A 68,023-nucleotide genomic window follows, 5' to 3' on the forward strand; every position below is an offset into this window, starting at 1 on the left:
CTTCCCAATGCGAATGTCATGCAATTCCCTATCTCTAGGATGTATGCGTTAGTCACAGAATGCAATAAAACACTAGTGCGTCTATCTCTAGATGTACCAAGCGTTTCTAACTTAATGCTTGCTTGCTTATTCTCTCGAATAATTCAAGCTAAGGTAGCTTTTACCAAGTGATTCAGTTGGCTTAGGCGTTTAGAAATGGATTTTGAATGATGTTATGGATGTTAGCTTTAGGGTTTCAATCAGACCAAGTATTTTGATGATAACAAAATCATATTTTTTTTGTACTAACATTTTTAGTGTTTCAGAGCTACTATCTTGTAGAGCTCGGAAAGACGATTCCAACGCAATTTGAATCGATCAAATTAGACTTCAAACGAGAAAGTTATAAGCAAAAGAAGATTGGAGAGGAAATCTAACGTGGAAGTGACACGTGGCACCTTACGGACGTGGCATCCGACGTGGCTACTGACGTGGCACACAAATGGTCAATATCTGTCTCTTATACACATCTAGATGTGTATAAGAGACAGGCACACAAATGGTCAATATTGATGATGTAGCTAATGATGTGACGCTCTAACCAGGCACTTTTTGCTGACGTGGTGATGCCGTGGCACATTATGTGGCAGTGACGTGGCGACCATGGACGAATGAGATAATGACAAGTGGTGGTCACCTAGCTTCACGCGCGTCCGCACGTGCCTACGGTTTCTTCATAGAATGCGGGTGTGACGCTCAATCTCCTCCCCTGTGCTCGTGGTGCTCATATCATTCGGCTATTTTATTTTCATTTTCATTTTCTTATTTTCCTTTAATTTCCTAATCCAATTTTCTCCAAATTCTCACAAAATTTCAACCTTTTCAAATCTGATTTCCTTCCTAAATTTTCATTCGTCAAATCCTTTTTATTCTCCAAATCTCAATAATTCCAATCTTTTAAAATTCATTTTCAAATCCTTTCCTTTTCTATTTTTATTCAATCTCCACCCTTCATTTGCAATCATATCCAATGACCAAAATTTATCCCCCTCGCCTATAAATTCGACTTGATTTTACTCTTCATTGACACACCAAAAGCTATCAAGTCTTAAGCTCTCAATTTTCTCTACTCTCAAATTCTTGTCCTTCTTACTCCTAAATTAGCCTAGATTTATTTTTGTGAGTTTTTTTTTTAGTACTCAACTTGTGTATTTAGCCTTCAAGAGGTAACATTTTGAGGTTTTCTTTTAATTGTATTAAGGTATAGGTACACCTTGGGTTATGAGAAAAAGAAATTGGTTTGATCCTGAACCAGTAAAAAGGATCTTGGATTTCTCTTTAGCCTAGGAAAAAGAGGGTCGTGTGTCGGTTTGGTCCTCACCTGCAAGAGGATCACTTAGTGAAATACCCAAGAAGGAGTCTTGGAGAGTGGAGTAGGCAATTTGCCGAACCACTTTAATTCCCGGTGTTTTTTCTTCCTCTCTCTCTTTTATTTCTTGTTTTCAATTTTTTGCTTTTTGTCTCAGTTTTTTTTTAATCTTTCCTAATTGCATGATTTAATTTCTAGTGTGTTGTTTAAATTTATCCTTGATTAAATTTTCTTTCGAAGTTATCATAGCTTGCAAGATTTAAGTTTTGTCTTGCATAAATTTTCTTTAATCAAATTAGTGGATTAATTTTATTGAGCATTATTTGGAGATAAAATTATTTTTTAAAAAATTGGTAGTCAACCCTATTCACCCCCCTCTAGTGTTGCCTTTAAATCCTACAATTAGTATCAAAGCGGGTAGCTCGGTTTTCTTATTTCAAAAAGGTTTTGTAATTTTTTTCTTGATTTTACATTCTGTTTTTTTTAATCTCATTAAATCTGGAATTTTTCTAATTTTTACAAAAAGTTTGAAAAATTGAGTTTTAAAAGCCGTTTTCATTAGAAATTTATTTTTCTTTAAACTTGGTTATTAAAACCTTATTTTTTTTTCTACTTTTTAATCTTTGAAATCTTTTTGATTAAAATCTAAATTTTGGAAAAGTATTTCTCTTTATAAGAATCTTTTAAAAAATATATTATTATATTCTCTTCCTTTTTTGAAAAACTTAATCGTTCGAGCTTATGGCAACTACTAGAATAAATGGGTATGTTGAAGGTCAATCTACCACTAGGTCACCTTTGTTTGATGAAAATAATTATGCATGGTGGAAAACTAGGATGAGAATTTATTTGATTTCTATCGACTATAATGTATGGAAAATTGTTTCTAATGGTCTTTTAATTCCTACTAAGATAGTTGATAATAAAGATATTCCTAAGGAAGAAAAAGAGTTTAATGATGAAGATAAAAAGAAGTTTTCTATTAATGTCAAAGCCATGAACTGTCTGTTTTGTGCTTTATATCCTGATGAGTTTAATTGAGTCTCTGATGTAATTCTACTAAAGAAATTTTGGGATATGCTTTGAAGTAACTCATGAAGGAACTAATCAGTTAAAGAGTCAAAGATTAGCATGTTAGTTCATAATTTATGAATTGTTTGAAATGGATGCAAATGAAACTATAATCTAAAATGTTTACTAGGTTCACGAATATTGTTAATACTTTGAAGGGATTGGGAAAAGCTTATACCACCTCTGAAAATCGTCGAGAAAAATTCTTAGATCATTGCCTAAGAGTTGGGAAGCTAAGGTGATAGCGATCAAGAAGCCAAAAGACCTCTTCAAACTTCCATTGGAGGAGCTCGTTGGATCTCTCATGACACATGAGATAAATCATGAAGGCCAATGTGGAAGAAGATATCAAAAAGAAGAAGAGCCTAGCATTAAAGTCCACTCAAGTGTCAAGAGGACTCTGAAACTGAAGCTGAAACTAAATGATGAGGAGTTCGCTTACTTGACCAAGAAGATCAAAAAGGCATTTTAGGAAAAGGAACTTCTTAAAAAAAAGTCAACAATCAAGAAGGCAAAGGAGAAAAGAAGGCAACAGAGATACAATCATCTGATTTGAATGCAAAAGCCCAGAACGTGAAGTGGGATTGTCCTCAAGAAAGAAATACATTTCAAAGAAGAACAAGAAGGCCATGGAAGCTACTTGGGACGAAGCGATGGAAAGTGAATCTGAAGCGAGGAAGAAGTAGCAAATCTGTGCGTTATGGCTTTTGGAGACGACGACGACGAAGACGATGAGGTAAGTCCTGAAAACCTTTACTTTTGATTGAGCTCGTTGAATGCAAATAATGAAGTTAAAATTGAATTTGAAAAACTAGGTCGCCAAATAAAATATGCTCTCTTAGGAAGAAAAATACTAAATTATAGGCGTTCTTGGAAAGATAATAATTTATTAATTGAGCTAGCATGAGATCTAAAGAGAGAGAAAATGAGACACTTAGGAAAGATCTACGATATTATCTAATCAAATTTGCATGCTTTAAAAGAAGAGTATAAATTATTAGAAAATAAAAATGAAGATATTTCAGCTACTCTTTTAAAGTTTTACAAATGGGAAAAAGAATTTAGAATTCATGATAGGTAAGCAACAATGCATATTTGATAAAAGTGGCTTAGGTTATAAACCTCACAAAAAAAAAAAAAAAAAAGAAATTTAACAACTACTTTGTCAAGAAGGTTCTATTCTTTGTTCATGCATGTGGAAACATGGTCAGTAAAGCTTATGCATGCAATTTAAGAAAAATCAATATTATGAATGAAAAGAGATGGATTCCTAAATTTTTGCTAGCTAACCCCCAAGGACCCAAACAAATTTGGGTACCTAAGGTTACATCTTGAGAATTAATTCTCTCAGGTATGTTTGAGATCCATAAAGAATAAGTAGTACTTGGATAGTGAATGTTCAAAACAGGACACATGGTCATCGCATACATTCGTTAACGCATTATCATTCCAACGTATGACCATCGACGCATGACTATAAACGCATACCTTATGAACATGCATCGCATATTGCGTCCAAGGGATTTTAGTTTTCGAGTAAATTGACTTCTAATCTACCATCACTAAGTTTTTGGCGTCGTTGCCGGGGACTTGGCAGCTAATTTTTTGTTGAGTTTTATGTCTCTGCAGGCAACCTTTGTATCTTAGGAGTATTGTAGCTTGTGTGACCAAGCTTCAACCAATATTGAAGTGTAGGTGATAACGGACAAAAATGCACGTTATCATAGTGCTAAGTTCTTAAACAATGTTGGATTGCGTTGATGAAATGTGTTAACTTCCATCCATTAAGCAACAATTTCATAATAATGCGATCGCATGCGTTCAGTGCATTAGAACAGTTGATTTTTGTATTTTTGTGCAGAATATACGTTGACGCAATGCAATAATTGCGATCATAGGAAATCAGTGGTTGAGCGCAACTTCACCGCAAGGCTTTGCGTTGATTGTGTTCACAAACATTCACCCGAGAAGGATCGTCGCAACATGGACAGTGCAACATGATGGGCGCATCTGGTGAAAGGCCAATTAAGCGTGATGAGACAGAAAGCTGATGACAGTCGAATCCAAATTAAGTTGACAGCCGATAACGATCACAAAGTACATTCAGCTTTTTGGTGAAAATTATTATTCGACGCATCAGTCAAGAATTAAAGTTGTCCCATCTGTACAACCATGAGAGAGAAGCCGCCTTTCACCATGGATGCTCTATAAATATCAAGGGCCTTCTTCAGAAAAGGGGTTCACCGTATTAATAATCTTTTGTTCCACAAGTTCACGCCTCTGTCCATAGTTTTCCTTTCTATTTTAAGACGGAGCAAGACAAGAGTGGTGGAACCGGAGGTCGCTCAGGGCAACTCGAGAGAGAACCTTGGGGCGTAGAAGCAGAGAGCGGGGTAACTCTCACGAGAGCGAGATTATCTTTAGCGTATGAGTAGAAAAACAGTGTAAATGCCTGGCAGCAAGAGATTGCTACCAGGCTCTTTATTCTATACTTCCATTGTTATTTTGTACTTCATCTTCATATTTATACAATGAAAGTTCTATTTCTACATCTGTTCGCTCTCTTAATATGCATGAGTAGCTAAACTAGTCGGATGGGTTGAGAAGAACTAAGCTAACAGGACCTAGGAAAATCATTGCTTGAGATTGTTTTGTTTTATGCTGTGCAAAATACCCTTTAGAGTTATTCGAAAGAGAGTCTAAAGAAAGAACCTAATGTCTCGGAAGAGCTAGGTTAGAATCTGAACTCGAGAGAGCAAGATTAGAATTGTATAAACAAAAAATAGGGACTTAGAGATAAGCTTTGTTTGTTAACTTGCATCGCATGCATTCTAGAGATGAGAATGATATTATGTGGTCACCTTATTTGTTTGAGTGTTATCTTGTCATCGCATAAATAAGAATAGAGGCTTATGTGTAGGTCCTATAGACTTATCGCATATATCGCATGCGTTCTAGTATTAGAAGCCGTAGCATTCGCATCGAGAGATGGTTTACTATTGTATGCATGTTGCATGATCGCAAAGCATGAACGCATTCTAAGCATCGCATGCATCCTAGAGATGAGAATGATATTATGTGGTCGCCTTATTTGTGTGAGTGCTATCCTGTCATCGCATAAATAAGAATAGAGGCTTATGTGTAGGTCCTATAGACTTATCGCATATATCGCATGCATTCTAGTATTAGAAGCCGTAGCATTCACATCGAGAGATGGTTAACTATTATATGCATGTTGCATGATCGCAAAGCATGAACGCATTCTAGGAAGTGTTAACCGAAACCCTTCTCAACCCGTTCACCGCTTATTCATCGCATCTCTTGTTTACCAACTCTTTTCAAACTCTGTCACATTTATTTATTTTTCATCAACGCAAACAATAAACCCAACAATTTATGTATTTATGCAGTTACCGCAAAGTCTTCATAAAAATTACCAATGCAATCTATTTTCACAAGTCTCTGTGTTCGACCCTGGACTTACCAAGAAACTCAAAGGAATTTACACTTGGATTCCGCTGGGGAAACTTGAGTGCACAACGCAATTTCATCAACGCATAGCATCCACATTTCTACTTCATAAAATCAAGCATCGAGTTTTTGGCGATGCTCCGAAAACAATTATTGACCCCAAGGTAGAAGGGCAATTAGTCGCAAAAGAGCTTAAGGTAATTCTAAGGCCATGATAGCCAACATGCACCCAATAATTGTCGGAAGTTCCAATGGTCAAGGCAACTTGACCCAAGCAGTTGAGAGTCATCTCCTGCATGGTAGACTCCTTGCGGTGACAACATTCCTATTTCTCCAGGGACGTCTTCTACTCTATCTTTACTTTGCTTTCTTAGTTTAGGTTATTTTTATTTTTATTGTTATTTTGGATATATGGCTGCTTCCTTGGTTGTGGTACATTTTCTTTTGTAGGTGCAACAATAAGTCTCCTTCGTGCGCAGTACAACAGAAGAATTCCTTTCACCCTTCAACGCATGGCTTCAATCACGTGAATTCCAACGCATGATTGTATGTGTTGTTCCACCCCAGGTCTTTTCTTGTTATCTTGTATGCCTTGTCCTTTTGAAATTCTTTCTTTCTCGATTACGTTGCTTTGCGATGTTTCAATGATGGTATGTATAATCCACTGCATCTTCTAATTAATCATCGCAAGGCGCTCTTTACTTTCATTAGATTCTTCAAATTTTGAAAGTCTTAAGTTTTATTTTATGCAAACCTTTGTACAAACATTTATTACTGCATTCTTGTAATTTTGTTTTTAGCTTTGCGGTGAGAATGCTTCAAACCTCTAAGTTTGGGGGTGGCAACAGTCTCGGAGAATTGCGTACATTGCATTATGATCATTTGAAAATAATAATAATAATAATCAAGCGAGTTTTTTCGAATAATAACTCCACTATCAACGCAATGGGGAAACCCATGTTGATAAGAGTTAAGTTGTGAAAGGCGCTTGCTCGTAGTTAGATGTTCGCATGTCGCACATGAGGGTAAGCCAAAACGAAGGAAAGTTGCCAGGATCAACGCATTAACATAACTCCTCTGTCCAGTGCAAGCCAAAGTAAGTAAGAAAAGAGTTGAGTTGAATATGGAACACAACCGAAGTTGGATGCTTGTATGACATACGTGGGGGTAAGCCAAAACGAAGAGCTTAACCAGGTTCAATTTTGCATTTTAATAAGCCATCGCAAATTTTTGAAGTAATTTGAATGAACGCATTCTCAAAAGCTAAACACAAAGTTGCGGCGAATGAATAAAAAGTTTTTGAACAAAGGCTTGTGATGACATGCAAAAATGCATGTCATCTTAGGCCTTTTACTTAGAATTATGAAGGTTGTTAGGCAGGATATGCGGCAATTATGCTAGGAATTCATTAGAAAACAAGTTTGCGCCGATCAGCATGACGAATCTCAACTAACCCGTTATTTTGCGATTATTATGTGTTCAATATTCTATTTTCGTAGCTAATGCAGGAAGTGGATGCAAACGCGGAAATCGGACCATCGCATAGACGACCGCATGCGGAGAAACTCTCAATTGCAAAGAAAAATGCGTCAATCAATGCATGGATGTTATGGTAATCAGCCATATGCGTCCATCGCATGGGAGTTGCGCTCGTCAAGTGAATGCCGTCATCATGTAGAGTTGCATATTAAGCAAATGCGGTCACTGAATGATTGCGGCTACGCGATAATGCATACTAATGGGATCAACGCAAGGTTGGTGGAATGAACGCATCAACGTATCTACCTTGGGAAAAAAAAGATGATGTTGACATTTCACCTACCACGCCATTGGTAGCAAAGGTTCAGAAAGGTCTAATGCGTCGAATGTCAGACTCAGAGCAGTCCATAAATGCTGTCGGGAACCTAAGCTCTATAAATAGAAGCTGATGAGTAGAATTCCAACTGGTCCGGGGATTATCCCTATAACCCAGTGTTTTCCCTGTGATCCAGACAAAATGCGTGAGAAAACGCTTGAGAGTTCGTCACCTCCTTCATCAATTCCGAGTGACGACCAGAGCCTTCGACCAGAGTTAGATCTCGAGAGAGTCAGCTCCTCCGCCCATCCATGGCACCACCGGTAGCCTTGATGCACATCCCCTGGAAGTAAGTCTTTGCTTCCAGTCGGTCATTTCCTTTTTCTTTCTTTTCTCATATTGTATTGTATGACATTTTGTGATTAAGGAATTAATACAATGTGTTTTCAATGCATTTCTCTGTTCCCGTCGACTCCATCTCCATCTTCTTTGCTTAGCATTTTTACTTTCATTGCAACACTTAGTGGGATTGCTTGGTATTGCATACTTAGTCATGTGGATTAGGGATATGAAACATGTAGCAACCCACCGAGAGGTGTGCGTTGCGTGAGTGTGTGAGTAACCTTATTTGCTTAGTGTGAAGCTGCAGCAACTCCTGTCTATGGGTTAACGCATTGCTTGTCTATGAGTAAAGTCAGCAACAACCAACTGCCCAAGAGGGTAAGTGGTTGGTCGCATTAAGCAATGTATGCATTGTTCACTAGAGATAGGAATAATCTTGCATCAACCAAGTTCATGCATTTGACTTGTTTTATGTTGTGCCCAAAACCCCTTTAGAGCTACTTGAGAGAGAGTCTAAAGAAAGAACCTAATGACTCGAGAGAGCTAGGTTAGAATCTAGACTCGACAGAGCGAGATTAGATCGGCATAAGCAAAAGATAGAGACTTAGAGATAAGCTCTGTTTGTCAACACTGCATCACATGCACCCTAGGAATAGGTATGATATTATGTGGTCGCCTTATTTATGTGTATGTCACTTTGTCATCGCATAAATAAGAATAGAGGCTTATGTGTAGGCCCTATAGACTTATCGCATATATCGCATGCGGTCTAGCATTAGAAGCCGTAGCATTCGCACCGAGAGGTGGTTTACTATTGTATGTTTGTTGCATGATCGCATGGCTTGCGTTGACTAAGGTTGCCCTTGCGGTCACTCTTAAGGGTTGCAATGAAATCCTCTCTGCATTTTATCTATTTTCCCATACATTTATTTCATGTCAAGTGTTGTCGAGTCTTTACCTTTAATGCATATTCTCATTGCGTTGTCTGTTAGTTAGGAGTAGGAGTAGGATTAACTTTCCAAAATTATTTTATTTAAACCACCACATTCACATTACCGCATACATATAGCTACAAGTCCCTGTGTTTAACCTCGGATCACCTGAGAAACTTGCGTTCGTGTTATACTTGGCGTGAGCATAAGAAAACTTGTGACAGAACGCATGGTCATTGCATACATTTGATTAACGCATAGTCAGTCCAACGCATGACCATCGATGCATGACTACCAATGCATACCTTAAGAACATGCATCGCATACCACGTCCAAGGGATTTTAGTTGTCAAGTAAAATCGACTTCTAAATTTCCATCATCAGCTTGTCGGATATAAACTTAGAAAAAATCTTTTTGAAGAAGCAGCCAAAGTGGAGGAGAGCATTGCGGTGGTGGTCACAGGTATGAGGAAATTATATTCTGAGAAGTTGGCCATCGCAAAGAAAAGCATGAAGGTGAGTTAGAATTTCTTGAGTATAACGCATGCTTGAGGACAAGCATGATTTTAAGTTTGGGGGTGTGATGACATGCAGAAATGCATATCATCTTAGGCCATTTACTTAGAATTATGAAGGTCATTAAGCAGAATATACGGCAATACGCTAGGAATTCACGAGAAAATGAGCTTTCGAACGATCAGCATTGTTGAACAGATCTCAGCTAACGCCAATTAATTATGCGTTATTATGCGTTCAGTTGTCTATTTTTAGTAGCTAATGCAGAAAGTGGATGCAAACGCAGAAAACCGGAACCACCGCATAGACGATCGCATGCGGAGAAACTCTCCATCGCAGGCAAATGCATTCGATCAACGCATGGAATGTTGCGGTAATCAGCTGCATGCGTCCATCGCATGGGAATTACGCTCGTCAAGCGATTGCGGTTGTCGTGTAGAGTTGCGGTATTAAGCGTATGCGGTCACTGAATGATTGCGGCTACGCAATAATGCATACTAATGGGATCAACGCAAGGTTGGTGGAATGAACGCATCAACACATCTACCTCGAGCAAATCAAAACCTGATGTTGACATTTCACCTACCACGCCATTAGTAGTAGAGGTTCAAAAAAGGACTGACGCGCCGAATGTCAGAATCAGAGCAGTCCATTAATGTTGTCAGCGATCCAGGCTATATATAAAGAAGTCAATGAGCAGAAATTCAAGTTATCCACGATTTTCGTCCAAGGTTAGAATCTAAGGTTTTCATCTGAGGTTCGCCTAGGGCGGATCCTTGTGATCCAAACAAAATGCGTGAGAAGACGCTTAAGAGTTCTTCACCTCCTTCATCCATTCCGAGTGACGATCGAAGCCTTCGACTGGAGCTAAATGTCGGGAGAGTCAGCTTCATCGCCCATCCATGGCACCACCGGCAGCCTTGACACACATCCGCTGGAAGCAAGTCATTGCTTCCAGCCGGTCATTTCATTTTCTCTTCTTTTGTTATATTGTATTGTATACATTTTGTGATTAAGGAATTAATACATTATGTTTTCAATGCATTTTTGTGTTCCTTCGATTCCATCTCCATCTTCTTTACTTAGCATCCTTAACTTTCATTGCATCACTTAGTGAGATTGCTTAAGTATCGCATACTTAGTCATGTGGATTAGGGATATGAAGCATGTAGCAAACCACCGGAAGGTATGCGTTGCGTGACTGTGTGAGAAAACCTTATTTGCTTTGTGTGAAGCTGTGGCAACGCCTGTCTATAGGCTAACACATTACTTGTCTATGAGTAAAGTCAGCAATAACCAACTGCTCAGGAGGGTAAGTGGTTGGTCACATTAAGCAATGTAAGTCATTGTTCACTAGGGATAGAAACAATCTTAGGACAGCAAAGTTTATGCGGTTACCTTGTCCTATGAGCGCTTCATTCATCATTTAGGCATACTTGGGAGAGTAGTCTAAAACAAAATTCTAAGACTCGAGAGAGCAGATTGGAACGCATAGGCAAGAATAGGGATCTTAGAGATAAGCTTTGTTTACTTTCACACAGCATATGCACCCTACGAATGGGATATTGCATGCATCCAGGAAGTAAGATATGGTGGTTGTATGCAGTCATTTGGACACTTATGCATACCCACCGCATACGTCCTAGATTTAGGCTTTTAGTGTGTGTAGCATGATCGCATGGCTTGCGTTGACTAGGGTTGCCCTTGCGGTCACTCTTAAGGGTTGCAATGAAATCATCTCCGCATTTTATCCATTTTCCCATTCATTTGTTTCATGTCATGAGTTGTCGTGTCTCTACCTCTCATTCTCATTCTCATTGCGTTGTCTGATAGCTAGGAGTAGGAGTAGGGTTAGTAGAGAAACCTCAAATCCATTTATTTATTGAACCGTTGCATGCACATCACCGCAAACATCCAGCTATAAGTCCCTATGTTCGACTTCGAATCACCCGAGAAACTTGCGTTTGCGTTATACTTGGCATGAACACGAGAAAACTTGGGACAGGATGCATGGTCATCGCATACATTCGTTAACGCATTATCATTCCAACGCATGACCATCGATGCATGACTATCAACGCATACCTTATGAACATGCATCGCATATTGCATCCAAGGGATTTTAGTTGTCGAGTAAATCGACTTCTAATCTACCGTCACCAGTATTTCCTTTGGTTAGGGAGTTTTATGCTAAAGGCAGTAGTTCTTTTAGTTAGGGATTTTTATACTAACATCGATGAAGATAGGGATATCTCATTGGTAAGAGGCATTTATGTGTCTTTCTCCTCCTCGCACATCAACAAAGTCTACAGGGTGACTGACTTTGACAATGAGTATGGCAGATTCTTGTCTTAGCAGCTTAATGAACGAAATGTTATAGAAGCTCTCTATGGGCCAGGAATTGAGTGGGTCCATTAGCACGAGTAGTTGTCTGGTTTAAGGGAACAGAGCTATCCATTTCCGGTCAAATCTGGCATGCATTTATTTTCTCCAGACTAATGCTTGTGCTCTACTTAGTCGATATGATTGAAGATAGAGCAAAACTCCTCTATTGTCTAGTCCAGGGTAGGTCCATGAACATAGGAAGAGTTATTAGACCTTCCATTTGTCGTTGTGGACGTTGCTTCTGTTGGAATTAATGTTCTAATTCTCCCAGAGTCTCGTTGTTTTGTAAAAATACACATTGTTTGATGAATAAAATAAATGTTATTTAATTCTTGCATTTACTTATATCCAATACGTTAATCGTAGGCTTTTTTACACTGGTGCCTTATAATTATTTATAAGTAATCGACTTCTTAACCCCTTTTTTTATAAATAGTTCCTTCTTCCGTAGGCATCGGCCCTCTCCATGTCTTTGAAGCTTCCGGTGCTCTCCCAAGCTTACCGGAACGTTCTATCGACACATTTTCTTCCTCATATCCACCTTAAAATGGACGAAACTATGAACAGAGGCGTGAACTTGTAAAGTGATGAAGTAATCGACTTCTTAACCCCTTCTCTGAAGAATGCACTTGGTATTTATAGAGTTTCCATGGTGAAAGGCGGCTTCTCTGTCCTGGTTGTACAGATGGGACAACTTTAATTCCTGATTGATGCGCTGGATAATTTTCACCGATAAAGTTGAATGTACTTCATGGCCATTATCGGCTGTCAACTTAATTTAGATCTGACTACCGTCAGCTTTCTATCCCATCGCTCTTAATTATCCTTTCACCCGGATGCACCCACCATGTTGCGCTGACCAAGATGCGGTGATTCTTCTTGGGCGAATGTTTACGAGCACGATCATCACAAAGTCTTGCGGTGAAGTCGCGCTCGACCAATGTATTCCTATGATTGCAATCTCTGCATTGCGTTAACGCATATTCTACCCAAAAATGTAAAGATCAACTGCTCTAATGCGTTGTACGCATGCGACCGCAATATTATAGAATTTATGTTTAATGGACGCAATTTAACATATTTCATCAACGCAATCCAACATTGTTTAAGACTTTAGTACTATGATAACGTGCATTTCTGCCCATTATCACACCTTCAAATTTAAACAATGCTTGTCCTCAAGCATAAGCTAAATATTCCTTTAGCAAGTTAATCGCAAAGTTCTTTCCCTAGATTTCTCAAAGATACTTCGTTCAAATCCTATATGCCAGAATTTCCTTAAGTCTTATTCGAGTCTCTTCCTAAAATATTTCTAAGACTTAGGAATTGCAAGCTTAATTTTTAAAAGGACTTTACTAAATTCTAGAACATCGCATGATTTATTTGAAAAGGAAAATTTTCCTCCGGGGTGTCAAATGATTTATCCTTGCACAAAAATTTCCTTTGTTGCTATATATATATTTATATATATATATTTTTTTTTCTTTCTTACCTTGCGCTAATTCGAGTGCGTTGCCTTCGTTTTGGCTTGCCCCATGGGTGTCATGCGGACATCCAACTACGAGCAATGCACTCTTTCTCAGTCTAATCTCATACTTATTTGGCATAGAGTTGCGTCATTGATTTATGCGTTGATCCTGGTAACTTACTTTCATTTTGGCTTACCCACGGGTGTCATGCGGACATCCAATACGGGTAAGTGCCTTTCACAACTAACTCTTATCAACATGGGTTTCCCATTGCGTTGAAGTGGAGTTGTTATTCTAAAATATATATATATATATATATATATAGAGCAAGGTCGAAAATAAATATCATAAATACCTCACCCCCAAATTTAAAATGCGGCAATGTCTTCATTGCCAAAAGAAATTGAAGTAGGTTATGCGATGGTCATAGAATGCATTGTAAAGAGAGTTTAAAAGAAAGCTAGCAAACCCCTAATTTGTAGAAATATTTCATGAGGTGACTATATTAAGATTAAGTTGACTCTGATATATATGAAAGACATAGAAGCATATTGTTCATCATTGTAATCATACTTGGCAAAGAAACAACATGCGGTGAACTACTAAATTTATCTACTTGTTAAATGATTGCGGTAATCAAGAAGGATGCAGTGATAAAACTTTTAAAAGTGAAATGCAATGTGATAGCGCAAAATTTGAAATAAAGATAAGGAAGAGTACACCCCCAAATTTTGTGATGTCGCCCACATTGTGTATTGATGCATCCATCCTTTCAGCGATCTCTACTCCTGTGGATTGCGGTGATGGACTGAGATCATTTGCTTCTTCGTAATCCTGTGACGTAATCCTTGTAAACAGACAAAGATATTCCTGCATTTTTACATAGGAATCTCTATTCTAGCCTAAAGATATTCCTGCTTCCGCAGGTGTCGACCCTCTCCCTGTCTTTAAAGCTTCTGGTACTCTCCTAAGCTTACCGGAACGATCTACCGACACATTTTCTTCCTTGCGTCCGCCTTAAAATGAAAGAAACTATGAACATAGGCGTGAACTTGTAAAGTGATGAAGTAATCGACTGCTTAACCTCTTCTCTGAAGAATGCATTCGGTATTTATAGAGTTTCCATGGTGAAAGGCGGCTTCTCTCTCCCGGTTGTACAGATGGGACAGCTTTAATTCCTGACTGATGCACCGGATAATTGTCACCGATAAGCTTAATGTACTTCGTGACTGTTATCATCTATCAACTTAATTTGGATCCAACTGCCGTCAGCTTTCTATCCCATCGCTCTTAATTATCCTTTCACCCAAATGCGCCCACCATGTTGCGCTAACCAAGTTGCGATGATTGTTCTTGGGTGAATGTTTGCAAGCACGATCATCGTAAAGTCTTACAGTGAAGTTATGCTCAACCAATGTATTCCTATGATCGACATTGTGTTAACGCATATTCTGCACAAAAATGTAAAGATCAACTACTCTAATGCGTTGGACGCATGCGAACGCAATAGTATAGAATTTATGCTTAATGGACGCAATTTAACATATTTCATCAACACAATCCAACATTGTTTAAGACTTTAGTACTATGATAACGTGCATTTCTGCCTGTTATCAAAGCTCTATGGTCCGATGAATGTTAGAGCTCGAGGTGAGTATGAATATTTCATCTCTTTCATAGATGATTATTCAAGGTTCGGGTATCTCTACCTAATGAAACGTAAGTCTGAAGTCCTTGACAAGTTCAAACTTGTTAGGTAAGAAGATAAAAACACTACGATCTAATCGTGGTGGAGAGTGTATGGACCTCCAATTCCAAAACTATATGATAGAACATGAGATTGCGTCCCAACTCTCGGCCCCTAGTACACCTCAACAAAATGGTGTATCTGAAAGGAGAAACAGAACCTTGTTGGACGTGGTTCGGTCTATGATGAGTTATGCTCATCTTCCAGACTCGTTTTGGGGTTATGCCGTGCAGACTGCATGTTATATCCTGAACAACATTCCCTCGAAAAGTGTTTCTAAAACACCTTTTGAGTTATGGAGAGGTCGTAAAGGTAGTTTATGCCACATCAAGATTTTGGGTTGTTCGCACATGTGCTAGCGACTAACCCAAGGAAGTTGGAACTGTGTTCGAAGGTTTGCCTCTTTTTCGGCTACCCCAAGGAAACGAGAGGTGGATACTTTTATGATCAAAGTGAGAATAAAGTGTTTGTTTCTACAAATGCTATCTTCTTAGAAGAAGACCACATAAGGGATCATAAGTCACGAAGTAAGCTCATTTTACGTGAGATCTCCAGTGAGACTGAGACTGCTTAGGGTTCAACAAGAGTTGTTGAATAGGTCAACAGATCAACAAGAATTGTTGAGGTTGAGACGTCTAGTCAACCAGCTCAAGAGTTGAGACTGCCTCGACGTAATGGGAGGGTTATGCACCCACCAGATTGCTACATGGGTTTGACTAAAGCCCAAAACATCATTACGAATGATGAGGTTGAGGATCCGTTGTATTTTAAGAAAGCAATGGAGGATGTTGACAATGGAGTCTGTGTACTTCAATAAAGTCTGGGAGCTTGTTGATCCACCTAATGGGGTAAAACCTATTGGATGTAGGTGGATCTATAAGCGAAAAAGAGGTGTAGATGGAAAGGTGCAAACCTTTAAGGCTAGACACTTGACAAAGGGTTATACCCAAGTTGAGGGAGTTGACTATGAGGAAACTTTCTCACCTATTGTCATGCTCAAGTCTATCCAGATTCTTCTGTCCATTGCCACATTTTATGATTATGAAATATGGAAAATGGATGTCAAGATTGCCTTTCTTAATGGTAATCTTGAGAAGACCATCTATATGACTCAACCAGAGGGGTTCCTAGTTCCAGATCAAGAGCAAAGAGTTTGCAAGCTTAATAGGTCCATTTATGGGCTGAAACAAGCATCTAGATCTTGCAACATCATATTTGACACTGTTGTCAAGTCGTTTGGCTTTGATCAGAACGTTGATGGACCTTATGTTTATAAAAAGAACATCAACAACTCAGTAGCTTTTTTGGTATTGTATGTGGATGATATCCTTCTCATTAGGAATGATGTAGGGTATATGACTAACATTAAGAAATGGCTAGCTGCCCAATTTCAAATGAAAGATTTGGGTGAGGCACAGTATGTTCTCAGCATCAAGATCTTTCAAGATTGCAAGAACAAATGGTTAGTCATGTCTCAGGCATCGTACATTGATCAAATGTTAGTCACTTGATGGCGGTCAAGGCGATACTCAAGTATCTTCGAAGAATGAGGGACTACATGCTTGTGTATGGAGATAAGGATCTGATCCTTACAGGATACATGGACTCAGATATTCTAACCGATCGAGATTCTCGCAAATCGACATCGGGGTCAGTGTTCACTCTGAATGGAGGGGCTGTAGTTTGGCGAAGCATCAAGCAAGGATGCATTGTGGACTCCACTATGGAAGCCGAATACGTAGTCGCTTGTGAAGCAGCTAAGAAGGTTGTTTAACTGAGGAAGTTTCTTTCAGATTTGGAAGTTGTTCCAAATATGGATTTGCCTATCACACTGTATTGTGATAACAGCAGGGCTGTGACAAATTTGAAGGAGCCTCAGAGTCATCGTCGGGGTTGAACGAAAATATCACCTGATTAGGGAAATTTTGCATCGCGGTGATGTGATAGTCACAAAGATTGCATCGGAGTACAAGATTGTTGATCCCTTTACAAAGACTCTCACGGCTAAAGTGTTCGAGGGTCACTTGGAGTGTCTGGGTCTGTGGGACATATGACATCTTGTCTAGGGCAAGTGGGAGATGATACTGGGGTATGCCCTTGCCCTAGTTTATTGTATATTGTACATTTTCATATTGTATTGTACATTATTCTCCCTAGTCATTAGGACAAGTGGGAGATTGTTGGGATTAGTGTCCCAATTCTCCCAAAGTTTTGTTGTTTTGTAAGGATACACATTGTTTGATGAATAAAATAAGTGTTATTCAATTCTGGCATTTACTCATATCCAATAAACAAAGCTTCATGGTTATCTTATGTGAACTTAAGCATGTATATGTGATATACAAGTGAATTATGCCTTAAATGATAACCTAGGTCTGTAGTATAAGGATTAAGGTGGGATACCTGATTCTGGTGACACTACGGATACGGCCCGCTTTGTAGAGGTTTGCAAGTGTTGTAAACTACTACAGATTGTAGATCCTGACCATTCATTTGGAGACGTGCGAGCGAGGTTGTCCTATACAAAGAGTTTTTATAAGACCTGAACCACGAGATGGCTAGACACTTTATATAACGCCAGTAATACTAGAGGCTTATATCTCACCTAAACAACCATAAGTGACACGACCTCAATCCTGATTGTTTTGGAAACTCCTGCCTTTGAGGGCGGTCCTTTGATTAGTATGGGTGAGAGTGGCCAGATTGCCAACTCAACATGCCTACCTTTTTGGGGACTTGTATGATCTGGGAGCTGGGAACACAATTTACAAGATAGAATTCACTTCTTTCCCGAAGTAGGGATAAATAAAGAGATTGCTCCCTTAAGGGCTGATTCCAGGGCTTAAACATAGTGGCCACAGCTTCTCTTGGGAAGAGAGGACTCAGTCATAGTAGAACTATGACTTATGTTCATTAGAGGGATCAGTGGTACATAAGTACTTAGATGTAAGTATAGGGACATAACGGTTATTGGCTCAACTGTACTTACGAGCGATCTGTGAAGGTTTTTCGTACTTCTAATTGGTTAAGATGGATACATAATATATATGTGCTAAGAAGAGTTCAGTTGTCGGTCTTTACTGGACTACCTAGCAGTTAACGAATGGTGGATCCCGTGACTAAAGAGTTTAGTCAGTTATTCATGTATTGTGGTAGCTTCGAGCTACATGTCCATAAGGTCCCCTTAGTAGCTCAATGGATTTAGTTGAGGATCAGTTCTTGGTGTTGATTTGAAATGTTCAAATTAACAAGAGGTATTTTGATTATATTTGATATGATCAGTATGATATATGAGATACAACTATTGGAAAATTAATGTAAATGAGATTTACATTAAGTACCATGGAATAGAAAAAGAACTATGGTTTATATGTTTCATGAGATGAAATATTAAAACTATAGGTTATAAATATAGTATGATAAGTTGGTTCTCATTTATATTTATAATAATATTAATTATTGGATAATTAAATCTTTTTCTCTAATAACCAATTAAGTGGGAGGTTATTGGTGGTTCATGGTAACCATGAGATAAAAGAAAAATGGTTTTCCTAATTTTAGAAAGTTTTTTTAAAGGTTTTTTCAAAAGTAATTTTGAGATTTTCTCTCTCGAAAAAACATCTCACGGAAGCTTGTCAAGTAAATACCGATTTACTAAGCGACAACTTGTTTTAGTAAAAGATCGTGTAGTTTTTGTAAGCGACAAACACAGTACTAAACGATCGCTTAGCTTTTGCTAGACGATCGTATAACTTTTGCTAAACGATTGGGCATCGACCTATATGATAGGTTTCTGTCTTCTCCCACTTGCCCAATCGTGCACATGATTGTTGAATCCTCTTTCATGCGCCTCAATTCAAATCCATTCAGAGCCCACCCTCTGGATTCTCATACTAAGAGTACTAAGGTATCCTTCTTGGTGGTGTCTTACTCAACTCGACACCGTCGAGGTTTTTTGGAGGCCGTTTTTGTTGTTGGAGTGTTCGTGACCAAGGCGATCACGGAGTTCCAGTGCGTGGTGTTTGTGCTGTGTTACGGTCGTGTATATCGAGTATTCAAGGTTGTTGTGTTCGAGCGTTCGTGAGCATGGAGCATGGAGGCGAGTCGACAAACATTTGTAGTTTTTCTCCTTGTTCAGTTGTTGTTTCATGCTGTAATTTCTGTATGGATTGCATAACTGTATGTTTTGTTTTACGACTATAATTGTAATGTTCATACATGATTGTAATTTGGAATGATCTATTTTTTGTTGCTCATGGAAATCCTTGTGTTCGATTTCCTTCAGCTCCACCACAAGTAGCTTAGGGCATCCTAGCTTTATTATCAAGTTATGTCGTAGGTTCGAGGTAGAAATCCCTAGAGATGAAGAGAGTACGGGTCTTAGAAGTCCCATTTGTAAGACTACCATTGTTGCCTTCTGAATTCATTGTGTAGAAGACCACTAAGAGTAGGAACACGACGATGAAAAGCTTCCTAAAGAGGAGTGTCTCTATGTTGATCCCTAGGATTAGTACGAAGTGCGGATTGAGGAAGAGGAGTCCATGACTGATCGAGCTCTTAGAATGGCGACTGAAGCCACAAGGTTGAGCTATGAGGTAGCCAGCCATGCTAGGCATGTAGAGAGGATGGTAAACTTTATGTGTGAGCGTGAACATCTCTACTACGCCAACATTAGTTTCCAGTGTGACTTTAAAAAAGAGTCAAACTCACCCAACACAGATTTATAGTTGGCCTTCTTTATCACCATCCCCTGTTGCCCTCAGTAGTATTTTTCTTTTTCTTTTCTTTATTTTCAGAGTTCTTAGCTTTTTCTTTTCTTTGTTTTTCTTTTGTAGGTTTCTCTTATCACCCCTAAAAGAGAAAGATGACCAAACGAGGCATAAGAAATCGCCCGCCACGATCCCATGCACATGAACATTATCAGGGAAGTCTTTCTATTCTCTTGACTTTTTGTTTCATAGAGCTTGGATTAGAGATATATTAAGGATAATGTATCAATTTAAGTTGGGGGTGGAGTATGTGTTGGTATAGGGATCAAATCTCGAGCGAAAGCATTAGGATCATCTTGCATTCGATTTTTTCATATTGAAAGAAACAAAAACAACAAGCTAAATCATATAATAAAAGGATAAACAACATACATTATGTATTACAACATGCTTTAAGAAGGGAGTAACAAAGGGATGAACGATTGTTACCTTTGTAGACTCCCGATCTCCTTGAAATTTCTCTTGTTCTTCAAACGAATGTCTCCTCAACGATCATAGACATTACCACATGAATAACCTTGTTATTCTCTAGGATTCCAAGAGTAGGATGAGTGGTCTCCAACCCTTGGAAGAGGAAGAGGTAGAGAGATTGAAGAGAATGTAGAGAGGAATTGATTTGGGGAGGCTAGGATATAATTTTCACCAAAATCAAAAGCTTGTCCTAAATGAGCTAATAAGATGATTATATATGGAGAAGGGTTTACCCCTTCTCCAACCATCTCCTTTTTTACCCTTGATGCCAATTAATTAAATAACTTCTTATTTAATTAATTGGCTCATTAATTAAATAACTATATATTAAGTCTAAGTTAATATATATAAACATCACATGTTTATATTGTTCCACCTCTCTATCATTTCTTAATGAATTAATTTATCATTAATTAATAAATTAACTATATTAAATCATATTTAATATAGAGTTAATCAATATATAAATATCACATATTTATATATATACATCTCTTTAGGAATCTAATTCATATAAATCTAATATTTGAATCTCATTAAAATATATCTCTCTAACATAATTTGAATTATAGATCACATCTATAATTCATTATAAAAATCATATCAATATACAATTTCCTCAATTGATTTAAACAATTCAAATAATTCCTCATCAATAACCTTTAATGAGCTAACAAGGGAACCTGGTGGACCTACAGATCAGAAGCTCCAACGATATGAGATTAGTTGGCTAAATTCATTAACCAAATTAATCAATATTTGTTAACTATGGATACATTCCACTAAAGACCCATAGCTAGCCTCTTCTCACTACAGATATAATTCTGTATCGACAAATATAGAACAATAATAGCAAGTTAGTCCTTCACAAGTGTTGGTAATACCAACTGGGTCAAATTATCGTTTTACTATTTGGTCAGTTTTGTATCCTTAAGTACCAGTACTCCTCTAATAAACAACCTATTTATGGTCCAACCATTAAACAAAAACCCCTCTCGGACCAGTAAGAGGGTAAGGCCCTTTGTTCAAGTCTTGAAGACACCATTTAAGGGACCACTCATCTACTTACCCTAAATTCGGGAAGGAGTGAGTTCCATCTTGTAATATTATGTTCCCAACTCCTCACTCGATCTTGTCCCATGGTAGGCTTATTGAGTCGACGAACTGGTCACTCTCACCCATATAATTCAAAGGACAATCCCTCGTGAACAAAAGTTCATAATACACTCAGAATTAAGACTAAGTTACCAAGGTCATCCTATTGAAATAGAAACCTAACTAGTCAACGGTATTATATCTAGTGGTTAGTATTTCGCGGTCTGATCTTATGAAAACTCATTGCATAGAATACCCTCATTCACATGTCACCTACACAAATAGATTAGATCATTGCATTTGTAACAAATACAAATTGGGTCATATCCATAGTGTCATCAGGATAAGGTACCTAACCTTATCCCTATACTATAAACCCTTTAGGTTGTATCTTGAACATTGATCCCTATATGTCTCCACATACTGTTTAAGACTCACAAGATAGCCTTGGATGTTGATTTATTAGATTTATGATTATTAAGACAAAATAGAATACAACACAATCAATAAAATTTATTGTGTTGGGAATGTCCTAAAACTCGTAGTTCATAAATCATGAAAACATATTCTATTTATCAATAAAAGTATTGTTGTAATTTTTATTCAATAAAAGTATTATTGAAATTTCATTATGTAAATCCACTAAACGAATCAATGGCTATTGCATGAATACTGTAACTTTATGTAGAGACATAAAAGAAGATCAAGTTATAGTATATAGCCAAAAATGTCTATAAGTATATGGATGTCCTGAAGACACTATGGATGTGGCCTACTTTGTATAACGATACAAACGACGAGACATGCAATTAGCGGCATCCTATGCAAAAGAGTTTTGCATAAGATCAAACCACGAAATAGTCACTTTTTCTTTATAACGACCGTTTACTATTAAAACTAACTATTTCAAATTTGATGACCTACGGTAACTCGATCTTAATTCTAAGCTAACTACAAACTCCTGTTTATTCTTGATTATCCTTTAATCTACATATGTGAGAGTAGTTCAACAACACTGCTTACAAGACTCCCATATTGGGGATAAAACCGGATAGATAGCTGGGGACATATTCTTGGAATTCACTCCTACCTGATTTAGGCTTAGCAGATAGGTTGTTCCTTTAAGTGCTGATTCTTGGTCTTCAACAAAGGGGTCCCACCCTCTCATGGCCGAGAAGGATATGGTTTATTAGTTGGACTATAAACCAATTGTTCAATAGAGGATTAGTGGGAGCTTAAGGAACAAGATTTATTTATAGGGGTAAAACGATAATTTTGACCCAGCTGTAAGTACGAACGGCCTGTAAAGAATTGACTTACTAATTATGGTTAAATCAAGTTGACAGAAATATATCTATAGTGGTATGTCTTGGTGGTTAACGAATATTGATTGACTCAGGTTAAAGAGTTCAACCGATTAATCTCAAGTCGTTGGAGTTCATGATTTGTAGATCATAATCCGTGTTAGCTGGACTGTGTTGTATTGTTCATTAGAGGAATCAGTGGTACTTAAGGAGTGAGATGTAACTACAGGGACAAAACGGTAAATTGGCCCAACTGTACTTATGAGCATCTGTGAAGGGTCATCGTACTCATGATTGGTTATATCCGATGGACACATAAATATATTCAGATATTCACGTACCGTTGAAGCTTCGAGCAACAGGTCCATAAGATCCCCTAGGTAGCTTGGATAAAGTCGAGAATCAGTTTTTGGGTCAGTTTGAAGTGTTCAAATTGACAAGAGGGAGTTCGATTATGTATGATATAATTGAACTGGTTAATTATATATGATATAATTGACTAAATGTATGAGATACATTATTTTGGAGGAAATTCGCTATAAATATGATTTATATCAAGAGGAGAAGAAATTACTATAGTAGATATGTGATATCAAACTATAGGGTAAGAATATAATATGATTATATTCATTTATTAATTAAATTAGTTAATTATGTGATAATTGGCCGAAAACTTCTCCTCAATCATGCGTTAGTAGGAAAAACTTATATGGTTATTATAAATGAAGAATAAAATGAATGAAATTTTGTTTCATTTTTCAAACAGTTCAAAAATTCGCAAAAGGTGTGAAAACGTTTCGATCGCTTAGCTGAGAGCCTATACGATAGAACGTTATTGCTTAAACGATCGCACACCCCACGTCTAAACGATCACACCCAGTCTTTAAACGATCGCTTAGATTTTCTATACGATCACTTAGCGTGTCGAGTTTTCTAAACGATCGCTTACCATTTACTAAATGATCGCTTAGTAAAACCTACACGATCGTGTAGCTTTCTCTAAATGATAAGCATCCACTATACGATAGCCTTCTCCTACTTGCTTATCGTTCTACACGATCAGGCCTTTCCTTCTTCCTCTACCAAATTCAAAAAAGACCACTCTTTGGATTCTCACTCCGAGAATACCAAGGGCTCTAAGTGGTGGTGTCATCCCTGCTCTTGCTTGCTCGTGCTTGTTCGTTTGCTATCGTTTTTGTAGAAAATCGTACTGCCATAGCCGACTATTTTGGTGGGCGATAAAGATCGTAGAGGGTTTCTTCCGCTAGGTTCAGTTCGTTGTGAAGATAGTCTTCAACTGGTATGTAAACTCAATCTCTTGTATTTTATTTGTGAAAGCTTGTCGTTAATTAGTGTAAATTGCATAACTATTTGTTAGAATGTGTGTGTGGTAATTTCGGTCACAATGAAATAGGAAAGATCCAAACGCGCTCATAGAAACTTTTCTTAAAGAGTTCCTTCAGTCACAACATAAGGTGATAGGCAAGTCTATGTTTGGAATGACTTCCAAATCACTTAGGAACTTTCTGAGTCAAACAACTTCCTTTGCTACTTCACAAAATACTACATATTCAACCTTTATAGTGGAGTTTGCAATATATCCTTGCTTGATGCTACGCCATATTACAGTTCCCCCGTTCAAGGTTAACACTGATTCTGACATTGATTTCCTAGAATCCTTGTCAGTTTGGAAATTAGAATCAACATATCTCGTATGGATCAAATCCTTAACTCCATACACCAGCATGTAGTCCCTCATTCTCCTAAGATACTTGAGGACGTTCTTAACCGCAGTCCAATGGTCTAACCCTGGATTAAACTGGTATCTATTGACTATTCCCATTGCATAACAAATGTTTGGGCTAGTGTATAGCATAACATATATTAAGCTACTCACAATTGAGGCATAAGGAATATGCCTCATATCTTCAACTTCTTGAGGTGTCTTAGGACACTGTTCCTTAAATAAGTGTACCTCGTACCTCATAGGCAAAAAGCCCTTCTCAGAGTCTTGCATCGAATACCAGGCCAACATTTTTTCAATATAAGTTGCTTGAGACAAAGCCAGCATTCTGTTCTTACGATCTCTAATGATTTGGATCCCAAGAACATACTGCACATCTCCCAAATTCTTCATTTGGAATTGGGCTGCTAACAAGTTTTTAACATTAGTAAGGTACACTACATCATTTCCAATGAGTAGGATATCATTCATATAAAGTACCAAAAAAGTTACTTTACTGTTGATATTTTCTTATAGACACAAGGTTCATCAATGTTTTGGTCAAAACCAAAAGATTTTATCGCAATATCAAATCTAATGTTCCAAGATCTGGATGCCGTTTCCAACCTATAAATGGGTCAATTCAACTTGCAAACTTTTTGCTCCTAACCTTGGGCTATGAACTCCTCGGGTTGAGACATAAAGATGCTCTCTTCAAGATTGTCATTCAGAAAAGTAGTCTTGACATCCATTTTCCATATCTCATAGTCGTAATATGTGGCTATGGACAAGAGAATTCTTATAGACTTAAGCATAGCAATAGGGGAAAAATTTCCTCATAGTCAAGCCCATCCCTCTAGGTATAATCCTTTGTTACAAATATAGCTTTAAAGTTCTGTACCTTTCTAGTTACATCTCTCTTTCTCTTATAGATCCATTCACCCCCTATGGGTTTAACCCCTTCAGGTAAATTTACAAGTTCCCATACGGAATTGAATTACATAGACTCCATTTTAAGGTCCATGACTTTGACCCATTGGTTCTTGTTTACATCATTCATTTCCTGCTTATAGGACAATGGATCCTCAATGCCATCATCTGGTATGACAACCTGAGTTTTATTAAACCCAAGTAACGATCAAGTTGTGATACAATCCTCCCACTGCATTGAGGCACTCTCAACGATTGAGAAGGACGAGACTAATTTGAAGTGATAGCTTCTTCATTAACTCTTTATGAAGAACCACTACTTTAACAACTCTTGTTGACTCTTCAGTAGCTTCATTTAATACTAATTTGCTCCATGGTTTATAATCTCTCATGTAGTCTTCCTCTAAGAATGTATCGTTTTTTGATACAAACACCTTATTTTCTTGTGGGTCGAAGAAAAGACCACCTCTAATTTCCTTAGGGTAACCAATAAATTGGCATAACCTTGAACGAGGTTCCAATTTCTTAGAATTTGTCACTAGCGCATGTGCAGGACAACCTCAGATTCTGAAGTAGCGCAAACTAGGTTTACACCTCCTCCATAACTGAAAGGTATTTCAGAAACACTCTTCGAGGAAACATCGTTCAAAATGTGTAATTGCAATTTCTATTGCATACCCCCAAAACGAGCCAGGCAATTGAGCATAGCTCATCATTGAACAAACCATGTCTAATAAGGTTTAATTTCACCTTTCTGATACATCTTTCTGCTAAGGTGTACTAGGTACTGAGAGCTAGGATTGGATTTTGTGTTCTATCATATAGTCTTGGAAATTTAATCGTTTTTCCTAACTAGTTTTCAACTTCAATCTTATACTCCTTGAAATTTTCCAGGGCTTCAGACTTATGTTCTATTAGGTATAATTAATCATACCTCGAATAATCATCCATAAAAGAGATGAAGTATTCGTACCATTCTCATGCTTTTACATTCATTGGATTACAGAGATCCGAATGTACAAGCTGTAAGGGCTCTTTGGCTTTATAACCTTTTCCTTAAGATAGAATTCACATGGAGGTAATGAATCATCTTCTAACTTGCTTAGAAGCTCATTCTTTACCAATCTCCCAATCCTATCGAGATTTATGTGACCTAATCTCAAATGCCAAAGATAAGGTATTATTGTTACTTGGAGAAATTCTTCGCCTTTTTGTTTGAGTGTTAGTAGTTTTAAATATCTCATGATTTAATAGTGCTTTTGCTTCAATTGGTCTTAAAACATACAAATTGTTTTCTAATTTAGCTGAATAAACAAGTACACCATTTTTCATAATGAACGCTTCAACAATAGAAAAGGAAATTGAGTACATCTGTTCAACTAAATATGAAATAGATACAAGGTTCTTTTTAATTTTAGGAACAATATATAAGTTTTCTAAAAAAAAAAAATATCTATTTCCAAAAACCAACTTTGCAGCTCCCATTGCACGAGCTGAAATGGCGTCTCCCATTCCAACATTGAGCATTATTTTACCCTCCTCGAGCTGTTGGAAGGAACTAATTTCCTATAAAAAAAGAACAAACGTGATCAGTGACTCCCGAATCAAGTATCCAGACATTATTGTCATTTTTCACTAAACAAGTTTCTAGAACCAGTAAAGCATATTTACCTTCTTTTTCTTTCTTCTTCTCATAGAGGTACCTGGGAAAATTACGTTTCGAGTGACCATCTACATTACAGTGGAAGCACTTGTCCTTGTCGGCCACCTTGGCCTTGCCCTTGCCTTTCTTAGCAGTGGGAGCCTTCCCCTTCCCTCATTTCTTCTTTTGGATCTTCTTAGAACCAGACGATGAGGGCATATACTTAGTTCTAGAAGATGAACCTTTATGGAACTTTTTGGAATTGTCAACATTTGTCCTCCTTCAATCAATCCCTTACTTTTCATAAGAGACTCATAAGTTTGTAATTCATTTAGGAGGGTAGTTATGATGGACCCTATTTTATTCATAACCATATTGTTGTGGAATTGAAGGAAACTCTTGGAAAGAGATTCCATAATAAAGGACACCTGACTTTGCTTGTCAATGGCCACATCGTTAATCTTGGCGACATTGAATTGTACCATCAGGTCAAGAACACGTTCTCTCACTGATTTTCCTTCCTTTATTCGCACGTTATAAATGTACTTGAGGGCTTCGTGTTGGATCTTAGTGGATGGTTGCCCAAACATCTCTTGGAGGGATTCCATGATCTGATTGTAGTGATCATGGCCTCGTGCTTCTTGGTAAGAACGTCAGTAGACTTGCCAAGATGTAGACTCGATCTTTATCATTGGCTTTTGTCCAGCGATCATAAGCATCCCTCATTACTTGAGATGCATTTCGAGCAAGGATTGGAGGACACTCCTTCGTTAAGAAGAATCATAGATCATCTATAACTAGACTCGTATTCAAGTTAGATTTTCACGTCACATAGTTTTCACCGATTAATTTTTCTTCCTTTAGCAAGGATATAATTGTGAAAGACATGCTGAAAAGAATAGCAAACAATTGACCATATTAGTTATATTTTCTTTAACCCATTACATAAAATACAAGCATCCAATCAATTCAGAAAAACAAACAATCAAAGAATCCTAATTAAATTAACAACACTTCAGAAGTTTAGAGCAATAGCTATTGAAGGGTGATCAGCTACTCATCCTTTGAATTGAGACAATCTTAGCTAATTACTAATACTAGAATAACTCTTATTCCTATAGTTCTTAGCAACCATTTTTTTAGCCAAGGATTCATTAGCTAGCTTGACTAGTCCTTTAAGTGTGACCCTACCATTTTTGGATTCTAGAGGTATGCTTCAACAAGCTACTGTAAGGAAAGAGTTGTTCAGAATCCTATGATCAAGCCCTCCAAAGGGGTGGTCGCTCCAAGACGATACATAGGTAGATCATAAGAATTTCATGGTGCAACCTAATAGAGGAGACCGTAGGATACGTTGACACACGTTCTTCTCCCACTTACTATGAACACTTTCCCTATTCACCTTGGTACTGACTCATGCAAACACTGTCCGAAGGGAGACTACACCCAGGACGGCACGAAGTCGAGCATGGATCTCATGGTATGAACTCTTAGGGACGTGAGAGCTAAAAAATTGATATATCACATATATCATTTTTCTCCCACTAAAGTGTTCTACCGATTTAGGATTTTATTATACTTAGTTAAATTTCGACCAATGAATCTATTTTAGTCTATGCCTATTATAACTCAATCACTAGGTTAATTATAACTCTTATAATTAACCTAGTGATATTGCATGCTAACAGGACTAAGGTTAATTCAACTCAAGTTTTAGGTCAGTTCCTAGGTAGGAGGTGTTCCGTAAACCGACATCTTAAATTCCCTCAGCCTAGACAGAACTTCACTGGAAGAGTTCCCTTATAAACTAAAGTCATGTTTGTCCTACTTAGTCATGTTTTAAATCTATATATATATAAAAGGACTTAGATCTAATCTTATTAAAATTAATGTGATCTAAGGTTTAAATTAATTTTAAACGTTTTAAAATTAATTTCAATTTCCTAAGATCCTATGTTTGCATGCAACTCTTTATTATAGATTGATGGTTACTAAATATTAATTTTATAACTATTACAAAATTAATTATTAGCCCTATAATCATGCTTTCTATGGTTTAATTAACTAACAATCAAATTTTAATTAATTAGAAAATCATATTACATACATTTCGTGACTTTAATATAACAATTATATTATACTATGGATGTGTCATGCTCAATGCAAATTCATTTTCAACTTTATTAATATAACACTTATATCAATCAATTCATGAAAATCAAACAAGCATACACAAGACATTAATAAATATCATGAAAATCAAACAAGCACACACAAGACATTAATAAATATAACTCTTTATATTTACCTAAAAAATGTCATGCATCATGCTTTTCCAATTTCATATATTTAACATAACAAAATTCATTAAATAACTCATGAAATCATATATCATGCATTAATACCATACATTATAACTCTTATAATATATTAAAATGCATGAACGTGTTTAACCTATGGTGGGATTTATCTAAATGACATCCATAAAGCACTTAAACAGCAAATGAACCAGTAATTTGGCCCCTAAGATCAAATAAAGCAATAAATTACATTAATTTGTAAAATTTATCCTAAAAACATCTTCTCGCTCCAGAACTGGACCAGACCAACCCGAATCGACCTGAACTACTTCAAATAAGACCAAAAAAATTGTGAACCAAACCAACCCAACACAAAATTGGACCTAACCAGCTTGAACCACCTAAGCCGGACAAGACCATCCTGGACTGCAGCCGAACCGGATGCATTTCACTGACCCTTACGAATCTGGGTAGATTTGTGACTTTAATTAATAACCTATAGAATTAATTTAATTAATTTAATTAAATAAAATTAAATAATTAATTAATTAATCTTCTAATTAATTATTTACGAAATTAAATATCCTATAATTTAATTTAACCTACCTATGAATCATATTAATTTAACCTACATATGAATCATATTCAATTGTATTTCTCTCCTAACCTATAATTTTATTATGCATCTAATACACATTAATTTTAACCTATAGTTTTAATATGAATCCAATTCATATTAAATTAATATTTGAAATATTTCAATTATTTAATTCTCTCATAAATTAATTTTGAATCATATAAAAAATTAAATTTATATTATAAAGTTTAATTGAAATATAAACTTTATATTATAATGTAAAATTATACATTATACTATTTCCCTAAGTGAATTTAAACATTTCAAATTCTATTCAAGACATAATTACCTCAATATCCTTTACAAGCTAGGAAAGGGACCTTATGAACCAACAGATCAGAAGCTCCAACAATGTGAGATTAATTGGCTAAAACTCATTAGCACATAAATTATTGTTCGTTAATTGTGAGTACACTCCACTAAAGACCCACAGCTACGCTCTTCTCACTGCAACTATATTTTTGTGTTCATGGATATAGACGAATAACAGGAAGTTAGTTCTTCACGAGTGTTCGTAACATCAGCTAAGTCAAAATTATCGTTTTACCCCTAAATTACTTCGTTATCCTTAAGTACCAGTGCCCCTTTAATGAACAACCTGTTTATGGTCCAACTATTAAAAAGAAACCCCTTCGAGCCAATAAGAGGGTAGGACCCTTTGTTAAAGTCCTGAAGACACCACTAAGGAACACTCATCTACTGACCTTATGGTCAAGAAGGAGTGAAATCCAGCTCACCACTTGGTCTTGACCCCAAAGTGGTAGGCATATTGAGTCGGCGAACTGACCATTCACAAATCAAAGGATAATGTCTCGTGAACAAGAATTCATAATACAATCGGGATTAAAACTAAGTTGCCTAAGTCATCCTATTGAAATAGAAACCGACCTAGTCAATGAAGTTATATCTAGTGGTTAATATTTTGCAATCCGGTCTTATGCAAACTCATTGCATAGGATACCTCCACTTGCATGTCACCTACACGAACGTGTTGGATCATTACGTGTGTATTAAATGCAAAGTGGATCATATCCATAGTGTCACCAGGAAATAAGGTACCTATTCTTATCCCTATACTATAGACTCTTTAGGTTGTATTTTGAACATTGATCCTCATATGTCTCCACATATAGTTTAAGACTCATAAGACAACCTAGAATGTTAATTTATTGGATTTACGGTTATTAAAACAAAACTAATACAATACCATCAATAACACTTATTGAAATGACATCTACGAGTTTTAAGGCATAAGACCCAACACAACCAACGTTCTTAAGAGGAGGAAAATGGAGTCGCAACCGAAATTGATTTAAAGGTTGTGACTTGGTACCGAAATTATGCTAAATTGGTCTGCAAATAAAAGATAAAGGGTTCGAGGGCTTTTGTGTATGAGAAAGGTATTATCACCCCACGACACTCATTTCAATAATAATATTTTATTTTTTTTTCATGCCTTTTTGTAAGAAAAGGTTTTTTAGAAAGGCCTTTATGTAAGAAAATGATTTTTTTTTTTTGTTTTGATTTCTAAATACCATATTTTATCAACCACTATTATTACCAATAATGAACAACAATTATTGAATTTAATTTGATATCTCAAAATAAATTCATCACCTCAAGAATATTAGGAAAGTTAACATCTTGACTTCCTAATCTCCCTCATAGGAAGTTTTTAAAAGATTCTTTTTATCTCCTCAAAAACATTAGGAAAGTCAACATCTTAACTTCCCAACTTCCTTCATAAGAAAGTTATATTTTTTTGGAATATTTTTGGATGAGATTTTAGTTTTATTTATTTAAAAAGTGTGTAAAATAGATCTTTTGTAAGTTACTGAAGGTAATAATTATTTATGAAATCATTTTTAATTTAGAATATTTATTTTAAAATAATTGTAGAAAGAAAAACCCTTTTTAAGAAAAACTATTTTTTAAGGAAAAATAAAATTTATGGAATCATATTTTCCTTTTCGGTTTGTTATTATTTTAAAAAATATTTATAGTCAATTTTAAAAGTTATTATTTAAAAAATAAATGTCCTTTATGAAAAGATTTTTCAATATTGCATATTTTCACCAAATATATTTTTATTATACAAAAATAAAATAAAATACATATGTAAGGAATTTTTATTTTTATTAAAACTTTGTCTAAAAAAACATATTAAAATCAAATCTTGATATCCAAAGATAACTGTTGCTCACCTCAAGAATCCAAGTATCAGCATCCCAAGCATTCAAGATTTCATCACTGGAAAGTTCGAACAAATAATTTGTTCGAATGATTACATTACTAACACTATAACCTATATAATATACCTGAGTAATTATTTATGAAATTTAAAATCCAAAGTCTTTAAGGTAAACATAATTAACTAAACATGAATCTAAAGCATTACTCAAAAAATGTATTTAAACTTTAGAAACAACTCAAAATATGTACATGATGGACAAATAAGTTGATTTACATGAGGCACAAATAGAATTGATCTACATATGATGCACAAATAAAATTGATCTAAAATAAAATGCTAATAATAGGCAAGAAAATATATTATTACAAAAAAAAAAAATCCTATTTAGAAGCAAGTGAAACTCACAAATTTCCAACAATTGACGATTTTGAATGCTTGTTTTTAGAATGTTAAAAAAAAAAAAAAAAAGTTTTTTTTTAAGAGAGATAATTGGTTTGTGGAGAGAAAAGTGGGAGGAAGAGAAGAACAAGGCACCAAAGATCATTTTGGGTTTTTTTAGCATAAAAAAGTCTTTTGAGAGGAAAAAAAAAGTATGAACGAGAGAAAGTGGGTAGGTCTAAGAAACACAAACACAGATACAAATACATATATTGATACGATATGACGATATGTTAATTTCTAACTAAGATATGGATATGTTAAAGATACGTATTATATATATATATAATGTCTAATTAATAGGTGAGTATGAGGGAAAAAGTTAAATGGCTATGATTTTTCTATTTTATTGTGTGTTGTGTGTTGTGTGTTTTGAACGTGTTCATCAACCTCCAATTTATAGGATTTTCAGATCTTCCTGATTAGGAAAAAATAAATCAAATCAAATTTAAAAGAAAGAAAATAAAAGCAAATAATTGAAGATTATTTTATTGATTTTAAAATTATTTGCCATAAATAGGTCCTTCCAAAATTTATTAGTTTTTGCACACAAAAAGATTTGAACATTAAAATTTTATTCTCCGTATACAAAATCTTTTATTTTATTTTATCAAATATGAAAATTAAACTCCAAAATCTTATTCTCCCTAATTACAAAAATAGGGGGAAGAAAAACAAGAAATGAAAATCTTTTATTTTATTTTATTTTGTGACATAAAATCTTCAAAATTTATTTCTTCCTAAAAATGAAAAAGATATCTTTTGAAGATCCATTTTATATAAAAAAAAAAAAAAAAAAAAAAAAAGAAAATGAAACTTATTTTTTAATTTTTATTTATAAGTTTGTGAATTTAAAATTAGTGAAAAAAAACAAAAAATTACACAAAATAAAAATGATGAAATAAAATTTCAAATAAATTTAAGGGTCTACAAGCATTATTTTTTAAGGTTGTTGTGACAGATGTCTATCGAAATGTTGTTTGATCTGTCCATGTAATTGTCTATTAAGATGTCATTCGAATTGCTGATTCTGGAGGATATACTTTCTTTATCAGGAAAATTTTGGTGTGTTATTTTCTATGGATTCTTTTCTTCTATGTTTTGTGCTTATTGGTTTTGAGATAATTATCCTTTTATGGTGTGGATATATATAGTTGTGTTGCTGAAGTCTTAAGGTTACACTATTGAAAAGAGTTGCGTCGCTTTGCGAGGTGTGGAGAGAAATGTCTTTCGTGTATATCAGTTCTTGTGATTATTTAGTGAGTGTTTGCTGTCAATCTAGAGTTGATTGTTTGATATTTGTTTATTCATTCTATTGCTCTTTGAGAATGGATTCTCATACTTTGAGGGAGTCTAAATTTTCCGAGTGAAGTGATATTCATTTGAAGATAAAAATATAAACGTCTTGGTCAGAGGAAGTCTCACACTTGAGGGAGGCTAAGTGATCGTTCACTAATATTCTCACACTTAAAGAGAGCCTAAGTTTTATTGAGAGGGAGTTCCCCATTTAAGGGGAGCTAAGTTATCATTCAACAAGTTAAGTTATTCATGTGTCATTGTAATTTTCGTTTATTTACAGATAAGTACAACATTGTAATTACTTGACATTATATTAGTGAAATTATCTTTCTTGGATGCACTACCCCCAGACATAGGTGGTATTGTATCGAATTGAGTTACAAAACTCTAAGTGTCTATTAATACTTTGTCTTTTTTTGCTTATTGATAAACCAAAAGAAAGGGTGTCATAGACCTTTCTCGACCGATCAAATAATATTTCTATTACCTATTCTATACTACCTATACTACTGAGTAGTACAAGTGACAAGACCAGGTTGAACTATAGAGAAGCGTGAATATTAGTTTCTATAAGCCCATTTTTAGCTAAAGTAGAAAATGGGAGGGTTTGTGTGTGAATTTGATAATCGAAGGATAAACGAGCTAAGAAATACGGTTGTTCCTTTGATGTTGTAAAATGACAAGATGTGTTTAGTTACAGAAATAGAATCCGTCAATTCATATTTATGGTCCTAGAATATTACTCAATCAATCTCGATCACATGACCTACTTATGTGGAAATGGTGACATTAAGCATTCTAAACTATTAATTAAAACTTGTATCCTAATTAAACTATGTGTCGATTAATAAATAATCAAATGCATTCAAAGATTAATAAACACATGCATTAGGTCAATGGCTAAACTATGACAATTAACCAATCAATTGCTTTTTATCCTTAAGCCACTCAAGTCAATAACATGATTTTTCGGTAATTCTTGAAATAAAAAGACCATGTACCCAAGATGTGACGACTCATGCTACTTAAGCAATTAACAAGCAACAATTACAGATTATAAGTTAATTTGTAGCGATTAACATGTTTAATGATTTGGGTTTTAAGTCCTAACTATTCAACATACTAAAGAATTCAAGCAAGAGATAAAAATGATTAAGGGATAGGAATATATAGATATAAAGCATAATCCTCACATAAACAGAAATTAGTTTCATCCAAACCCATAAACTCAACAAAGATAGTTAAGTTTACATTCCGTAGTCACAATTGAGACACGCAAACATTGAGCCATCTTACAAATTAAAGGAAACAATAAAAAAAATAAATAAATAAGAAATGAGGTAAGGAGATGAGAACTCAGAAAAAAGCCCATAGCTCGGAATATGTGCATCGCTCTCAATCCTTGCATAATTGCCCTAAACATAAAGTAGGTATATAAAGAAATTGGAGTGCCACATCATTACGAGATAGCGTTGTAGCCCCTCGTACAGTGTCGTGCCCCAGTCCCCTGGAATGTTGGGATGTTGTGCTTCTTCATGTGTGCGCATCAAGTGGAGAGAGTTGTTCGTGCCCCGTAGGGTAGCACTACAACACTTGTCTAATAAAATGCCTCTGTGAATGACACCGCACACAAGCGTTATAGCGCTTGCACGACACCGTGCCTCTCTATGCTCAATTTCACTGTTTTGCCTGTCACTATTTGCAAACTGCTTCGTTTAAGCCTTAATTGCATCCACAACATCCCAACAACTTTCTATTCTTGATAACCTATCTATGAACTAGAATAAACATTAAATTCCTTTGAACTAGTACAGTTTAGACTGAGAAAAATGGCTCATTTAGAGAACTATCATTTATCTCTGATGTTCTTGAAATTGTTGTAACATCGTATGTAACAAGTGTGATTGTCTACTAGATACTCTTTATTTCAGTTTGGTTTGGAATTCGCATGCATGAAGTAATGGCTCATGTTTGTAATCTTAGAAAATTTGGGTCACCACAGGAAGTTTCATATTTTTCTGTGGAGTCTTTTGTTTTATTTGAGTCAATTTTTATTTCTTTTTTCTTTAAGAAAATAAAAATCCAAAAAAAACGTGTCTAATGTCTTTGATATTCAAAAGTGCTTCTTGGACTTTAAAGGTTGTATTGACTCAATCAAGAAGGGACTATAAAAACATAAGAACTTTTACATATCCCCGCTCATGTAGATGTTACAATTGTTGTAAAGTTCTACAAATAATTTGATCCTTATCATTCATGTGAAGACATGTGAGTGGAGATATTCTATACAAAAGAGTTTGTATAAGACCAAACTACAAAATGTTTAGTCTCATTATATAACCTCGTTCATAATAGAGACTTACATTTCACCGGGATGACCAAAGGTCACATTACTTGAATCCTGAGTGAGTTGTGAAGTCTTGCCTATGAAGGTGGTCCTTTGATTTGAAAGTGACCATATCACCGACTGAACAGGCCTACCATTTTGGGGACTTATCTAATTGGGGAGCTAGGAACATAGCTACACAACAAGGAATTCACTCCTTCCCCAATTTCGGGACAAGTAGATAAATTGCTCCCTTAAGAGCTGATTCCGAGGCTTGAACAATGTGGCATCACACTCTCTCTTAGTCCGAGAGGGGTTTGGTCATAGTTGGATTATGATTTATCTTTTATTAGAGGGATCAGTGGTACATAAGGAGTTAGATGTAACTATAAGGGCAAAATAGTAATTTTGGCCCAACTACACTTACAAGCAATTTGTGAAGGGTCATTGTATTGTTGATTGGTTATATCTAATAGACACAGAAATATATTTGTAGTATAAAGAGTGCAACTATCTGTCTTTAGTGGAGTGCCCGACAGTTAATAGATGATGAATAATTTAATTAAAGAGTTAAATTAATTATTCATATGCCATTGGAGCTTCAAGCTACAAGTCCATGAGGTCTCCTTCGTAGACGGAAATTAATGAGAATCAGTTTTTTGATTAATTTGAATTGTTCAAATTAATTGAGGGAATTAATTAATTATATGTGATATAATTAATTCTAATTATATATGATATAATTACTATAATGTATTTGATACATTATATTATTAAATATTTATGAGAGGAAATAAATACTTGAATATGAATCAAATATTAATTGTATGAATTTGATTCATATGATTAAATTTAATTCAAATGGAATTTATATTAAATGTCATTAGTGAGAGAATAGAAACTATAGATTATATTGTATATGATACAATATAAAAACTATAGGTTATATGTTATATTTGATATAACATATGGTTTAATGTATATATTATGTTATAAGGTAGTTATCATATAAATTTATATATATTAAATGATTTATTAAATAAATTTATTTTTTAATTTATTTTTTAAAATCAAGTTTTGGGTGAGAGTTGTAATTGTCTCCCCATCTTTCTCTCTAGGATGTGTAAGTGGGCAGTTTCAATGGGGTGGTTCTTTTTTCTCTTTTTGTGTGTGTGAAAATATACAGAGGAGATAGAGGGCTCCAAGTTTGTTACGATCATCCTCTTCCTTTCCTCTCCTCTCTATCAATCCCCTCTCAATCAAAATAGCCATAGCCTCACTCCTCTTGGATTCTCATCTAGAGAATATCGAGGTAACCGTTCATGGTGGTGTTCATCGGTTCAAGGAATTTTTTATTTGAAGATTAGATCTTCAAAGATAATGATTCTGAACTATTCTATTTTCTTCTCTTTAATTAAGCCCATGCATGCTGTAATTTTTTAGATGCATAATGTATGTTTACTATAAAATTTAATATTTTATGAAATTTTGGGAATTGGGACGAACTGCTTCCGCTGTGAACTCTTTACAGGGATCCTACATTACATACTATTCAACTATATACATATTTTTCCAGATATTATTAACACTAATTTGAGATGTGAATTTAATTAAATAAAAATATATTTTACAATTTTTCACGTATAAATATTGTATTTAATGTAGATAAAATACTATTATTTATATAATCAACAACCTTATTATTAACAGTCATGGATCTTATAATAGTCGAAATTGGTCATCGAAGTTATTATTGAAGATAATTTTCACTAGAGTTTGTAGTTAGAGGTGGCTGTTAGAGCTTGAAGTTGGTCTCATGAAGGTGGTATTTTAGTTGGCTGCCAGAGTTTGTCGTCGGAGGTGGTTTTAGGAGTTCGAAATTGGTAGTTGGAGTTGGTCGCGCGAAGGTGGTCGTCAATGTTGATCATTGAAGATGATTCTCGTCAGAGGTTGTAGTCGGAGGAGGTTGTGGGGGCTCAAAGTTGGTCGCATGAAGGTGGTATTGTAATTGGTTGCTGGAGTTTTATCTTTAGAGGTGATCATCAAAACCCAGAATTAGTCGTGGGAGTTGCTCACTCGAAGGTGGTCATCAAAGGTGGTTTTTTGTTGGAGGTGGTTGTTGAAGCCTATGAAGGTGGTGGTTGTTGGAACCCAAAATTAGTCGTCAAAATTAGTCGTGCAAAGGTGGTCGTCGAAATTGGGTCATCGAAGTTTGTCGTCGGAGGCGGTATTTGAAGTTCGGAATTTATCGACGAGTTGGTCGCTGGAGTTTTCATTGAAGGTGATTGTTGAAGTCTGGAGTTGGTTCCCAGAGTGTAGCAACGGTAGTCGTCGACAATGGCCGATGGGTGAAGCCATTGGAAACATTGGAATAAGGGAGAGTTGTAGTGAGTTGGGGTGAGTAGGTAAAATATACAAACTCAATTCCACCAACATTGGTCAAACATTGAGTTACTATATTATACTAATTTAACTCAACTCATGTTGATGAGTCAAACATCACTTAAAGATTATGAATTTAAACATTGGATTAGTATATTATACCAACTCAACTCAATTTATGTTGGTGAGACAAACATTAGAGATTATGGATTTATGAGTCTACAATATATTCATCTAATTCAGACCTATTCTACTCCTTGGTGATAAATGAAAAGGTAAGAGAGGGGTAGCACTGTACTTTCATAGAAACCTCGAAAAACATGAAAATTAATGACATTTAATTCACATATTTGTCTGTCTGTGTTTTGTATTTGTGTTTGATATTTATGAGTCACACAGAGACAGAGAGAGACCCTTGTCGGCAAAAACGAAAATTTAAGACACGATTTAAAAACTTTTCCAGAAAAAAATGGATTCAATTGAAAAGAGCAAGAAGCAGGTGGATGATGATGATGAAACTGATCTTCATTCTCACTGTCCTATCTTTTTAATTATCTGTGATTCAATCCTTCAAGCTTTCATCGCCATTTTGAGATTCTTAGGTTTTAATCACAATGGACCACCTTACCGTCCGGCGCCCTCCTCACCGGAAGATTGCTACACCGACGGCTCAGATCCGCCTTCCACGGCGGTCAACCCACCCGATGATGAATCTGTAAGCCTATTTCTCTCTCCCTCTTTTTTTTGGTTGTATTTGAATGTAAAAATAGTTCCCAATTTTTAAAGTAATTGTTTTGTCCTTTGAGAGAAATACATTTTTGATGTTTTGGATTTTATTGCCTATGATTTTCCGAGTTTTATTTTGATTTAGTCTCTAAATTATTTTTAAAAATGTTAGATTTAATCCTTTTAAAAGTACTTATTTTAGTGTCAAAATTTTGGTAAAACTTGAAAGAAAATGGGAGGCGATATGTATTTTTGGGTTTTAGATGTATTGAGTAAGATGAAGATCAAGGGGAAGGAAAATATCAAATATCAATGCCCCAAAATAGTGAACAATCAAAATCTTGAACCAAAAATGACTTTCGAGTCAACCCATAAAAATTCACTTTACCACCTTTATTCAAGATTGAAACTATAGATTTGTTAGTATGGTTAACTTATTTGGTAGCTTAATTATCTAAAAATACAAGTCATCGAACTATTTTGTTAAGAAGTTAACAAAAATTTAATAGTAGAGATCAAAGTAAGCATTTTCTAGAAGTTTGAGGACTAAAACAGACATTTTTAAAAGTTTAAGAATCAAAATAGAACAATATTCAAAGTTCAAGAAAAAAATAGGATTTAAACCTAAATTTTAAACTTTTAACCTTGACTTCCAACAAAATATTACCAATGGTCTTAGTGTTAAGTTTATTTGTTAATTTAAAATAAATATGAAATGAACTTTTAAAATTAATTTTAACGGTGGTGAAAAGATAGGAAAATTTAATTAATTTTAATTTTTTTAAATAATCAATATGTTAAAAGTAAATATTTAGTAAATAAATCAAGGTAAAAAGTATAAATCATGAAATCTAAATATCAATTAAATTTGAAGACTAATAATTTAATGTTCTGAAATTTATAAGCTAAATTGAAAATAAATTCAAAATTTTTTTAAAAAAATTAAAAAATGTATAAAATATAGAAAAATCTCAAATAGGTTTTTTTTTTTTTTTTTTTTAATAAAAGGGTGTGGTATCGTGAATATATATTCACTTTTTATGTACAAAATTTGACAAACTTTTCAGTACAATGACTTCATTGAAAATTTATAATTTTAAAGATTAAACTGTGAAAAATCAAAGAAATGGGGCATTTTTATTTCTTTCTTTATTTGAAAAGAAAAAAAAATAATCAATATTATTCGTTGTGTTGGGTTTTTGTAGGAGGAAGAAAGTGAGTACTACAGGCCGCATGTTCCTCCTCCGCCGCCGTGGAGCACCGGCGGCGGTGGTCAGACTGATTAAGATATTGTAATAATCAGCGGCGGCTGTTTTGTAAATCAAAGTAATGTTGTTCGAGATCTCTGTAGCTATGTGGTAATATCTATTACAGTGTATGAAGTAGCAAATAGAAAATTCCAAGCTTCGTAGTTATTTAGTCATTTAGTATTATAAATTTATTCTTTGAATTTTTGTTTTTTTATAATTCTTTTTTACATCTAACAGATTGATTAAATTTTTAAAAAAATTATACAGAATATTAAGAATTTTGACTTCATTTAATAACTATACATGTCTCGTTTGGTAACCATTTTACTTTTTTGTTTTTGGTTTTTGAAAATTAAGTTTATTTCCTCTCCATTTCTTATCATGTATCGTTCTTAAGTACATTAGTTGAATTCTTAGACAAAATTCAAAAACAAAAACAAGTTTTTAAAAATTAAAATTCCATTTGGTAACCATTTTTTTTTTTTTGAAAACTAAGCTTATATCATCCATATTTCTTACAATGATTTGTATATTTCTTAAGTACAATAGTTGAATTCTTATCCAAATTCTAAAAAAAAAAAAATACTTTTTTGAAAGCTATGTTTTTTTAATTTTCAAATTTTGGCTTGATTTTTTAAACCATTAGTGAAAAGTAGATAATAAAAAAAGAAATTTGGTGGTAGAGCTAGTGTACATATACTTAATTTTCAAAAACAAAAATTAAAAAAAAAATGATTACCTGGGCTCTACTTTTTCTAGTTTTCAAATTTGGCTTTGTTTTCTAAACCATTGGTAACAAAATAGATAACAAAGAAGAAATTTAGATATGAAATTAGGGTCTATGAGCTTAATTTTAAAAAATAAAAACTCTAAAACCAAATTGTTACCAAACGTGGTCTTAATTTTTTTGTTTTTGGTTTTTTAAAATTAAACTTGTTTTATCTCAAATTCTTACAATGTTTTGCATCTTTCTTAAGCAAAATTGTTGAATTTTTACCCAAACTCCAAAAACAAAAACAAATTCTTAAAAATTATTTTTACCATTACAATGTTTTGCATCTTCCTCTCCAATACAACTCTTTAAGCAATTAATAGTTTTGGCATTTAAAGAGCATACTTTCTTTTCATTTATTGACCATTCTTCCTTAGGTTTTATAGTGTTAAGACCATCAACATCTTTTGTTGGAATTTTAAAACCTTCCTCAACAATATCCCATAAATCATAATCAATAGAAAGCAAGAAAAATCTCATTCTATTTTTCCAATAACTATAATTAGTATCATTAAAGAAAAGAGACTTTGTAATAGATTGACTATCGGTAAAAGAGATAAAACCTAAAGTTGTCATAGCTCAAAAACAATAAAGTTTATCAAGAAATAAATATTCAAAGAAGAGCAACCCGCTCTGATACCAATTGTTGGATCGATATGGCAACCCTAGGGGGGTGAATAGGGTTTAATTAAACTTATTTTCTAAATTAACTCAATTAAACTAATTAATACACTTTTTATAAATAATAAGAAAAATTAAAAATTATGCAACAAATAAGATGACAAAAAATGTGATAATTTAATTCTATCAAATTTTAGCAAATAAATAAGAACAAACTAAAACATACAATAAATTGCTTAAATTAATTGCAAAAATAAAAAGGAAAGAGTTAGAGAAGAAGACACCGTAATTTTTTAATAAGTGTTCAGTCAAACTCGACCTACTCCACTCCCCAAGCGCCTCTTGGAAATTTGAATAAAATCTTTCTGACTCTTTCCACGGATTAGAGCCAACCGTTACACCATCGCTCTTTTACGGTTTCAAGAGAAACCCGATCCTTTCCACAGTTTAGGATCAAACCGTTACAAATGTTGGAATTTTTGAAGAAACACAATACAACTCTCATTAGAGTGGATTTACAATTTTAAGCACTCAACAAGTTTATCTTCATAATACAATAACACTCTCTCAAGAATAATGAAAAGAAAAAATTGGGAATTTAGAGAGAGCAACAATGGAACTTTTGAGTTTTGGAGGATTATGAAATGTAAAATTTTGTTGTTTAAAAATTAGAGAGTAAGATGGTTTATAAGAGATGAAATTTTTTTTATAAACCACAATTAATTTGGACCATTCGATTTTGGAAAAGAAAAAATCACGATTGAGATTTTAAACTAAACTAGTCGTTAGATACAAACCAAATATAATATTAAATTTATTTTCTTTTGAAATTCATTTTCTTTTTAAAATTAATCCAACAAATAAAAAAAAACATATCATGTGTCAAAATTAGCGTTAGAACACAAACATAAATAATATTTAAATTCATTTTTCTTTTAATATTCATTTTCTTTTTTAAATTCATTCTCTTTAAAGTTTTAAATCAATCCAAAAAATCAAAGTTCATCATATATTAATCTCTTAATGATCCACTATTCCAACCAATATGCTTGGCCACATGTCTACATGCAAATAGTCTGGTTTATGCCACGTCGTCCACACGGTATTTTTCTCTATAGACTTGTTTCGGTCATATCGTCTTCGTTTGAGCTCGATTTGAGTGATTCAAGAGGTGTTGAAATCGTTGTTCCGAGCTCTACGCTATGAATACATTAAAACAACTAAGATTTTTAGTAATTAAAAATTGGGTTTGTTATCATCAAAATAATTGATTAATTAATTTGAGATTAAGGGCCAAAAGCCAAATAATCTCCCTCTTTTTGATGATGACAAACCATTCAAGAAAAATAGCTTGAAATACATGTAAACAGCATATGTAGCACATAATAAAATTCAACAATATCACTATAGAAGATCATTCTTGAAATTCACTTCAAAAAAATAAATTCTCCCCTAATTAATACAATCAAAATCATAACAAATTTATTGCATATTTTTCTTAAACTTCTCCCCCTTTGGAATCATCAAAAAGAATAATTAAGAAAAAATTTAAGAACTACATAAATGTTTCCCTAAAAACATGAAACATAATTTAGCACAAACTCCCCCTAAGAATATTAACACATGCCTTTCCATATCCCCCTATCAAAATGCTTCTAAAAGATTTATTAAGTAAAATTATAAAATCAAGAGGCATCACAACGAATAATACCGGCTCAAGCTTATTTTTGCAAAAGTTTTCTTCATTTCAAACGGCTTGGTAAAATATCCGTAATTGATTATTTAGAGCCTACAAATTCAAGAGTAATATTATCATTTTAACACATGCTCTCTAATAAAGTGATGCCTAATATCAATATGTTTAGTCCTAGAATATGTATAGGATTTTTAGTCAAAATTAATAGCACTAGTATTATCACAAAATATAGGCATATTATCAAACTTTAATCCAAAAGTCACACAAAGAATTTGTTTCATCCAAAGATTTTGAGCACAACAACTAGCAACTACAATATATTTCGCTTGGTAGTGGATAAGGGCAACCGAATTTTGCTTATTTCTAAACAAAAAAACTAAGGAACTACCAAGAAATTGACAATTCCCACTAGTACTCTTACGGTCAAGTTAAACTACCGCAAATCCGTATCAGAATATCCTACCAAATTAAATTCACATTTCTAGGATACCATAAACCTAAATCAATAGTACCAAGCAAATATTTAAAAATTCTTTTAACGACATGTAAATGTGAATTCCTAAGGACAAGATTGAAATCTAGCACAAAAACATACACTAAACATAATATCGGGTCTACTAGCGGTTAAATAAAGTAAAGATCCAATCATACCTCTATAAGTTCTTATATCCCACACACTTACCTTTTTCATCCTTGTCAAGCTTAGTGGATGTGCTCATAGGAGTTTTTGCAATTTTACGTTCATGTGAATTTTGAACCTTTTGAGCAAATCCCTTTATGTATTTTTTCTTGACTTATGAAAATACCATCCTTGAGTTATTTGACTTTGGAGTCCAAGGAAGAGCTAAGTTCTCCCATCATACTCATCTCAAATTCACTATGCATACACTTTAGAAAATTCTTCACATAAAGATGGATTAGTAGAACCAAAAATAATACCATCACACATATATTTGTACTAAAAGCATATCATTTCCTTTAGTCTTAATAAAAAGAGTAGTATTAATATTTACCCATTTTAAATCCATTCTCAAGCAAGAAATTAGTAAGTCTATCATACCAAGCTCTTGGAGCTTGTTTTAAGCCATAAAGAAGCATTTTTTCAATTTATAGACATAATTAGGAAAATCAAAACTTTCAAACCCGGACGTTGTTCTACATAAACTTCTCCATGATATATAACTATTTAAAATGCACTTTTCACATCCATTTGATACAAAATGAAATCTCTTATAAGAAAGGCAAAAGCAAGCAACATTCTAATAGCTTCTAATCTAGCAATGGGTGCAAAAGTTTCTTCATAATCTATTCCTTCCTCTTGACAATAACCTTGAGCTACAAGTCTAGCTTATATTTCTAATGATATTTCCATTTTCATCCATTTTATTTCTAAAGACCCATTTAGTTCCAATTATAGAAGCATGAGAGGCTAGGGACTAACTCCCAAACTTTATTCTTTCAAATTGATTTAATTATTCTTGCATAGCTAAAATCTAAAATTCATACATTTTCGACATCTTTAAAACTTTTTGGTTCTTTGAGAAACAAAAGCAAGATTATTAAACATATACGGAGGAACGAGTTTTCACACCTTGTTTGGGATCACCAAGAATTAATTCTTTGGGATGGGAAGAAGCATACCTCCACTCTTTAGGCATGGATGAAGAACCAACTTCGTTCTTTTCAATTAAGCTCACCTCTTACTTACTTGAAACAATTTCCTTGCCTTTGTCACTAACAAGTAAATCTCCAAAATTTCCTTCTAAAACATCACTATAAATAGGCTCATTAGAAATAACATTGCAAGATTCATCAAATACTACATGCATAGATTCCTCAATTACTAAAGTTCTTTTATTGAAAACTCTATAAGCTTTACTAGTAGAGGAATAGCCAAGGAAAATACCAACATTCATCTTAGAATAAAATTTTCCAAGTTTTACTTTATTATTCAAAAATAAACATTTGCAACCAAAAACTTTGAAATACCCAATATTTGGAATTTTGTTATGCCAAAGTTCATAAGGAGTTTTATCCAAAGAAGGTCTAATTAAAACTCTATTTAAAAACATAACAAGCGGTGTTAGCGAAGCCGTTAACCATACTCATGCAACATTGATCTAGCAATTCTTGTAAAGTACCATTTTCCTTTCAACTACACCGTTTTGTTGGGGAGTTCTTGGAGCGGAGAAATTATGAGAAAAACTATTTTCTTCACAAAAAGTTTCAAAAGCATTGCTATCAAATTCTCCTCCATGATCACTCCTAATTTTAGAAATCAAAAAACCTTTTTCATTTTGAACTCTTTTTGCAAAACTAGAAAAGCTTTTCAAAGCATCATCCTTATGTTTTAGCATCAAAACCCAAGTAAAATCTTGAAAAATCATCAACTATCACAAAGGCATAATAGTTCCCTCCAAAAACTAGCAATTCTAGAAGGGCCAAATAAGTCCATGTATATAGTTGAAGGGGTCTAGTTGTAGAGATTACATTTTTAGATTTGAAAGAGGACTTAGTTTGCTTACCCATTTGACAAGCATTACAAACTTTGTCCTTTTCAAATTTAAATTTGGGAAGACCTCTAACCAAAGAATTCTTGGAAATTTTGAAATTAAGTGCATGCTAGCATGTCCTAGTCTTCTATGCCATAACCAAGAATCATTATGCAAAGTCGATAAACATTTATCATTAATAGGACAATCATTCAAATCAATATTATAAACATTTTCATCTCTATTTCCAACAAATATAACTTTATCATAGCATTTTCAATGATGCAATTCTTTTTATCAAACACAACTCTAAAGCCTTTATCACACCATTAATTAATACTAAGTAAATCATACTTCAAACCATCAACCAAAAGTACATTTTTAATTAAAATAGAAGATTCATTACCTATACTATCTTACCAATTATTTTACCTTTCTTGTTTTGTCACCAAAAGTTACAAGACCTCCATCTTTTTTGGAGAGAGAGACAAACTTGGATGGGTCTCCCGTCATGTGTCTCGAGCAACCACTATCCAAGTATCACTTGTTTTTCTTAGAGGCTTTCAAACAAACCTACAAACACAAATGTTCAAGTTTGATTCTTTGGTACCCACACTTGTTTGGGTCAGATGGTTAGCATTGAAAACTTGAGAATCCATTTCATTTTTGTATGGACATTTAAGGCATTGGATTTAGACAAGTAACAAGAATAAGTTGTATGTTCAAACTTGCCACATGAGAAGCAAACAATATTATGCAAGATTTATCTCTTACAACAAATTTATGCATTCTACTTTTCTTGGAGAAATTATTCCTTGGAGCATTGTGAAACTTTGCCCTTTGAGAAAAATTTCTTCTTAGAGAAGTAGTATGAGCATATTTCAATTTAAAACACTTAGGTCTAATATGGCCTTCACACCACAATAATGACATATAGGCACAAAGTTAGATTTAACATGCTTAGACACAACCTTAGGCATATTAAGCTTAGGCATATTATGAGATGCTTTAACAAAAGAGATTTTTAGAACTTGAAGGAGTAGAAATTTATCAATATAGCCTAAACCTCTTTTATCACCAAAAGGCTTGCCTACTTCAATTATCTTGTCTAATCTTTGAGCACCTATTGTCAACTGTTTAATAGATTCCTTAGCCTTATCAAGTTCTTGCAAAGTACTAAATTCCTTTTCTTTGAGTAATTTAATCAAATTATCTTTTTCACAACTATCATGCTCAAGAAATTTATTTTGTCAAGGCAAGCATTTTTCTCATCACAATCAAAAGCATGCTTGTCACAAGAGATATTCATTTCATCAATATGCATAGCATCATGCTCATTCTCTTTAAGCAAGCAATTTCTTCAAGTAAAGACTTATTTTTACTAGATAAAACATTGTATTTATTTTTAAGCACAACATACTTAGAACTAAGTTTTTTCTAAATCATTTTGCTATTTTCAAAGCTTCGAACAATTCATTATAAGAAGGGTTCTAGAGTTACCTCAATCATTTTGTTCATCCTCTTTGTCACTATGAGCCATGAAGCAAAAATTGGCCACTTCTTCATTATCACTCCCACTTTCGCTTTCATTGCTATCATCCCAAGTAGCTTTCATTGCTATCATCCCAAGTAGCTTTCATTGCTTTCTTCTTAGATTTCTTGGATGATTTGAGAAAAGGACAATTGGTTCTAATATGACCCGACTTCTTACATTCATAGCATATTACCTCATCCTTTTTGCTCTTTTCACTTTTTGACTCTTTTTGGTTGGAGAGATGCTTCTTGAATTGCTTATTTCTCTTGATGAAGTTCTTATACTTACGTGAAAGATAGGCAACATCATCTTATCAAGGTCATCTTCATCTTGGGAGTCAACTTCTAAAGAGATGGTCTTTAAAGCTATATTCTTTTCTTTCTTTTTCTTCTCATCCTCCATGTTTTTCTTGATCTTTATCTCATGCGTCAACAACGAGCCCATGAGTTCATCAATGGAGAGAGATTTGAGATCCTTTGCCTCTTGAATAGCGGTGACTTTAGGCTCCCATTGTTTAGGCAAAGACCACAAGAGCTTCTTTATTTTCTAAAAATTTGAGTACTTTTTCCCAAGTCCTTCTAAAGCATTGACAATGTTAGTAAATCTAATAAACATATTGGAAATAGCTTCATTTTCATCAATTTTAAACATTTCATATTGATGAGCTAACATGTCAATCTTTGTTTCTTTTACTTGGCTAGTTCCTTCATGAGTAATTTCTAATTTATCCCATATCTCTTTAGCGGTTTTGCAAATAGACACTCTATTATACTCGACTTCATTCAAAGCACAATATAAGCAATTAATAGCTTTGGCATTTAAAGAGCATGCTTTCTTTTCATTTATTGACCATTCTTCCTTGGGTTTTATAATGCTAACACTATCAATATTTTTTGTTAGAATTTTAAAACCTTCCTCAACAATATCCCATAAATCATAATCAATAGAAAACAAGAAAAATCTCATTCTATTTTTTCAATAACTATAATTAGTACCATTAAAGAAACGAGACTTTGTAATAGATTGACTATCTGTAAAAAGGATAAAACCTAAAGTTGTCATAGCTCAAAAACAATTAAGTAAATATTTCAAGAAGAGCAACCTGCTCTGATGCCAATTGTTGGATCGATATGGCAATCCTATAGGAGGTGAATAGGGTTTAATTAAACATTTTTTTCTAAATTAACCCAATTAAACTAATTAATACACTTTTTATAAATAATAAGAAAAATTCAAATTATGCAACAAATAAGATGACAAAAGATGTGATAATTTAATTCTATCAAATTTTAGCAAATAAATAAGAACAAACTAAAACATACAATAAATTGCTTAAATTAATTACAAAGAATAAAAAGGAAAGAGTTAGAGAAGAAGACACCGTAATTTTTATAATGGTTTGGTCAAACTCGACCTACTCCACTCCCCAAGCGCCCTCTTGAGAATTTGAATAAAATCTTTCTGACTCTTTCCACAGATTAGAGCCCAACCGTTACACCACTGCTCCTTTTCTGGTTTCAAGAACAAACCCGATCCTTTCCACGGTTAGGATCAAACCGTTACAAATGTTGGAATTTTTTAAGAACACAATACAACTCTCACTAGAGTGGATTTACAAGTTTAAGCACTCAACAAGTTTATCCTCACAATACAATAACACTCTCTCAAGAATAAGATGAAAAGAAAATTTGGAAACTTAGAAAGAGCAACAATGGAACTTTTAAGTTTTGGAGGATTATGAAATGTAAAATTTGTAGATTTAAAAATTGAAGAGGAAGATGGTTTATATAGAGATGAAAAAAATTTTAGAAACTACAATTAATTTGGACCATTGGATTTTGGAAAAGAAAAATCAATGGTGGAGATTTTAAACTAAACTAGTCGTTAGATACAAACAAAATATAATATTAAATTTATTTTCTTTTGAAATTCATTTTCTTTTTAAAATTAATCCAACAAATAAAATAAACATATCATGTGTCAAAAATTAGCCGTTAGACACAAACATAAAATAATATTTAATTCATTTTTCTTTTAATTCATTTTCTTTTTAAATTCATTCTCTTTAAAGTTTTAAATCAATCCAAAAATCAAAAGTCCATCATATATTAATCTCTTAATGATCCACTATTCAACCAATATGCTGCCACATGTCTACATGCAAATAGTCTGGTTATGCCACGTCGTCCACCACGGTATTTTCTCTATAGACTTGTTTCGGTCATATCGTCTTCGTTTTAGCTCTGATTTGAGTGATTCAAGAGGTGTTAGAATCGTTGTTCCGAGCTCTACGTTATGGACATATTAAAATACTAAGATTTTCAGTAATTAAAAATTGGGTTTGTTATCATCAAAACATTGATTAATTAATTAATTTGAGATTAAGGGCCAAAAAGCCAACGGTTGGGGGGTACGGTTTTGGATACATATGGGTCTACGGTGGTCGGAGATACAGAGAGTAGTTTTGAGGCGCGGTTGTCGGAGTTTATGGATGGTGAAAGAGGTTGGAGGTGGCCTACAGTGTCATAGGAGTTGCTCGAGATCTGGGGTCTTATACAGGCAGTGGAGCCTAAGGTGAGGAGGGAGGATTATTGAGTTGTGGTGCCAAGTGCGAGTGGTCGATTTTCAATTGCTAGTGCGTGGGATCATTTGCATCCTCGTCATCCTAGGGTGTCTTGGGGAGGTCTTTTGTGGTCTAGGGTGGTGTCCCGCGTCATTCTTTCTGTGCGTGGTTAGAAATGAGGGACAGGCTGGGCACGCAGGATTGGTTGAGAAGGTGGGGTGTATCGTCGGAGGGGGGTGTCTTTTGTGTGGGGGAGGTCTGGAGTTGTGGGATCGTCTATTTTTTTAGTGTGAGTTTAGTAGGCGTGAATGTGTCTGTTGAACAGACGCATTCAGTGGGCGTCAGAAAGTGAATTATCAACTCACTCTGAATGCGTCTGTTCAACAGAGTGAGTTGACAACTCACTTTCTGACGCCTTCTGAATGTGTCTGTTCAACAGACGCATTCTGACCTGACTCCACTTTTGTCTTCTTCTCATTCCACTTTTGTCTTCCTCCCCTTCATTCCCAACTTAAAACCCCTAAACAAACTTCATTTTTTCATCTTCTTCCTTCACAAACAACAAACACCCGAATTCTATTTCCTTCCTTTCATTTCTTCATCTTTTTTCCTTTACAAATAACAAACACCTGAATCCTATTTTCTTTGCTTCATTTCTTCACCTTCTTCCTTTATTTTCAAATACCGATCATCTTCTGCCTTCATTTTCAAACAACAAAGAATCAAACTTTCATCTTCATATTTTCTCTTCATATTTTCTTCCCATTTCAAATTTAATGGTCATCTTAATTTCTAACTTCACATTATTAATTTGTTTTAGTGTAGTATTTTATTTGGTAAGTTGATATATTTTCTTTATTTAACAAAAAATTAAAATTTTGATAATCTTTACTGATTTTTTTAATGTTTATTTTGTTTACGATGGATATTATATTGAAGAAAAGTTCTACAAACCATCATTCAAAGTTTTTTTGGTAACGTGCAATATTTTTCTTTTAATAAGTTGATATATTTTTTATAGTGGGTTAATTTCTTTTGTATTGATTCTCATAATTTTTTTTATATTAGTTTAATTTCATACATTTTCATAAAAGAGAATTACATGTGATTAACATTGTGTTATATATATTCGGTTTAACTATTAAAAAGAGGTTATTAGACTTATTAGACTTCTAAATGATTCTAGATTCTTTTTTTTTAAAAAAAAAAAAATCACTAAGTCAATGACCTAATAAATTCAAAATAAATGTATTAAAGGGTTAATTGGAAAAACAAGGAACTTTACAAAGATAATTAGACAAAAAGTCACTTTTAAAAATATTTAGATAAATAGGATATTATTTTTGTTCATATTGAAATGAGTAGCTTTAAAAGAGAAAAATTTTACATTTGAAATCATTAATAATTTATTTTTCTCTTATTTTTTAGCATCAAAAAAAAAAAAAAAAAAAAAAAAACCACATTTTCTCCATACTTTTAGTAAAAATAATCTAACTCAAATTTTTAAAAATCAAAATTTATTTTTAATTCACATTCAAAGAAAAAATCTAATGTTATCTAAAAATCAATCATTCATATCAAATACCTATCTATATCTATCACACATAAAAGAAAAAGATTTGCAATTAGGAGCATAATCAAACATATTTTTTCATTTTGTCAAAATTTTAAAATTTATTAGTAGTTTTAAATGTAAAATAAAAAAAATGTTCCTAATGGAAAAATTAGTGATATTACTTTATTTTGTAGAGAAAAGAAAAAAAAAACTAAAACCAATGATATATCTTTTTTATAAAAAGAATTAAAGAAAGAAAATGAAATCTAAAAATAGGTATTTAAATAAGAATTTAAAGTTAATAGTGGTACTGGTGTAAATTACATCCTTTATTTGTTTACATGAGTAAATGTTTATATCTTATAACCTATTATTCAACATAATGTAATAAATCAAGCATTAAATTCTACACAAACCTATGCTATTAAATGTTTAATGATAAATGGATTAAAGCAAAAATAAATATGGAATAGGATTTTAACGTCAAATTTGTATCTTCGGTTTTCTAGAGTCTATATTATTGAAAAGAGATTAGATGATATTGAACAAACCTAAAAATTAAAAATTAGTTAAATCCCATGTGATTGACTTAGGAAATTTTTTTTAAAAAAATGTATACATATAAACATTTTATTTTATAATGGATTAATTGGAGAATTTATTTTATAGTGGATTAGTTGGAGAATTTATTTTATAGTCGGTTAATTGAAAGTTTTATTTCTTAGATGAAACAAAAATGTAAAATATCCAAAAAAAATTTATTTTGTTTACAATGACTATTATTTAGAAAAACTCTACCAATTAAGTCATTCAAAGGTTATGTATATAGTTATTTACTATTATTTAGAATAATGTATTGATTATTGAATATTAAATGTTTGAATGTTAATGTTAATATTATTGTTAGTATTATTGTTATTGTTATGATTAAAAAACAAAGATTCGTGTCAATATAAAAGAATATTTATCATTGACTTATGATCAAATGATGTTGCATGTTTTTAGTAACAATATTTATTATGATTTTGTACTTATTTTTTTATTATTATTTTGTTTGAAGGTGGATATTATTTTTTTAAAAAAAGCATTCCGTCATTTTAAAAAAAACATTCCTTTATAAAAATAGTAATAACACATTAATATAGTTAGCCTAATATATACTTCATTTTGAGTGTAATTTTTTTTTTTTAATATAGTTGGCCTAATATATACTTACATATATTATGATAAATATCAAATTGCATTGGCCAAACTATGGATGTTGTGGAATTTTTATGTTATATGCATGGAAACATTGTTAATGGGCCAAACGGGATAGAATATGATAGGCAACCATCTCTTCGTATAAACATGCATCGTGAAGTTGATTTCAACACATTAATCGATGGATTATGTGATGCATTATCCATAAATAGAGATGATGGGGTATAGATAATATTTAGATATGGTAGTTATTTAGCAGGATCTACTTTCTATATCCCTATCTCATTACGGATTGAGGCTGATGTACGGTTCATAATGAGCAACGCTCCATACCCTCCAAATAGAGTTGAACTGTATATATCCCAACCCAATGTCCCAAGTTCAGCTTCAACGAGAGAAGAAGTTGAAACTACTATTGAGTTGGAAAGTCATAATGTGGAGGATGAACATTGTAATCCAACTATTGCCACAAATGACGAAGAAGTTGAAATAGACGATGATGATATTGATCTAGATCAACTACCTGGTCAATTTTATGGCGTTCATGAAGTCCCTGAAACATTTACTGAGATAGACCTGAATGACATGAACATTGAACCCGATTCTACAACGGGGGAAGACAGTAATATGAGGTCTGATTCACTGCTTAAGGGGATGATATTCAATTCCAAATTGGATTTAAAAAATGCAGTAAAAAACTATTCAATCATTCGACATCAAAATTTTGAAGACATTGAGTCGAAGAAAACAACATGGGATGTTAGGTGTAAAAGATATGGTAATAGGTGCACGTGGAGACTTCACACTGTTTACCGTAAAAAACACGGTAAATTTGAACTTACCTAGTATAATGGCCCTCATTTCTGTGTGTATGCAAGACTGAGTCAGGATCACAAATCAATTGGACTAGATCCAATTACATCTGGGGTAAGCAGCATAGTTAAAAAAACAATCGTCAGTTGATATCAAAACATTACAAGATATTATCTTGAAAAAGTATGGTTATTCTGTTAGTTACTGGAAAGTGTGGGACAGAAGAAGAAAAACAATTGCGAAGATATTCGGAGATTGGATCGAATCATACAATTTTTTGCCTAGATGGATGAATATCTTACAAATCATGAACCCCGGTATAATTATCCATTGGAGGCTAAACGAGGTGGATTGTGATGAAAGGATTGTCATGTTCAATAGCATGTTTTGGTCGTTTGGACATATTACTGAGGGTTTCAAGCATTGCAGGCCGCTACTTCAAATTGATGGAACCCATTCGTATGGAAAGTATGAAGGAACATTATTAATAGCTACCTCAGTCGATGCAAATGGTCACGTCTATCCAGTTGCATATGCTATTGTAGCGGAGGAAAGTGCTGATTCATGGGGCTGGTTTTTGAGAAATTTATGGGATTATGTGGTGCATAGAAGGGAGGGAATGTGTCTAATTTCAGATAGACACAAAGACATTATATCTGTCGTCAGAAACTCTAACAACGGTTAGGTTGGAGTACACTATAGATTCTGCTTGCGACATGCGGCGAGTAATTTTAACAACAAGTATAAAAATAGTCTATTGAAGAGCTTGTGTATAGTGTAGGATCAAAATTTCAAGTTCGAAATTTAATGACTGTATGGTCGAACTTCAAATAACAAACCCTAATTACTTACGATATTTTGCTTCCATAGATCCTAAGCAATGGACACAGTCACATGTGGTGGTCATCGTTATGGATGGCTAACCACAAATGTGGCTGAAAGTATAAATGTTGTTCTAAAAGAAGCCAGAAAGCTACCCATCACTGCACTAGTCCAAGCAACATTCTATCGAATTATTGCTTATTTCGCTGCTCATTATGTAAAAATAGAGACTACTCTTGAATCAGGAGAGTGTTTCACAAGGTAAATTATTCACATCTTAGTTACCCACGTTTTTATACTAACTGTAGAAGTATTCTAACTAATTTTCGTATTTGTCATAGGTATGTGATAAAGAAAATAACTCGTTGAGAACAACATGCAACTAAACATTCCGTCAACATATTTGACCATCGAACAGGGTTGTGTGATGTCACCACCTCAATCAACCCAATAACACTAAAGGGTGGAACCACACACCGAATAAAATTAAATGAAAGAACATGCACATGCAATAAGTGGCCGAGTTATGGAATCCCTTGTTCTCACGCTATGGTTGCATGTAAGACCATTGAGGTAGACTACTTTTAGTACATTGAAGACTATTACAAAATTCCCACTTATTTGGCATATTATTCAACCTAATTTGAGCACATTCCTGATAAAAAATGTTGGTCTGATCCTAACTTCCCCACTATTTATCTGGGCGAATCACGAGTTAGAAAAGTTGGCAGACCGTGTTCTCGCATGCAAAACGAGATGGATTGGAGGGAACGTTACAAGACACGGTGCACAATTTGCAGACAAGAAGAGCATAATAGACGAAGTTGTCCCAATCGAACTCTTGATGTGACTTGGTTATTTATTTGTAATTGTCCTTATTGATTGTAACTTCTTTTACTTATTTATTTATTGACTTCTTCTTGTAACTTTTTTTGTAATTGATAACAGTGAAGGGTATATTCCTTACTAATTGTAATTGTATTTATTGATTGTAATCACATTGATTTTTAATAAATATTTAAGTTAAATTTAGTATTATTTTTATGGGATCAGATGGATGAGGATGTTACCACAGGGCCGTACAACTAATCGGTTTTGTACTTATAGCGCAGCCATAGATTCAAAGTTATTTGGGAAGACGAGCATATTGATGCTATGCATTGTCAGCAACGAGAGGCTGTTATTCGAAGGCAAGAAGACCCAGGCTCTTGTATATTGAATTATCTACGAGCTGCAAGATTCTACAGAGTCTCTTGTATCAAATTTATACAACTAGACTGGCATCTGATAACGACATTAGTGGAACGATGACGTTAGGAGACACACACTTTCCACATGTTGCATGGAGAGTGTATGATTACACTTTAAGATGTAGCTATCCAATTTGGACTTTGAATGAATAGAATACCATTGATCGGGTCATTAAATTATGACTGAAACAACTTTGTGCCCTTCTATTAGGCATAACCACAAATGACATCGTTCTTAAGGGAGGAATGTCTTAGCCTGCCATGGTTAACTGATCAATTCAACAACTTTGCCCATCTACCAAATAATGCAGATGAAGAGAAACTGCAATGATATGCTTGAGCATATATTCTCATGTTGATTGGAGGATTGGTATTTTCCGACAAACCAAACATCAGAGTGCACCTAATGTATCTTCCTCTCTTAGTAGATTTTGGTGTTGCTGGGACTTACAGTTGGGGGGTTGGATGTCTTGCATGGTTATATAGGCAACTATGCAAGGGTGCAGTTATAGATGACAAAGACATTGTAGGCCCACTTCTATTGTTGCAGATTTGGGCATGGGATCAATTCCCTCTTTTAGCACCTCGACGACTCCATCGATATGAGAACAACTTAGGTGACAGACCACTTGCAGTACGGTAAGCATATTTACCTCATTATTGTTGTGTTCATTATGAGATACTAATAACTAAAATTCAACTTGTGATTGTTGTAGATAGAATGATAACTATTCTGCAATTAGAGCATCGGTGCATGTTCTAGTACAGTATAGGTACATACTGGATACGCATATGCCTAACCAGATAATATTTTATTCATTCATATATCATGTATTGATAATGTTTCAATCTTCTGGTTCATTCATATTTTGACACATATGTATGCAGATTATTTGGGAGCCATACAATCATCTCATCCAACTATTGTCGCCATATTGTCTCAATGTGGCAATCGTGGACACTATGTGACTCAACATGATTGATCTAGGTGTAATAGAGGATCTTCTTCTAGTTGTGAATAAAAAAAAATTGTACATATAATTAAATTTATTAATGAAATTCAAACACGAAAATGCACTTGCAGTCTACAACACATCCTAAAGAACCTTGAATATTATTTACAATAGTCGAAAGTTAGTATCTATATTTTTGCATAAGTTTCTAACAACTTTAAACAAAAACAATAATTTGAAAATAAAAATTAATATTGAGTATATCAAATCAATCATAGAAATTTTTTAATCTCAAAGTAACATTATTGTTTATAAGGTTAAAAAACTAGTAATATATTACTATTAAAATAAAAAACGAGATTAGTGAGATAGTTGATTTTAGGTAACAATGATTTAACATTAAACAAATGAAATATTATTAACTGTAAAAAAGCATAAGTAAGAAAGAGTGAATTTGAGGGTTGTTAAAAGAATGAAAAAAATAAAAGGAAAAATGTTTTTTTTTTTTTTAATTATTATTTATGAACGCCTCTTCAAAAGACGCATTTTTTTTAATGAGTCGTCTCTTCAAGAGATGCATTCATGCGCGGAAAAAAATAATAAAATAATCCAAAATGCATCTCTTCAAGAGACGCATTCGGATAAAGACAAAAAAAACACCCCTTTTACCTTAATAAGTTGAAAACTACCTCTTTTACTTAATTGAAAATAAAATTCAACCCCAAAAATCTAATTAACCCTGAGAATACGTTAACTAATAAATTTGACATATCAATCACATGATTTATTTTATGAATTGTATAACTATTGTACTTTATATTTTATATATCAATTGTATATCAAATACCAATTGATTAACATATGAAATATAAAGTATATCACATATACTATTGATAAATCTCATTGATGTATCAATAAAGATAAAATTAGAATAATAAAAATAGAAATTAGGTTTATACTTTTTGCTCTGCATGCAATTTTTTTAAAATGATTATTTCTAGTACTACTAAATATATTTTTTTTTTTGTCTAATCCTCCAACGGCTCCTTTTTAAAACCTTTTTTGATGAGTGGTGTGTTATAAACAAAAGTTTTAAACGACAAATAAGAAAACCAAAAATTGTCGCAAACTTTAACAAATTCATGCACACCCCAACAATATAAACCAAAATATTATTTAACCTTTTACTTCCTTTTTAGTCTAAGTGCCACCCGAGGCATATTTGGGTCGGTTGGACAGTCTCATCCAAATACCAATTTCAAAATGGATTATTATAGATTCAATCCCTTTTCATAATTTATTTTTATAAATTTTTAATTTTTTTTATATTTTTAAAAGATTTAATAGATTTTTGGACTAAAATAACCTTGAATATAGTGGATGAAAATTTTCATATTTACGAAATATCTTAATGTAGGAGAAAGAAAATGCATTTATTTATTGTGATTTTATTCCTTTTGTTTAGTTGTATAGAGAAAATGTATTACGTTGGTTTCATGCATCAACTTATTGATTTATGGATTCATGTATATACCTTAGTGAAAATATCCTAACCAATATATGAAATATAAATTAGAGTTTGACTCAATGTTTGACATAAATCACAGTATAAACAAATATATGAAATTTATCACGGTATATAAATCACATATTAGCTTAATTTCAACATAAATCATAGTATATATCATAAGTTTCATTTACATCACATTATATATATTATATATACTATTTAAGTAGTAAAAAAATCTCAAAAAATCAAAATGTATATATATCATAATACATGAAGTCTAAATAATAATATAAAAAAAATCTCAATTATATCAAATAAACGAATACATATATCACAATATATATTAAATTTCCTATAAAGCTAAAAAAAAAAAGAAAAAGAAAAAGAAAAAGTGTATATATATATGTGGAAAATTGTAGGTATTTGAAAAATATTATGATTTAATATATTTTTTCTAAAAAAACGCATCTCATTTTAAATTCTTTTTTTCTTTCCTATTTAAAAAAAAACGTGTGATTAATTTATTGTTGGAGCGAAATAGTAATTTGACACTAATTTTGTGGTGATTTTTAAAAGAGTTAGACATTCTTATGAATAAGGAAAAACTTGAATATTAATAAAGTATAGATCCCTTATTAGGTCTTGGTACATAGAAAGTCCATTTCAAAATATTATATTATATTAGATATATAATTTAACTTTTTAAATAGATGTGTGCTAAAGCTAAACTTTTTATAATATACTATATTGTATATTATTGTAAATTTTATAGAAAAATTATTAAATTTTTATTCAAAATACCACAATTCAAGACAAATGTTTTAATGACAAAATTATTTAAAATATTTTTAAAAAAATGAAATGTTATTACCTATCAATGATAGACACTGATAGACACTAATTAATGTCTATCCATGTCTATCAGTGTCTGTCACTAATAAACAATAACATTTCTTATATTTACAAATAAATTAACTTATTTTTCTATATTTGAAAACATCACTTAATTCAATTAATTTTTAATCAAATTTATTCTAAAATAAATTCTCTTTACAAAAAAGTTCAATTTTTTTAAACTTTCAAGCAATGACATGTTTGAAAGTGTTTCTAAATAGTTAAAATCAAGTTTATCATTTTCAAAATCACTCATAAAATGTCTTTAATCATTCAAAATCAACTTTAATATTATCAAAAATGTGTTTAGAAGTATAAATTGAAAATTAAATTGATATTGTGATAAATTTAATAAATGTATTTTTTAGTGATATTAGTCAATTTCAAAATGACTCTCAAACATGCACTAAATAATATTGCTTATTAGAGCTTTAGTTGCACATTTTACTTCATTAATTATTCACATGGCTTTTAAAATTTTTAAAAAATATATAATATCATTACAAATAGCAGTTAACGGCAAGGTATTAAATATATGAACAATTTGGGAAAATTATTTCAAATAGTAAAACTGTTGAAAATATTTACAAGATATAACAAAATTTTTGAATTATCAATGATAGACACTGATAGACTTCTTTCAGTATCTATCAGTGATATTGATAGACACTGAAAGAAGTCTATCAGTGTCTATCAATATTATTGACAGACATTGATAGAAATCTATTAGTATTTATTAGCGTCTATCATTGATAGTTCTAAAATTTTGCTATATTTTGTAAATATTTTAGTTTATTTTCTATATTTAAAAACAACCCAATAATTTGTCATCGTTTTTCCATTTAAAATCGAACTAAACATAATAAAAATAGGAAAATTATTTCAAATGGTAAAGCTGTTGAAAATATTTACAAGATATAACAAGTTTGTCCAAGTATTAATGATAGACGTTGATAGATACTAATAGACTTCTATCAGTGTCTATCAATATCACTGATAGATACTAATAGAAGTCTATCAGTGTCTATCAGCGTCTATAATTAATAGTTCTAAAATTTTGTCATATTTTGTAAATATTTTAACTTATTTTTCTATATTTAAAAACAACCCATAAAAATATCTGTCACTAATAATATGAAATGGTTGCAAATTGAAAACAACTAATGAACGAAATATTTGCAAATTCAATAAAATAATAAGATATTTGCTCGATTACTTAGATAAAATATTTATTTATTAAATCTCTTATTTTATAAATTAACCCTTTCTATAAATATCCATCAATATTTTCATAAAATTGAAACCATAATAATGGAAGGAGAATCCAGAAGTTTGAAACAAGAGTTTGAAAAAACAAAAGTAGAAATTAATTATAAGTTTAGTTTCTACCTTTAACGTCTTTCTTTAAAGTTTATAGGAAATTTTCAAAATATCTAATAGATTTTTAAATTTCCAATTTCACGTGTCTACAAATTCTTAAAATTTTAAGAACGTGGAGTAGATCTTTTTTTGAAAAAAATGTGGAGTAAGTTTTAAATTTTCAATTCTACGTCGAATATACTATTTTCAATATAGTTTTACAGTTGATTGATCTAAGACATTAAATCATCAAATTTCATAACTAATATATTAATACATATCTTCTTTAAGAAAATGAATATGTTATCATTGTTAATTCTACTCTTCGCCCAATTCAAAAGGCTTTGTGGTTGTACTATTCAAAATATCAATTTCATGACTTATTAATTTTTAACAGTAATTAGGTGGAGTCCAGGCTACATTTAACCATCGTGCTTCCATCATATTTACTACACAAATAAAAACTTTGTTTAAAATATATAATTTTAAAAAGAAAAATGTCAGATGATATATTTTAATTGGATGACAATCGGATGGTAAAAAATATAGATGCAACCCAACTACATCTAAATTTTTCGTTTATTTCTTTATATTGCGAAACTCTACCATGATTTCAAAATTAACCTATTAAGCTTTTGGAACCTATTTTTGACAAATTTAAAATTACGAAAAAAATCAGAGAACGAAGATATCAGACGAAGAAGAGAAACCAAACGGCAGAAGAAAGGAGAAAATGAGAAGAGAAAGAGAGTGGTGATTAATTACGCGTGACAGAAGAGAAACAGAAAAGGAGTTAAAGAATACACCTGCAAAATGGAAGATGAAACGAAAGAAGTAAACTATGGGTAAAATGGTGGATTTCAAACCCATCAATTTTAAGTTTTACCCAACCCAATTCAAGCACCATCAAACACCCTTTGATGACCAAATAAGTCAAAGGACAAATAGAAAATGACAAGGAATAATTGAATAAATACCTTGACAGAAGTTCTGACATCCAATAAAGAGGAGTTGGTAGCCTAGCTTTTATTACTCATTTATGATAAACATGCAATTATTTTTTTTTCCATATCTGCCCTTACAAAACTCAGTTTCCATTCTTCAAATAATTGACACCAATTATTGGGAAAAAAAATCTAGAAAGTGGTTTTGAAAAATAGTGAAGTACTTGTTGATGTTAACTTCGGGGTTCAAAATTTTGTCCAACCGAAGCCAATCGGACCAATTTTATGGAAATTAATATGAGTAGCATTTTTAGGATAATTAATTAAGAATACAGTAGTATTTAAATCAAATTACAAATATAGTAAATTTTCCTTAATATCTTACTCATTTTTAGGGATTTGGTGCTATTTTTTTAAGGCAAAAACCGGTTAATTGGAGAAATATGGATGTTATTTTTTTGTCTTTATTTGAATGCATTTCTTAAAGAGGCGCATTCAACATTATTTTATTAATTTTTTGATTGGTTACCTTGAATGCGTCTCTTCAATAATTAAATTAAAAAAAATAAAGAAAAGAAAAGGTGAATGCGTCTCCTGAACACATTTAATAATATTCGGCCAAAGTGCATTTTCTTATTTGAATATAAATTTGATTAGAAGTACAATTTTCTTTATTCATAACCAAAATAAGATCTTCTATTACGCCTAGATCGATCATGTTGAGTCACATAGTGTCCATGATCGCCACGACCTCTTATATTTAATGGTTGTCCCTCATCTGTAAAGTGTATACCCTTACTACGATATTGATATGTCACGTATTGATATGGACATCTAGACAGACATGTGAAGTTTTTCCTTCTTCCATACTTAGCGTACTAAGGGTCGTTGAAAAAAATTCAATGTTGAGGGAGATGACATCATGGAACTATGTAAAATGATCGAGTGAGATTGCTCGATATTCATTCTGAACATTAGGTCGAATAGGAACATCCTGATGTCTTGCTGGATCACCTTGTTCTTCCATTGGAACATCACCATTGAAATATCGCACTCGATATATTAGAGGTGAGTCTACGTCAGGCCCTATAGCAGATAATGTTATATTTGGTAAACCGGCCTGTAAAAGAATTGAATAACAAGTTAATGGCTTTAAAAATTATTTTGGTATGCAATAAAAAATAAAATTAAACAATCCTAATAAATAATAAACTCATACCAACAGGTGATGGGATGCTTTTGCTTTCGTTATATATCGCCTGCTCACGGTGGAATACCATTCAATATATCCAGGCCCATTATCTACACCGTTGTTAATAGGAGGTCCATCACAACCAAATTTTGACGATTTTCCCAGAATGAAATTTGAGGAGCCAAATATGCTATCCAGTCTCGCTCATGCCTACCTCTTAGGATCGTGTGAATGGAATCGAGCGTCTGTATTGCAAGCATGAGGAATTTGTTGCAACATCCAAAATTGACGCATCACATGATCTGGGTGATGCCACTCCACAACAAAAAAGTATATGAGTGGACATCTGGATGTCCATATCTCACGACCATCGAGACAATATGGCGACAAGAGTTGGATGAGATGATTGTATAACTCCCAAATAATCTGCATGCATATGTGCCAAAATGTGAATGAACCAAAAGATTGAAACATTATTAATATATATAATATATAAATGAATATAATATTACTTGGCTAGGTATATGCATATCCAATATATATCTATACTGCAGTTGAACATGTGTTGGTACTCTGATCACAAAAAAGTTTTCATTCCATCTACAACAATCAGAAGTTCAATATTAGCTATTAGTATTTCATAATGAAGACAACAATAATGAGGTAAAAGTGCTTGTCTATTGCAAGTGGTCTGTCCCCTAAGTTGTTCTCATATTGGTGGAGTCGTCGATGTGCTAAAAGAGGAAATCGATCCCACGCCTAAACTACAGCAATAGAAGCAAGTCTGCAATGTCTTTGCCATCTATAATTGCACCTTTGCATAAATCTGATATAGGAGACTCCATAGAATCCTACGGCTCATAGATAATTTAATATACGAAGGTATGGATTTTCCTGCCTTCAAATAACAGCCTCCTGTCGCCGACAATCTATAGCATCAATATGCTCGTCTTTCCAAACAACTTCAGACCTATAGCTGCGTTGTAAGTACAAAACTGAGTCGTTGTATGGCCCTGTGCTAACATCATCGTCCATCTGATCCCATAAAAACAAGATTTAATTTAACTTAAATATTTACTATAAATCAATGCAATTACAATCAATTAAGACAATTACAATCAATAAGGAATACACCATTCGTTGTTTGCAATTACAAGAAAGAGCCAAGAAATAAAAAATGAAATCCAATGACTAAGTCGCATCGTGAGCTCAATTGGGAGAATTCCGTCTATTATATCCTTCTTGTCTGCAAATTGTGCAATGTGTCTTGTAACGTTCCCTCCAATTCATCTTGTTTTGCATGTGAGAAGTACACGATTTACCAACTTTTCTAACTCATGATTCGTCTGGATAACTAGTGGGGAAGTTAAGATCAAGCCAACATTTTTTATTAGGGATGGGCTCGAATTGATGTAAATAACAAGCCAGATAAGAGGGAATTTTGTAATAATCTTCAATGTAGTATAAGTAGTCTAACCCAATGGTCATATACGCAGAAATAGCGTGAGAAATGGGATTCCATAACTCTACCACTTATTGCATGTCCATGTTCTTTCATTTAACTTTATTCATTATGTGGTTTCACCCTTCAGCGTTATTTGGTTAATTGATGTGGTGATGTCACACAACCCTGTCCGATGGTCAAATATGTTAACAACACGTTTAGTTGCACATTGTTCCCAAAGAGTTAATTTATTAACCACATACCTATGACATATATGACAATTACTTAGAATACCTCCATAGTGTTGGGAATGTCCTAAAACTCGTAGTTCATAATCATGGAAACATATTTTATTTATCAATAAAAGTATTGTTAAAGAATTTTTTCAATAAAAGTGGATTTTATAACATATTTTATGTTATAAAATCTAATAAACGAATCCATGGCTGTAACAACCTAAATTTGTACGCATACACTACAGGAAATTAAATGTCAAATGTTAAGCAAGACGGAATTTTATTTAAAGGGGGTAAATGTAATACCTTAACCCTAATTTAGAAAGCAGGAAAACAAATAAAATATATAATTAAGAATGAAAAATATATAAACTTAATAGGAAAATCGGGTGGAAATTTAGAATTGGAAAAAAAAATAAGAAATTTATTAATTATAAAAAAATAACGAATAAGGGGATAGCTAATTAAGGAGATAAAGAACAGTAGATAACTTTTTGTTTGGGCACTGTTCATTGGAAGAATTGGAGGTGAATTAATTGCCCATATACTCTTAAAATTTGAAAGAGTTAAAAAGGGGAAGTGGAATCCACAAGCAGTGAATGCAACCCACGCGTGAAAACTAGCGAGATTGGAGAGAAAATTGGAGAGAGCGAGAGTGGAGAGAGCGAGATTGGAGAGAAAATTGGAGAGAGTGAGATTCTCAACAAGACAGTGAGAGAGAGCGGGAACAACGAGAGCGAGAGTGAGAGTCACGAGAGCCAAACCAGCGAGAAAGCTAGAGAGAGCAAGATCCTGAGAACAGAAAGAGCGAGATTTGGACAGAAGTGTGGATTATGCATTGAATTTGGCCATGATCTTATAGATTATACATGGAGAAGCCTAAAATAGAATACAAACAAAGGTTGATGACGTAAGGGCAAACGTTAGCCAAGATTAGGTATCTTATTAAGAGAAATTCTTAAACCTAAGTAATTTTGAAGAAGCCATTTGTAGGATGAGTTGTCACACAGAGAAGAGCTAGAAACGGCTATAAATAGGAGGCTTTAGGCTGGAAGTTAAACTCATTCTCAAATAAAACTCAGTAGTAAAAATCGTGTGAAAAAGGTGAAGTAATTATGTTAGTTTGAAGGAGGAAACGAGAGGGAAGTGCTACCCAAATTTCCTTCTGGTTTAAGAGGGAAAGCTCTACTGATTAAACCATAAGGAATAATAAGGAATAACTAGGATCGCAATCAAGATAAGTAGTTTATCTCACCTTCTCTTTAAGTGTTTCATGGTAGTGTACCTTTAATATGTTGCATAATTATGTTATTGTTATGCTGCATTACATGTTTAAAATACGTTTATCGACAAGGGACCTCATGCATTATGTTTGTTCATAAGATTAAATTTTAATTAGATAAAGGTTATGCTTCTAGGGCTAGCAGGGCATGTATAGTTGCACCCCTCTAGACCCAATTCTATGTCAAGTTTATGCTAGGGACTAACAGGGTATGTATGGTTGCACCCCTCTAATCCAATCTTACGTTTATGTTAATGGTTGATGTTGGATGCGACTCTGGCCCTACTGACTGTATAACCCACTAATCATTAGATGGGTTAGTTTCTGCCTAAGTTCTCATCTTTCTATTAGGATGGAGAAATTTACATTAGAAGCATAACCGACCACCACATGTTATTATATGTTTTCGGTCCCAATCATATGTTTTCAGGACATGTTACATGCGATTGTGCATTTGGTCACTACCCTATGTGAGAACTACTTACTGGGTATATTATATACTCATCTTATTTTTACAGACTTTGTAAGTAAGGATACAACGTAGGTGGCAGAACTGGACGTCGCTCAAATGGCCAACCATCAAACTCACTATCATAGGCATATCCATTTTTGTATCACTACGCTAGTGTTTTATGGATCCTGGTGTTTTGTAAAATAAAATTTTTATATAGTTTTCTACCTAATTAATAAAATCTTAGATATGTTCTTTTGAGATTTTTGCCAAAACTCATCTCATGATAGAAATGTCTAAGTATGCATGTCATAGTGGTCGGACCATAATATGTAAGGATCCGGTTGTTACAGTTTGGTATTAGAGCATTTGAGCCAATTAGGCTCTACTAATTAGAAGAGTCGTGGTGTTTGATGGTTCAGCTTGTTAAGTGATGTCCACAATTATGCCAAATACACTGGTAAGTGAAATTTTCAAACAAGTAATTTAGTAAACATAAGGTATGAGTTAAAAAAAATAAAAAAAATAATTAAAATTAAATTGCTTCCTTATTATGAAAATAAAATGTGTGTACTAGATGCCACCACAAAGGGCTCCAACACGACGAGGCAGACCTCGAAGTGAATCCACAAGGGATCAAAATCAAGGACATGGACAGATACCCTCCCGCCGCTACGCCTCTACCTCAGAGACCAGACGAAACCAGCAAGCCCAAACCAGCCCAACGTCTCACCCGCAGCGTGTCGACAACAAAACAAGTATCATAAAACACCAGAATAATCAACCACCTCAATTCTTAATGCAACCTGCAAGACTTTAATTTCTGAATAACAATGACTTAAAGATGCCATGTGAACAGATAAGGAATTTTGTTTGTTTTATAATACTTGGCCTAAAAATTCATGGATCCTCGATGCTATAATTCCCACCTAACCGTTCTTTTGATGCAAAACTTATATATTAACATCAACAATACTCCGGTAAAGTGCACCATCCGAACTACTCATGATAACAATGAAGTCTCAATCTCAGAGGCAAAACAAAACACAACAGAACCCTAACAACCATTGCAAAGTCACCGTACCACACAGATTAACTCTACGGACACACAATATTTGCGGACCACATCCTGATTATAGTGACCTCTCCACCAAAAACAGTCCTGACATTACATAGTATAAAAAGAAATACACAAAAAGAAAAGGATCATTCGAAGGAGCATCTCCAGCAAGCTTAAACAAATCCTGTGACCAAAAATCTCTGATGGCAGATCACCTCTTGCATGTGCCGAGATGCACTCACACCCCAACTTTAATCCAATTAAATAACAGAGGGTAAAATCTGGACCCAGTATTGAATCTCAGAATAGAAAACCTCTCAATGAATTCCAATGATCATACCATATGCAACATCCTCAGCCAAAAAGAGCATCAAGGAAAAAGTATACTTTGGTGCCAAAACAATCCTTTCATTCTGTATAAGAGGCGATGCCCAAAGTTCTGATGTGGGGAAAATCTCTCCTTCCACAAAGCTTAAGAACGAATCTACAGGCTAATACTCTCATTGGCCTCAGCAATTCCATCAGGCTTTTTAAACTCAACAAGATATTTAACCACCTTGACATTAAGATAAGAGATATCGCAACAGAGAAAGTGAGGATTTCTAACAGTCATGTCATCAAAGCGTCGAGACATGTTCGATGGGCAAGAGTCATGAACGGAAATTTGATGCCTTTGTCCCACTTTGTCCTCGCACTTAGTGGACACAGGAGGGAAGAAGGTGGGCAAAGGATAATTATATGGGACTCAGGAGAAGGACATCATCCAAAAGAGCCATTGTTACCTGCCTCTTCTCCGACACCACAAGAGTTATTGC

General features: G+C 33.5%; 1 protein-coding gene across 1 annotated transcript; it reads left to right on the forward strand.

The window, feature by feature from the left end:
• The first annotated feature begins 38,987 nt into the window (after nucleotides 1-38,987).
• Nucleotides 38,988-40,729, forward strand: LOC120076731. Its single transcript, XM_039030629.1, has 2 exons — nucleotides 38,988-39,301; nucleotides 40,518-40,729. The coding sequence occupies exons 1-2, from the start codon at nucleotides 39,056-39,058 to the stop codon at nucleotides 40,596-40,598; spliced, it is 327 nt and encodes a 108-aa protein (XP_038886557.1). The 5' UTR covers nucleotides 38,988-39,055; the 3' UTR covers nucleotides 40,599-40,729.
• The last annotated feature ends 27,294 nt before the right edge of the window (nucleotides 40,730-68,023 follow it).

Source organism: Benincasa hispida, chromosome 4 (genome assembly GCF_009727055.1).
Source record: "Benincasa hispida cultivar B227 chromosome 4, ASM972705v1, whole genome shotgun sequence".
Lineage (NCBI taxonomy): Eukaryota > Viridiplantae > Streptophyta > Magnoliopsida > Cucurbitales > Cucurbitaceae > Benincasa > Benincasa hispida.

What these genes read in the sequence shown, in the direction of transcription:
- LOC120076731 (XM_039030629.1), top strand. Translation starts at nt 39,056, where the DNA reads ATGGATTCAATTGAAAAGAGCAAGAAGCAGGTGGATGATGATGATGAA. An exon ending in ACCCACCCGATGATGAATCT is followed by an intron (nt 39,302 to 40,517) that starts GTAAGCCTATTT and finishes GGGTTTTTGTAG; the next exon opens with GAGGAAGAAAGTGAGTACTA.